Below are 72,089 nucleotides of genomic sequence, written 5' to 3'. Positions count from 1 at the left end.
AAAAATAAGTGAAAATTCAAAATTCAGTGCCTTTGATCGGTCGAAAGGAATTCTTGATTGATCAAGACTCGCAAAACTGAATTTTTTCAGAATTTTCAGGTAACTGTTTTTGGCATCCTCATTGTTCTTCCATCAAAAACACTTTTGATTTTATCAACGAAGATTTACTGATTAAACTTTAAGGTTTTCAAGATCATTATCAAGAACCCTAATAATGCTAGAAAACTTTGAAAACATAATCCTAATCTCAATAGGAATAAATTTCATAATCCTAGCATTAATATATATAAATATATATAACGTAATAAAAACCCTTATTACATATAAAAATCCATATTATATTATATATAATATAATATACAAATTAATATATGTAATATATAATTATTACATTATATATATATAATATACCTATATAACTTTACATATACCTTACAATTGGTCGATGTAAAGTACATATATATATATAATATATATATATATATATATATATATATATATATATATATATATATATATATTATAAAACTAACGGCCATCAAGCATTTGCACACTAAGCAATTCAACCGTGGGCCATAAAAAATATGCAAGACAAAAGAAACCTTGAAAAGCCAAGTCATGCATCATATACAAGTCATGCAAGCCATGCATTTGGATTCCAAACCAAAACGGTGCAACAAAAGTCCAAGCCAGGCAAAGAAAAGACCAAGTGATACATTATATACCAAGCCGCAATTAAGAATCCAGGAAGCATTCAATAACTTCCATTTAACCGTACAATAAGCAAAAGTCCAAGCAATGCAATGACCAAAATCACGCACTTGGTAGTTATTGAATTTCAGTAAATAAATCCTTGCCAATGATAACACACGACACAATATACAATCTCACTTGCAATATATATGCGGATTCAATATGGAAGTATATATCCAATGCACTACTACAAGGCACAACACTATAAACTTCCATTCAATCCCACTTGCAATATATATTGCAAACTAAGACTTCCATTAATGGTTATTGAATGAATGACCAATCCGTGCACTCTTGGTGTCGTGCAAAACAATATATCGCATACATTGATCAATGCACACAAGGTTTATGGAATAATATCTTTATGCAAAAATTTGAAAACACAAAGATAACAGTTTTCTAAAATTCTAAAATCCAATCACACACTATGCAATCATGACATGAAAACCTGGCTCTGATACCAATTGAAGGAAAAACTGGTTTTGTATCTCATACAAAACACATAGCGGAAGCAATAAACAATGATCTATTTCATTCATGATTGATAACATGCACTATGTAAATTTCAGAATTTAAGAACAAGATAGCGTACCTTGGTGTGGAGAAATTCAAAACAAAGATTAAAAGCACTTGGGAACACTTTTAATCTTTACTCCAATTCCACTTTATGCCCAAGATGTGTGATCTCTCAACCAGTTTTCAAAGGGAGAATGAAAGTGTGTCTCACTCTCACATACACACCGTTTCTTATAGCTTAAATAAAAATTATATATGTTTCTCCCTTTATAACTAACCGATTATCTAATTGGGCTGGCCTATTGGGCCTTTTCAATTGAGCTTTAGTGTGTGGCTTGGAGTGGGACCAAAAGGGACCAATAAGACACTAGAGTCAATGGGCCTTAGGCTTTTCCGTCAACTCTTGACAAGTCCAAAGTTACCATTAATTACATTTAATACCACTATATAAATATAATTTCACTCTAGGCCTTATTAATAAATTATATCCCAAAACTTTATTATACATGTAACCCCTTCATTAAAATATTTGTAGTAATACAAAGTCATATATATAGACTGCCACTTTGAAGATTACTACATCTTAATCCTTGAGTACCCAGCTTAATCCTTTATGTTATTCATCATATATTTATGAAATCCAATTTCATAAATATATACTTTAGTAACTCCTTACTAAAGTGGTTGAGCCCAACTCTCTGAATAACTAAACCCATTAAACTTATCTCAAGGGAATATTTTGTATCTCCGTTAAGAGACTATGAATTCTATCTTGAGAATATATGTTCCATCAACACTAAATGTGGCTGCCCAACATACTGAGGTTTTGACCGTAACTAATAGATCTCACTCCTGATATATTAAAGCAACCTACATCTCATGATCAGGTCCATTATTCTCTCAGAATTTAGAGTTGATGTAAATAGAAGTCGTGAGATTTATTATTCATTTGACAGTCGTTAGGAGAATAATAAATCTCACAGCGGTCCAGTTCAATATGTCTTAATTCTTAAAACATATCAACATACCAACTAAAAGTCTCCAATTTCAAGATCAAGACAAATCATCTTAGTTGATATGTTATAGTCTTCGCAGATGAAACACCCATTTTCATCACCGACTATGAACTACATTTTGAGTTTACAAGGAACTTATGATTTACATCTTCTGTGACTAAATCACATAAATCACATACAATGCATCTCATGGAAAATGATAATGTCCCATTAGTTCATTTGAAAGATAGTCTCATATAATTAAACAATTTAATTATTTATAACATGCCAATAAATTGAATTTTAGGGCATAAACCCCAACATAAACAACAACCAAAAAATGTGGCTAGGGTTTTTCTATTTATATGAGACATAAAACATAAAACCCTACACGTCATATGAGCTTGGGCTGAGTTGAAAAATTCTGCAGAAAAAAATTCTGCACGAGCTTCGATCGATTGAGTCTAATTATCGATCGATCAAGCCTTGCAGAAATTGAATAGTAATTTTCTGCAATTACTCGATTCCAACTTTACATAGACACACACTTTGAGCAACCTAAATCTAGACTAAACCTTTTGATCATGGTAATCCAACATATACACATTGAAGTTCTAATACATTAGTTCCTAATTTCTTAGAACCTAACACATATAACAAAGTACATGCATCTTTTTATTAGTGGTTGGAGGCTTGGAGCCCAAGTTTGGAGCAAAACCTTTTCCATTCTATTTTATTCCAATTGGAATGGACAAAGAATTCTATTTTGGTTAGCTAACCAATACAAATCATCCCCCTATTTTGAACCATTTTGAACCATTTTTGTCCAATCCACTAAATCACGGCCGATATGATGATTTCGCCTGAAATGTAAAAAAAAAACTTTATTTTTTTTGTAACTTTTTCTTTTTTGTTGCTTAACAACCTATGTTATGTTTCTTTTTTATTTACTTTTTTTTTTACCAAGAATTTGTTTTTTGAATTCACTTTACACATGTTTTCTTCCTTTCTTTATTACTAATATGTTATTTTTTTTCCATTTATTTTATCATATTTGGCATGTTATGTTATATAAATTATAATGATGATATTAAGAATGTGTAATATTTGATTTTAAATTGATAAATTATATGATAAAATACAATGTGATGAAGAATTAGTGGTAATCCGAAAACAATACTAAAATATTATGTTTCAATAAACAAACTGAAATGTAAAATGGAATTGATAACATTATTTTAGAGGTTGAAACTCACAAATAATGTAATATTTTTTAGTAGTGCTTATTTATTGGTCAGACCAATTAATTGACGTAAAATCATGTCTTTGTTTTATTAAGAATGAAAATCACATGTCATTTGCCATCAAAATGGAATTGATAACATTATTTTAGAGGTTGAAACTCACAAATAATGTAATATTTTTTAGTAGTGCTTATTTATTGGTCAGACCAATTAATTGACGTAAAATCATGTCTTTGTTTTATTAAGAATGAAAATCACATGTCATTTGCCATTAAAATGGAATTGATAACATTATTTTAAGAGGTTGAAACTCACAAATAATGTAACATTGTTTAATAGTGCTTATTTATTTGTCAGACCAATTAATTGAAGTAAAATCATGTAATTTTTTTTTTTTTGATGAACAAAAAAGGGGAGCGAGGCGACCATATGTGGCTTACCCTCCAGAGCGTGACCTAATAGGGGCACCCCTGCTAGGGAATGTTGGATTGAGCCATAGCTACTGTGACTGGGATGCCACAGACCTCACCCTAGCATCCTAAGAGAGCCAGCGGATGAGGCGCAATGCATGCTAGGAACCCACCCCTACATAGTACCCGCTACGACTCTAACGAGAAACCTCATGCATGCATGCGGGATCTCACACCACTGAGGCCACCCCTCCTGGGGCATCATATGTCATTTTTTTTATTAAGAAGGACAATCACATATAATTGGCCTATCTACGTAAAACACAAAATGAAAATTTTTTTTTCTTAAAGTAAGACACAAAATGATATAAAGTTTAAACTCAATCCAAAAGCTCTTTTTATGGTAATATTAGCGCACAAGTTATATATAAGAAATGAATTGAATAGCCAATTCCTTCTAAATGAATTTGACCGTTGAGAACGGAAAACATCTATCAAATGGAAGCAATTTAAAAATTAATTTTTCATTATAATTTCAACAATTCTACTTGATACCAATTAAGGCCCCATTTTAAAGGATCCAATATCAAGATCATAATTCTATCATATTATAGCCCAAATTGTCACCTTGATATATCCAATTCCAAGAAATGAACTGTAGTCAAGATTTTTTTTTTTTTTTCATTTATCTAAAAATCTGTATTGCTTGAAAAATAGTGTTATAAAATCGGATGACAAGAATAAAATCAATTTGCAATGGCCTTATATGTAGAAAAATACTTGACATCATTTTAAAAATTTGTTAATTCTATATTTGTATGGAGGAAGGTGACTAAACTGTATTTAAAATATACTATAAGGCTCCGTTTGGTTGAAATGATAGATGAAAAATGTTTAGAGGATTGAAAAGAATTGGAAAAAATGCAAAGTGCACCTTATAAGTTTAATCAAAATTCATTTCAATCCTCTAAATTTACTTTTGTTCAATTGAATCCTCTAAATTTCAAGTTTATTTAATTAAAGCATCTTCGTCAACTTCTATTTTTTTTTTAATCTAGAAAATAATTTTCAATAATTTATTTAAAATTTTTGAAGAACTTTTGTTTTGGACACTTAACTGCAACATTTAATAAAATTTGATGGAGAATTCTTAATTGAATGAACTTGAAACTTAGAGAACTCGATTGAATAAAAGTAAAGTTAGAAGACTGAAATGACTTTTGGTCAAACTTAAAGGGTTCAATTTGCAATTTCGCCAAAATTTTTATTTTTCACTATGTATGTTTGGTTGGGAGGGTATAAAATTCTTTCGTTAAGCTGAGAAGAAAAATAAGAGGATGAAAAATGTAATCTGTGGGGGTAAAATAAATAAAATATATATATTTGGGTCTTGGGCCTGATTTGGTGATGTAAGCCTGTCCAAGCAAATCCTTTGAGGCCCGCAGGCCAGTTCACGCTACAAGGGGTGAAGGAGTTTTCCGAGGACGAGTATCTCCTCAGACGGGTCAAGTAAAGGTCATGGGACATTCTAAGGGGTTTGGAGACAGAATTCCGGAAGATCAATTGGGTAAAGGCGTGATCCACGCAATTGTTGGAAGGAAGAACGTGTGAGAAATATTAGAGGAGAAAAAGTTGTTACCACCGCATTAAAGACCCTGCACCTACCTGCCTAGCCGCATCAATGGAGAAATGACTTCTGAACAGTGAGGTTCAGCCTTCCAGCTGGTATTTGAAGGTTTCAAGAAGGTGCTGGATGGGACAAGTATCTAGTTGGGAGATTTGTGATACACGTGGAAAAAAAAGGAAAAAGAAGATAGATACAAGAGAACAAGAGAGAGAAAAAAGGTAAAGGAAGGCAGAAGAAAAAAGGGTGATCGAATACTTAAACTGTAGTTGCAATATTATTCTAAAAGAAAGAAAGGCAATACAAGTGGTCCTCGTCTTACGTCCGAGGAGAGCATCTTTGCTATTCTCATCTATTGAACACGTGGATAATGGCAATCTAGCCTGATTTCTCTCTTTATCCAATATCCACAGTTTAAGTTTCAAGCCCATACTCTATAAATTTTATTGTATAAGGCTCTTTGGGCCTGAGTCCATCTGGTGACTGGATCGGGTACAAATTGTGCACTTACAATTGGCGCTGTCTGTGGGGAATCTAGTGCTGAAGGAATTGGAACATTATGACAGGCTTAGATTCGCATCATGCAGAGTCTCAGGAGTCCCAGCGTGAAGATCACTTTGAGCGTCTCGAGCGTCAGAGGGATTGAGAGGAAAGTGTGCATATGGTACACCCCGGTGCAAGCCATTCTCGTGGTGGAAGCAGACCCACCTATAAGGATGACGCCAAGGCCATGCAGAAGGAGATTGACCACCTTAAGAAAAAATTACGCTGTGTCAGACGAAGGCGAGCCTCACCTCTTTCCGATCCTTCCTCTGGGGGCTCCCAGGGAAGTAGTTACAGTCCAAGGTCTAGGACTCCTCCTAGTAAAACCTTCTCTTACAAGAAGGATGAGCTTCCGAGTCATAGGCATAAAAAGTTTCCCTCCAACGGCTTGGGAAATGACGCTATGAGCAGGGCGTTGCATCAGATCTCCAAGTCCCCTTTCTCACGTAGGATCGAGAAGGGAAAGCTTCCACGACGGTTCACCCAGCCCACTTTCACCATTTATAATGGCAGGACGGACCCAGTTGAGCATGTGAGTTATTTTAATCAGAGGATGGCGGTACACTCTCAGAACGAGGCCTTGATGTGCAAAGTCTTTCCCTTTAGCCTGGGACCTGTTGCTATGAGATGGTTTAACGGATTGAAGGCGGATTGATTCTTTCATGGAACTCACTAGGGCATTCGCTCGATTCATTACATGCAGCAGAGTTCCTCGGCTTTTAGACTCATTGTTATCTATGGCCACGAGGGAGGGTGAGACCTTGAAAACGTATTCTGACAGATATTGGGAGGTGTTTAATGAAATCGACAGCGATTTTGACGAAGTGGCGATTAACACTTTCAAGGTGGGCCTCCCAACTGATCACGATTTAAGGAAATCTCTGACCAAGAAGCCCGTGCGGAGTGTAAGTTGGCTCCTGGATCGCATTGACAAGTATAAAAAGGTTGAGAAAGACCAACAACAAGGTAAGGGTAAGGCGAAGGTTATCCCTCAAGAGAGGAGGGATTTCAGGTCGGATAAGTACAGTAACAACAGGCCGAGAAGGGATTTCTCTAGGCAATCTAGTTCAGCCACCCCTCAAGTAGTCAACACCGTATTTCGAGAACCAGTGCACCAATTGTTGGAGAAAGTCCGCAAGGAGCCCTACTTCAAGTGGCCTAGTAAGATGGTTGGGGACCCTGCGAAGCGGAATCAGAACCTTGTTTGCCAATACCATCAGGATGTAAGCCATACTACTAAGAACTGCCGGACACTTTGGAATCATTTGGAACAGCTGGTCAATGAAGGAAAGTTGAAGCAACATTTATATCAGCCCAATGGGCAAGGAAGCAATTCGGGTTCGATTAACCAGAGGAATAATTCATCTCGGCCCCCCTTGGGAACGATTAATGTCATCCTTGCAGCGCCAGGCAGGACCGGTTCTTGTCCTACTAGGGTGATGTCCGTATCACATATTCTCACCGAGGAGTCTGGCTACAGGCCGAAAAGAATTAAAGGTGCTTCTCCGCCTATCTAGGGCTTCTCAGACGAAGATAAAGTTGGGACCGTCCAACTGCATGATGACGCCCTAGTAGTTACTCTAAGGATAGGGAACTACGATCTAAAAAGGGTGATGGTTGATCAAGGTAGTGGTGCAGATATTATGTACCCTGATCTCTTTAGGGGGCTCAATTTAAAGCTCGAGGATCTTATGGCTTATAATTCACCACTGATAAGTTTTGAAGGGAAGACTGCCATACCAAAAGGACAAATTCGTTTGCCGGTGCAGTCAGGTCCGGAAACAGTTGATGTGGATTTCATTGTGGTTGACGCTTATTCCCCATATACGGCCATCGTTGCAAGACCTTGGCTGTATGCTCTGGGAGCTGTTTCCTCAACTCTATATGTCAAAGTAAAGTTCCCGTTGGGAGGACAAATTGAGGAGATTCTTGGGAGTCAATCGGTAGCAAGGCAATGTATATTGGCTGCAATACTGCGTCAAGCCGAAACAGAATCCTCGGCCTCGGCTATGGACGACTTATAGCAATTAACGACTCTAGATGCGCCTTGTGCGGTGACAGTAAAGGAGGCAACATGTGAAGAGTTGGAAAATTTTCTTATTAATGATGACCCTGAAAGGTTCTTTCAGGTTGGAGTACGACTACCACATTAAGAGAAGATGGAATTGGTGATGTTTTTGAAAAGTAATATTGATGTATTTGCATGGGATCCCTACGAGGCTCCGGGGGTTGACCCAAGCTTCATTTGCCATCATTTGAATGTCAATCCTGCCGTTATTCCCAGGAGGCAACCACCTCGGCGTTCTTCCAAAGAACATGCCAAGGCCGTCAAGGAGGAGGTGCTCAAGCTCAAAGGGCTGGGGCTATTAAAGAAGTTTTCTACCCAGAATGGTTGGCCATACTGTTGTAATAAAAAAGAAGAACGGGAAGTTGAGAGTATGTGTGGACTTCACAGACCTGAACAAAGTCTGTCCCAAAGACTCATTTCTAATGCCTCGCATCGATCAGCTAGTGGACGCTACAGTTGGGCATCCTCGGATGAGTTTTTTGGATGCCTTTCAAGGCTATCACCAAATACCTTTGGCGTTGGATGACCAGGAGAAAACTGCCTTCATTACTCCTACGGGAAATTATCACTATAAAGTGATGTCATTCGGTTTGAAAAATGCAAGGGCTACTTACCAAAGGATGATGACCAGGATGTTCGAGTTGTAGCTTAGAAAGACTATTAAGGTATATGTGGATGATATGGTGGTGAAGAGCAAGACGGTACCTATGCATGTGAAAGATTAGGATGACACCTTTCAAACGCTTAGGAAGTACAAGTTGTGCCTTAATGCCTCCAAGTACTCTTTTAGGGTGGGCTCTAGTAAGTTCCTAGGCTACATGGTGACTTATAAAGGAATAGAGGTAAATTCGGCATAGGTCAGGGCCATCCATGGCTTGCAACCACCTCGGAATCCAAAGGAAGTTCAAAAGTTGACTGGGATGACTGCTGCTCTCAGCAAGTTTATCTCTCGGTCCGCTGATAGGTGCAGACCCTTTTTCCAGTTACTGAATAAGTGGAAAAAATTCGAATGGACCGAGGAATGTGCTTTGACTTTTCATCAACTTAAAGAGTATCTTTCCCGGCCACCCATCATGTCTCAACCAGAGGTCGATGAAGTCTTGTTTGCATACATAGTTGTAGCTATCCATGTAGTTAGTTTGGTTTTAATACGGGACAACAATGGAGTACAGAGACCGGTTTACTACGTTAGCAAATCTTTGAATGAAGTTGAGGTGTGATATCTACCTTTGGAGAAGGCGATTCTGGCTGTAGTTCATGCTACGCGGAAGCTTCCTCATTACTTCCAATCCCACACTATTGTGGTTTTGACCCAACTTCTTGTCAAGCCAGTATTGCGAAGTGCTGACTACTCAGGAATGGTAGCCAAGTAGGGAACTATTCTAGGAGTTTTTGATATCAAATATATGCCTCGCACCTCTGTGAAGGGCCAGGTCCTTACCGATTTAGTGGCAGAATTCGCCGAACCCTCATCAGAAGAAACTGCAAAGGAGTTGCACATGGATGAAAAATCAGTTGGTATGATCACAGGCAAAGGTCTTCCGGTCTGGAAAGCATATGTTGACGGTGCGGCGAACCAGAGAGGGTCAGGTATCGAACTTGTTTTGGTATCCCCTGAAGGGATCACCTTTGAAAAATCGTTGAGATTAGCGTTCTCGGCCACTAATAATGAGGCTGAGTACGAAGCTGTCTTAGTTGGTATGGATATGGTCCAGAAAATGGGGGGGAAGTCCGTTCATATGTCCTCGGATTCTCAATTAGTCGTGGGCCAAGTGATGGGGACTATAGAGGCTAGGGATCCGAGAATGCAAGAATACCTGGCTAGGGTCAAATGTTTACAATCCAAGTTTGATTCTTTTATCCTGATGCATGTCTCTCGAAGTGGAAACACACATGCAGACTCATTGGCCACTCTGGCAACATCCTCGGCTCAGGGTTTGCCTAGGATTATCCTCGTCGAAGACTTGCTGAGGCCTACTTTAACAACCGTAAGTGCCATCCGTATTCATCAAGTAAGACTCGGACCTAGCTGGATGGACCCCATAGTTTCTTTTCTAAAAAGTGATGTGTTGCCCGAGGAAAAGTCTGAAGCAAATAAGAGTTGTCGAAAGGCACCTTGATTCCGGTTGTTCGAGGATCAGAAGCTGTATAAACGCTCTTTTTTCGGACCATACCTGCAACGTGTACACCCTGAAGTGACGGAGGCACTTTTGGAAGAATTGCACGAGGGGATTTGCGGAAGTCATACTAGAGGGAGATCCTTAGCCCATAGAGCTCTGACCTAGGGATATTGGTGACCCAATATGCAGAGAGAGGCTCAGGACTACGCGAGAAAATGTGACCAATGCCAGAGATTTGCGCCTAACATCCATCAGTCTAGTGGTGTCCTTAATCCTTTGTCTAGTCCCTGATCATTCGCTCAATGGGGACTGGATATAGTAGGGCCTTTCCCGAGAGCTATGGGAAATAAAAGGTGGCTACTCGTGAGAACTAATTACTTCACCAAGTGGGTTGAAGCTGAGCCTTTATCAAATATTAGGGATGTAGATGCTAAGAAATTTGTCTGGAAGAACATTATCACTAGATTTGGGATACCCCACACACTTATTTCAGATAATGGTGTGCAATTTGATAGTAAAGCTTTCAGAAAGTATTGTAGTGACTTAGGCATCACAAATAGATACTCCACTACAGCTTATCCTCAGGGAAATGGGCAGGTCGATGCTGTTAACAAAGTTATAGTCAGTGGACTCAAGAAGAGATTGGATGATGCAAAAGGTAGATGGGTAGAAGAGTTGCCACACGTTTTGTGGACATATCGAACTACACCGCGAAGATCCACAGGAGAAACACCATTTTCCATGACTTACGGGGCCGAGGCAGTGATACCTTTGGAATCTGGGTTTCCGACATTAAGGACAAGCTCTTTCAACCCAGAAGATAATGAGGGTTTGCTAAAAAAAAGCCTGGATCTGGTTGAGGAGTGGCAAGAGGCCGTCATGGTTCAATTGGCTTATTATCAGCAGATGCTCAAACGAGAATATGATGCTCATGTGAAACTAAGGCCACTTGCGCCTGGAGATTTGGTTTTGAGGAAAGTCATGGGTACTTCCAAAAATCTAGCGTGGGGAAAGTTAGCACCTACCTGGGAAGGATCATACCGAATCACTTCTGTAGCGGGCATAGGGTCATATCGCTTAGCTGATCTAGATGAAAAAATTGTACAACGCCCTTGGAATGTAAATAACCTGCGAAGGTATTACTATTAATGAAAGTTACTTTTGTCATGTCTGTTTAATTATCATTATGTGGTACTTCGATTCATTATCCTAAATATCAAAAAAAAACTTGGTCATGTTTGGTCCTCGGATCACGTACCTTGTGGAAATTGATATCTTATTCAATGTTAAACAAAACCTTAGTTAAGTCGGGTCCTCGGACCTTCTACTTTGGGACAAATAACATTTCGATTTATTTGTTATAAATATCAAACAGAAACTTGGTCATGTTTGGTCCTCAAACCACGTACCTTGTAGAAATTGATATCTTATTCAATGTTAAACAGAACCTTAGTTAAGTCAGGTCCTCGGATCTTCTACTTTTGGAAAATTAACATTTCGATTTATTTGTTATAAATATCAAACAGAAACTTGGTCATGTTTGGTCCTCGGACCACGTACCTTGTGGAAATTGATATCTTATTCAATGTTAAACAGGACCTTAGTTAAGTCGGGTCCTCGGACCTTCTATTTTGAGAAAATTAATATTTCGATCTATTTGTATAAATATCAAACAGAAACTTGGTCATGTTTGGTTCTCGGTCCACGTTCCTTGTGGAAATTGATATCTTATTCAATGTTAAATAGGACCTTAGTTAAGTCGGGTCCTCAGACCTTCTACTTTGGAGAAATTAACATTTCGATCTATTTGTTATAAATATCAAACAGAAACTTGGTCATGTTTGGTCCTCGGTCCACGTACCTTGTGGAAATTGATATTTTATTCAATGTTAAACAGAACCTTAGTTAAATCGGGTCCTCGGACTTCTACTTTGGGGAAATTAACATTTCGGTCCATTACGCTAAGCATCAAACAGAAACCATGTCCTGTGGTTACATGCCTCATGGAAATTTACGTATTGATAAACCATGGTAAGTTTGACGGTTTGCTTTATGTCCCAAACTAAATACCAAGTTAAGTCTTAGACTATGTGTTGTTGTACTTTACATATTACAGTCCATGCATGTAATTTACATTAGGGTAAAACGAATTAGTATTTTTCTATTGGAGATTGGAAATCAGTTAAAGAATAACCTTTCAAGTTTCTCATTAATTCTGTCAAGGGATACATTGGAAATAAAACTCTGAAATAAAAAGGTTAAAGTAAAAGCCCTAATACAAAAAATTCATTACCTAAGGAAAATGGGGGTCGTAACTGGCCTATGCTTTAAGTCTTGGTGGGGGGATCTTGCTAGGACTTGCTGGTAGCTTCTTTGATCTTGTCCTCATCCTCTATTTGTTTAAACTCTGCTTCGAATGAGGTTTAGACTTGTTTCCCTTTGTCCTTCGCCACTAGTGGAGGAATGTTTGGCTCGGCGTCCTTGCTTGGACGCTTCTCGGCTTTGCCACCTTGTTCCTTTTCTTTGTAGGAACCAGCAGGTTCTTTAGGAGTTAGAATGGGTTCTCTTGAATGATGGATGGCTGTGTTGAAGGCGCTGTCTCGGGGGTAGATGTGACAGGAGGAAGCTCTTCGAGCACTTAGATGTCCCGAGGATCTAAATGTTCTCAGGTTTCCTCAATTCAGAGGTCGTGGGAATTCCTGCCACGTTCAGAGCTTTTGCCCATACTTGTTGGCAATATTCCCTACATAGCTCTGTCAATTCCTCTGTCAGTAGATCTTCTGTCGCCTCCATTCCTTCATTGTAAGCAGCCTTCTTGGCAGCCTCCATAATTTCCTTGAGGGTACGAGCCTCTTCCTTCACTCAGGCAAGCTCCGTACTTAAGTTAGAGTTTTCTTGCTGAGCTTTAGATAGGTCCTCGTCCTTTTGAAGCAGAAGTTTGCGTTGCCCCTCCACCTGAGTTTTGATCGTTTTAAGGCTGGCCTCGGCACCGTTTCTCTCCCTCTTTTCATCTGCCAACTGCTTGGTCAGGTTCTCGTTCTCTGCTAGGGCTTGGCCTAAGGCCTTTTCGGTCTCCATTCTGACCTCGAGTTCAGCTGTAGCCTTTTTCCAAGAATCTTCCACCCATTTCTCTGCAGCGAAGACTTCTTGTATGGCTTGCATTGAAATATTGAACAAGTGCATTATTTTTTAAGCAAATTCAAAGTGCGTATGAACGACTTTATGCTAAAGCGTAATGACAGCAGTAATATGGAGGTAATTGGAGGACACTCACCAAGGCCAAGTCCCTTTCGAGGGAGAGAAAGAGATGTGGTTGAGTCATATTATCTAGAGCTTCCATGTCCTTCGGTAGGAGAAGAGGTTGCTCCAATGCATTAGCCAGGTGATGAGCATATCCTTGCTGGAACGCCTTAATACTAGACTGGCAGGAAATGGGGGCCCCATCTAACTTCAGTGCAAAAGACCAGTTGGCCTGCGTACGGCGTACCTCGGCCAGGTCACGGCTTTCCCTACTCTCTACTGAAGAGGACCGCGTCTTACCTTTGCCAACTTTATGTTGTTGTTGTTGTTGTTGTTACTTAAGTTTCTTTTGCCTCTCCATATCTGCCTCCTCGGCCTCGTTCTTCCTCTTCTTCTTAGGCTTTGGGATGGGAATCTTAGGATCAGTCGGAGGAGGGGGTGGTGGCAGAATGGGAGGGGGTTGCGACCCAACTGCGTCCTTTTTGGGAGCCTATATGCCCCTCCTGGACATCAGCTTTCTAAGGGTAGACATGTTGTCTTCCTCGGAACTAGAGTCGGGCTGTGCTATTACCAAACCCTTTATGCTAGAAGTTTCCGCAAGCACGCGTTCTTCGTCCGAGAGGATGACGAGGTGATCCTCTTGAGGTCTTTCAGCTTCTTCAAGGTGAAATTGATCAATTTCCTCTTCAAGCATTTGTTGCGAAGATGTTGGTTCTTCTCGGACGGTTGTCATGTGGGAATGCGCCGAGAGAGGAACTGCGGTGATAGGGTGAGAGTACAAGATGATGGAGGGGTCATTCGGAAGTTCATGGGTAGAAAGGAAGCCCGGTCTTGAAATATCTATCCTTTTACGTCTCTGGTCGCCTGCGGTGATCGCGTTGCCAATCTCTTAGAAATCGTCTGATAAAGGATCGTATCCCAATATCAGATGGGCTGCCCTCACTTGCAGGTCTTCGCTTACGAACACTTCGGATCGAAGAACGTGATTGAGATCCACGACGCTGCAAAGACTTAAACGAGACCGTACGTGTTGTTTGACTACAAAAACATCCGAAGAGACAAGCATGGTTAGGTCAGCAGCGAATGCCAACTAAAAAAAAAAAAGTAATAACAAACAGTGTAACTAGTAATGGTGACATTGATAGGACTAAGTCACAGGTTAGGGAATCTAACTCCTATAGAGTCACACCTGGGTCTACCCATTTGACTGGGCAATGAGAACCGTCAGACCAGTTTCCCGAAGGGATTAGATAGTCGTCTTTCATGCCTTTGTTGGATTTGGGAAGACAGGATATGAGCCTAACAATGTTAGATCTAGATTTAAGGTAATACCCTATGTCTTTAAGCTTATGGCACTCGTACATGTACACAACATCGTGCCATGTGAGGTTCAGACCCATTTGCTCGTTTAGAGCGTCGACACAACCTAGGATTCTAAACACGTTGGGTGTACATTGATCTGGGCATAACCTATGGTTACGTAGGTACTCGCTGGTTACGTTTTTCATGGGAAGGGTCATCCCACCCTCTAGGAATGCGATAATGGGAATAATAACTTCCCCCTCTTTTCTAGCGCCACCTATGGCTTCGGAAGGGCAGTATTTTAAGCCTGCGTCTTGGGGAATATGGTACTTGGCCCGAAAACCCTCCATACCGGCGTCGGTATCTACTAAACACTTAAATCTACCCATTTGGTGGGGGTAAGAACAGATGTTTAGAAAGGGAAAGGATATAATTGGTGGCCGAGGACAATGGCCGAGGAGAAACGAATAAAGAGGATTGAGAACTTACGGGAAAAAGCTAGACGATTCTTCACAAGCTTCTTGAGAGGAAAGAGAATGAGCAATTTTTAGATTTGATTGATTTATGAAAGGATAGATCAAAGTTCGGTTTCCTAAGCGTTTTGGCGTGTGGGAGGCGGTCTCAAATCAAAGTTATCCCGCCCAAATTTTGAGAAGGGACCCGGACCGTTAGATGCGCATCTCACCGTTGAACGTGGGAGACAAGATGTAACTCGCAGCCATTAATGCGAAAGTTACGGATTTCGAAGCGTCAAGGGCGGTTTAAAAGAAGCAAAATGACCCTTACACATGTGGTGATTCGCAGAGCGTGCGGAGGCTTTGCTGTTGGTTCAAAACTCCATTTCTCTCCTCGGATAGGGAGAAAAATAAAGTTTTTAGGGGCTATTGTGGGGATAAAATAAATAAAATATATATATTTGGGCCTTGGGCTTGATTTGGTGATATAAGCCTGTCCAAGCAGATTCTTTGAGGCCCGCAGGCCAGTTCACGCTACAAGGGGTGAAGGAGTTGTCCAAGGAGAAGTATCTCCTCGGACGGGTCAAGTAAAGGTCATGGGACATGACAAGGGTTTTGGAGACAGAATTCCGGAAGATCTGTTGGGTAAAGGCGTGATCCACGCAGTTGTTGGAAGGAAGAACGTGTGAGAAATATCAGAGGAGAAAAAGCTGCTACTACCGCATTAAAGACCCTGCACCTACCTCTCTGGTCGCATTAATGGAGAAATGACCTCTAAACAGTGAGGTTCAGCCTTCCAACTGGTATTTGAAGGTTTCAAGAAGGTGCTGGATGAGACAAGTATCTAGTTGGGAGATTTGTGATACACATGGAAGAAAAAAGGAAGAAGAAGATAGATACAAGAGAAAAAGAGAGAGAAAAAAGGTAGAGAAGGGCAGCAGAAAAAAGGGGAATTGAATACTTAAACTGTAGTTGCAATATTGTTCTAAAAGAAAGAAAGACAATACAAGTGGTCCTCGGTCGTAAGCCGAGGAGAGCTTCTTTGCTATTCTCATCTATTGAACACGCGGATAACGGCAATCTAGTCTGATTTCTCTCTTTATCCAATATCCATAGTCTAGGTTTCAAGCTCATACTCTATAAATTTTATTGTATAAGGCTCTTTGGGCCTGAGTCCATCTGGTGATTGGACCGAGTACAAATTGTGCACTTACATAATCAATATGAATTTACTCTCATGCCCCTATTATAAAACATTATAATGTTTTTATGCTATATTACCAGCTAACATATAAAATACTTTTATAAGCATGTCAATCTATTTTTTTAATTACACAAATTATTTCTAATAAAAAAAAACACACAAATTTATAAAAAAGAAGATAATATATATATATATATATATATATATATATACACACACACTACTGCACATATATATAATAAATAAATAAAAGGCTAAATTATAAATTTCACCCCTAAAGTTGGGGGTGTTTGGATTTTATACTCTAAAATTTCAGAATTTAATTTTACCCCTTAATGTTCTATTTTGTTTGTATCAGCAGCCACTTCGTCCATATTTTCTATTAAGTGCCACATAAACTTGCCAAGTATGTTTAGTTTGCCCAATAAAATGATGTTAATTCATTTTTGTAACCTAAAAAAAATTTAAATAATTAAAAATGACATGGCATAATAAAAATGACTTATCATCATTTTATTGGATGAGTTAAATATGTGTAACAAGTTTATGTGGCACTTAACAGAAAATATGGATGAATGGGCTACCGATGCATATGGAAAAGAACTTTAAGAGGTAAAATCAAAATTCTGAAACTTCAGAATATAAAATTCAAACATCTCCAAACTTTAGGAGTATAGTTTGTCATTTAGCCTAAATAAAACAACAAACAAGTTCGGTAGTGAGTTTCATTGTCTACCCATAGATCTAGCAATTGAGGCATGTAGAGATTATGGTTTGCATAGGGACGGAGCCTAGACTTATGACCTGTTTGGAAGTTTAGAGAGGGAGGAGAGTAGAGGAGAGGAGAGTAGTGGGGAGGAGAGTAGAATGAAATGATTACCCTCCACCTTGTTTGGATGTTTTTAAAATTAATAAGGGGGAAGGGAGTAATTAGCCCTTCCCCTTGTTTGGATGTTTTTAAAATTGGAATGGAGAGGAGAAGAAATGATTAAATAGACAAATTTACCCATATTTGAAAAAATTGCAACATTGGTCTATGATTAATTGGTTTGTAATTTTGTTAATTTAAAAAGGGTAAATTGGAGAATTCATTTGGTCAATAATTTATCTACTCTACTCTCCCTCCAAATCTCTCCAATTTGGGGGAATTAAAAATGAGGGGTTAGAGGTAGTTGAAACCCCCCCAAACCTCTCCAAATCCCTCTCCCTCCTTCCTTAAAAAACTTCCAAACAAGAGATTTAAATTACTCTCTCTCCCTCTACTCTACTCTCCCTCCTTTTTTAAACATCCAAACAAGCCATTAGAGTTAGGGGGCGGCTTTACTGTTGGCTACGTACGACAATTCTGGCCTTCAGCTCTACTGCTTGACTAATTGCTAAGGGATTTTCTATTTTTTATTTTTTATGCTTTTGATGTGTGCGATGTTGCTAGGTAAAAACAAATTTATTTTATTTAAAATTTTTTATAGGGTTGGGTTGCTTGTTTTGGGTAAAATTGGTTGATTGAACTTAATTGTTTTTAGCTTTACTATTGGTAATTTTTGTTGTTAGGCTAATTGTTTTTGGGCTTGTACCTATAAATTTTTTTATGACCTTTAGAAAGAGGAAAATGCCAGAGTTACAATTTGTTTTTACAAATTGTTGATGTGGTGAGTGATTATTGGTAAGTAAAAAAGTGATATAAGTGATAGGTCTAGATGTAAATCAATAAGAATTTACTATCTCAATAGTTTGTTAAAATGTTGTAGAAAAGTTTGTGACTATAACATTACTTTTAAAAGAATCAATAATATTATTAAAGGGGGCAAAGTGTAATTTTATAGAATGAAATTACTAACATTTGTAGCTATATACACACACACACTAATATTTTTTAATAAAAAAAATTAGGGGGGGCCATTGCCCCCAGTGCCCAAGTCTACCTCTGTCCATTGGGATAGACCCAGGGCTGGCCCAAGCGTTTCGGAGGCTTAAGGCGAAATTTTCAAATGTGGCATTTATGTTATCACTTAAATAATATTTAACTAGCATTTTATACAATAATTTTTTTTTAAATCCATTCTTTTTACTTTTTAATATGATTTTTTTTTTAGAAGATGCTAAAGTTATAACAAATTTTACTACAAACTGGTGTTGTAATAAATGTGATCAATGACATAAGGCTTATAAAAATACTAGAAATATTACAAAATTTACAACATGAGAATTACAAAGATATATCACCAATCACAAATATTCATTCAAAAATGCATTCAATAGTTTGTTGAAATCCACCTATCATATTCATTGTCACATCAAATTATAAAAGTTATGGAGTCCACCACGCACCCTTGGTGCAGTGATCACTCCACAAGTATAAGCTTTTGTGGGGTGTGGGGGCCAATGGCCGAGATTTAAGTCTCTAGAAGAAAGTTTCTCACATATATACACTTAGATTAGGCTAAAGTAGAATTTTTATCTTATATAAAAATAATTAAATAAATAAAAGTTATGTAGTAAAATTTATAGTATTTTTAACATTTTCCTATTTGAATTACTTGTAATTAGTAACACGGATATTTGTAAAACTTATTTATTTAAATTTGTCTTTATCTCTATCTCTAGCATTACTTAATTCTTTAAGCTTTCTTAATAGTAAAAAAAATGTAAACTAAAATGTCTTAATATCTCCCAAAAATATTTATATTTAAAAAAAAATAAAAATAAAAAAATTGCCCCCAAATTTGGAGCTTTCTCTAGTAAGGGGGCCCTAGGCAATGACCTAATTGGCCTAAGCCTAGAGCCTGCATTAGACCTCTTCCGCAACCTTTCCCAAACTTCAACATTTTCTCTCTCATCCTTCTCTTTCATAGAGACAAAATCAACAATTCACAAATTTTTACACACACACGCAATTCCAACACCAAGAAGTAGCAAATTAAGCTATACAATCACAAATTCCAGCTAACATCGGATGCATGAACCACATAACAATGAGTACTCATGGGCAAAGAAGCAAGAGCAATATGGAAAAATTAAAGAGATGTACAAGCAGGCGTTTGATTTTAAGTCCAACTCATGCAGTTGTAGCCCTTGCTTTCATCGAAGGTAGTTGTGATCATCACTGTGGTTCAGGCAATCAAAATTTTCGGTTGAATGGCATTTGTCAATGTGAATCACTGGATCTGGATCATGAGCTTGAAGTCTCAACCATGAGTGGTGAGAGTTTCCATGCACAAATTGGAGTCTTCATTGAGGGCAAAAAAATAACTCAAGACTTAGGGTACTTAAAATTTTTGATGGAAATGGTCACATCACAATCAGAGCTTCTCTCTTTGTGAGTGTCTGTGTGGAGAGAGAAAGAGAGAAAATGGATGGATGGGGTGGGAAAATGAATAAAAAGCAAAAACAAAACAAACAAAATGTTGAACTATAGTACCTCACCATGCTTGGCCTAGATTTCAAAATTTTGACATGGTGGTGCCATGCAAGGTTGCGGGGTGTGATTTTTTGGCTGGGTTTTAGTTAATTAAATTATTGACTAAAAATGCTATTTGCATGGCCCTAATACTCTAAGTTCATCTAAACAAAATTTATATGACACAAAAAAAAAAATTTATTTTGAAATGATCCTCTCCAATTACTTTAAAATGAAAATCATGATTATGGTTTGGAAGTTAATCAATCTAAAGGTGCCTTACACTTTAAAATCAATTGTAATGTTGATGGAATGAAATTAAGGTGTTATCATGTACATATAGATTCATACAAACTATATGTGAAACATGAAAATATGAAATAGACTGTTTTACAGGTAAATAAGAATGAAAATTTTCTTCTCATGTTATAATGTGGTGATACCATTAGTGTACCATAATTTATAAAGGGTTGTGTTAACGGACACCGTAAGGTGCCCGTTAACAACATATTTTGCTGCAGTTTTTCAACTTTTTTGGTAATTTTTGACAGTTTTTTATCTGTTTTGGTAATTTTTTTGACAATTTTATTTCTTTTTTTTTATGTGAGACCCAAAAAGGGAAATGTTAACTAACACTAAACGGTACTTGTTAACATTTCCCTTTTATAAAATACAAACCGTATACAGTGAGGACCACAGCCAACTTTGACTTGCACATTGCCTTAATTAAACATTTTTCTCATGTCATCAGGATTTAGGAGGAGTTAACTTGGCAGAGCTTCCCAAATCAATCAATGACCATACAAATAACGTTACTAAAAATCTCTTATCAAATAGGCCTAAATATTTTTCAATTGGAAATACCAGGAGTGCTTGAAAAGAATAATGAGATCTTGACCCGATAAAAGTTGAAACAATTGCTTTTTAACTCTGTAGTTTGAAAGATGGTAGATAAAGCGGATTAAAGAGAATTGTAGATAAAGCACGTGAAAGAAAATGTAGGGGAGAATCTCGTAGTCGTAGGGTGGCTGGCTCATCAAACACAAACACAAACACAAGATCCTGAGCAACAAATCATTGCTCCCACTTGCATGTTCATTCTAATCATTCTTTCTATTTTATTATCCCTTACTTCCCGCTTAACGGTCGTGTTCCTTGTGTTGCAGACAATGCTAGTTTCTAATCTACCAAAAGGGCCATCTGGTAAATTCACAGACCCGGCCAACTGGACAGTCTAAATTAAAAAATCAACATCATATGGGTAATATATATATACACACCAGGTTGGCCCAACACTATCCCTTCAATTCCCAGTATGCATACTTCGACACAACTTATATACTTGTAAATTTGTAATTGAATTATATCACTTATGTGGGTGTCAAGTTCTGCTAGATGGAGCAAATACTAGGGCCCACAACTTATTTTTTAGTAGGTTTTACTCTCAATCTCACTAATGGCGCTCCAACCCAAGCTTGGCTGCTTCCTACCAGGTCTCACACTCTCAAATATTCCACTCCTCCCTCTATATCCAGTTCCAATTGTTTCACCCTTTTTTCCCTCTACAATTTCTCAACCCCTTTTACGATGACCTTGCCCTCCTTTTATATGCATGAGTGAGTGGGGTTGCCATCATTTTATTCCCACTCACTCATGTGTTCCCACGTCTCTCAGAATTCCAAGGGATTCTTGCGTAAGCAGAGGATTCCCTTGGAACTTGTTCTAGACGCCGGTTTAGGCTCGGTAGTGGATTCTTTCTCAGTCCTTAGTTCTCGATTACTAACCGCACCCAGATTGAACGTCTAGGCCCTCCCAGTGCTCAGCTAATGGTCGGGCCTAATGCTAAGATCTCTCAGGTGGTCCTTTTATCGTTCCTCGGGCTCATCATACTTAATGGGCCTTGGGCCTTATGCTGACCCTTATTCATATGGTCGACCCAATCCTCCGAGCCCGGTCCACCTATAATATATATATATATATAGAGAGAGAGAGAGAGAGAGAGAGAGAGAGAGAGAGAGAGAGAGAGAGATTAGCTGATAGGTTTGACTGTTGAATAATTATCATTTATTTTGTATTTTAAAACGGAGCATTAGTTTAGGATAGGTGTTATTTTATCTCTTTGTTTTAGGATAGCTTAAGTTTATCTCTATCTCATTGTTATGATGAAATTTCTATCATGTAAAGCCGTAAAGGTCCTATATAAGACCTACAAATAATAATAGAACGTAAGCATAAAATTAATCCGCCGTAATGCTATTTGCACCAGGACATAAATGTAAGAAACTTTTTTTGATTAGAGGGAGTTGGCCTGATGAAGATGAAGAAGAATCACTTGAGGACAAGGGATGATTTAAGCAGGAGGAAATTTTTCATGTTGTGTATTGAGTGGGACAATCCGAAGTTGGCAGCAGTTGCGCAGGATTAAAATTGCTACAAGCGTGTTCTATTAGGAGTCCTAGTATGTAACCCATACAAATGCTTTTTTTATTTTTATTTTTTGAGGTAACGTACAAATGTTTGATACATTTAAAATTGAACAAAATTTTTATTATAAAAATATAATAAATAATTAGCCAAATTTTTCTTTTTTAAAAAGCATGTAAGGCATGCATTAATGCATACATATAGATACATTTAAAATTAAACATAATTTTTATCATAAACATATAAATAATTAGTCAAAAAATTTTTTTAAAGTAAACGTAATTAGTCACATATTAAAATTCTTACATAAATTTAACACTACTTATGATCATTTTTTTTTCTATTTTTTAATAAAATAAGATAGAACATGCAGTGATTTTTGTTGTATGGTGATTTTTATAGAAACCAAGTTGCTGCTCTTTCTTCTTCCAACTTTGTTTTTAATACTAGACACTGCAATGTTGTAGCAGATGCTCTAGCAAAGAAAGCCAAGAATTTTAGGGAGACTCGGGTGTAAATTGATTCCCTCCCTGAGGACATTGTCCCCCTTGTAGAATTTGACATTCATTGAAGTTTTGTTTTGCCTTTGAATAAAAGCTCAGGCTACTAATAGTCTGGTTTGTCAAAAAAAAAAAGGATAATTATAATATGGTCTCCACATAAATTTAGACATATTGCACAAAATTGGACTTTAATTGCAAATTCTAATTGAGACACACACACACACACACATATATATATATATATATATATATATATATATAGATTAGTTGATAGGTTTTATTATTGAATAATTATCCTCTGTTTTGTATTGTCAAACGGAGCATTAGTTTAGGATAGGTGTTATCTTATCTCTTTGTTTTAGGATAGCTTAAGTTTATCTCTATCTCATTGTTATGATGAAATTTCTATCATGTAAAGGTCCTATAGAAGACTCATGAATAATAATAGAACATAAGCAGCAAATTAATCAGCACTAATGCTATTTGGGATGTTTGGTTATTCCTCGAACTAAAACTATTTTAATTGCTTTTACTATTTTTCTCCAAAAAAAAACTTTTACTAAGATTGTTTGAGTTGTAACCCGTAATATCATCATTTGACATATAAGCAAGTTATGATAAAGTTTGTGCCCCTAAACTTTTTGTTCTTAGTCACATCTTATCTTGTACATCACTTATGTTGTAAGTGGAAATTTTCACCCTATTTGAGAGAGATGAAGTATATCCCTGGAGTACCTTTTAATCACCGCCTTATAAGTAGCCAATAATATCATGAATCTGTGATTGCCTCTAATATAAAGTATCCCACATTATGGCCAAATAAAATTTACTGCGATTGGTTCTGGTTAAGGAGGGGCATATGATATCTTTGGGAAACGCTATCCTACACTCCTAAAGAAATAAAAAGAAAGCAAAGCTTGCATCAGCTAAATCGTTAATATTGTAAAATAGGTAGACAACACGGCTCACGCAATTTATATGTTTCGAGAAAACAACTCACGCAATTAGTAAGGCGATGGACATCATCCTAAAGAGGAGTGCACTTGCCTTCTTCTGTTGTATATCAAAGCTTTACCTAACAAGTAACATCGCGATCAAGACGTGATCAGCTTAGCTATGTGTCCATTGTTGTAACTTGCAAGGCTTTTTTTTGGCACAAAAGTAGGGTTTTTAGGAACTATTTAAAGAATAATACTGTTGATGAATAAGAAGATAATTACAATAGATAGGGAGCACCAAAGGCTAATTTGACACCGGAATAAGTTGCCCCTTCAAATATTGGAAGTAAAGTTGATTACTACCAACAACCTATCAAGGCGACAATGTGTATTGGTGGGTCATATTTGTATTATCTTAAAGTAAGGTTTTTTTTTTTTTTTGAGAGAGAAATAAATAAGGATATTCTATTACGTGTCAGTTTGGGAATAGCTTATTTAGTTGAAATTAAAAACTTTTGCTAAGGTAAAGTTAGCTGAATAGTGTAGTGGGATCTATGAATAGTATAAAAAATTGCAATGGAACCTATGAATAGTAGCAAAAATAAGTTAAAAGTTGAGATAAGCCAAAAAATTCAACTCCTCCCAAACGCAAGCTACATAGGACAACTTGAATATGACTTAATTAATAATTGTGTCAAAATCCCCCAAGCTTAACAAAATATGTGCATTAAGTGGATTGATACAATACTACTCATTCAACTAATTTACTAATTTTGCCGTTTATTCTCAAAAAAAAAAACTAATTAAGTATGTTGTGTAGGATTGACACAAGATATAATTTATTTCAACCTATTTAAAAACACGCGCGCACACACACATATAGATATGTGACTAAAATTAATTAACATATTTCAAGCCTATAAATTATAATAATAGATAGATAAATGAATTACATACACACACATATATATGTGACTAAAATTAAGTAACATATTTTAAGCCCATAAATTATAATAATAGATAGATAAATGAATTACATATAGATTATGTTTCATAATAATATCATTAAAGTTTTAATAGCATACAATCTAATTTTTTTTATAGTAAAATTTATGATTTCAACATTATGAAATTCCATTCAAATTTAAAATATGCAATATAAGAAAAATAATACCAAAATAAGAGTTCTTTTTTCTTTGGATAAAAGGGTCAGTGCCTTAGATTTTCAATGAAAATTTTAATGACATAATCATTAAAAGCCTTTTAATTAATCAACTTTATATTTTAAATTCAATTTTATGATGGATTCAAATGAATTTTATTATTTAGGTTAAATGGGTTTGTGTCAAAAGACTCAAAATGAGTTGAAACTTGAAATGTCTTGACATGAAGAATGAACCTGAACCCGGTCATTTTGGGTTTTTCATATGAACCTTGATTTACCCCAATTAGATTCTAGTCAACTCTCATACAAACTTGGTCAAAGTATTCTAGCCTCCAGGGCAAATATTTAGTTATGAACTTATGAAATTCGACATTCTACTGCTTATTTATGCTCAGTCACCTCGTCAAACTTGGTAAACAATAACAAAAGTATGTCAAGGCGTGGTGAAAAAGATCTAAATTAGGATATGGTCTTTAATATATGAAGTTTATCTTATGCCATCCAATTAGGATGAATTGGTTTGGTTGGCATAATTATTGAGATCTTTCGGTGTAAATTTTAAGAAAACTTGATTTAGAGTTCAGGCTAAATAATGATTTTCATAAATAAAATAAAAAAGGACAAAATATAGTGTATGTATATATATTGCATCAAATGGATGTCATTTTTTCCCTTGCGTAATGTGACACACTATAAGTATATTAAAATTATTAATTAACATAGTTTCCTTTAAGTGAAAATTCAATTACTAAAAGTTTCTAAAAATTTGAAAAAAATTATATTGTTTATTATATATTAGTTTAATACAATACAATTTTTTTTGGGTCATGTAAAGCTTTATAAGTACTTATTACAAGCGAAAATCTATTCGTGAAGTTTTGAGTAATTTAAAAAAAGAAAAAAAAAAGAAGAAGCTATGTGTAATAAAACTCACCTACCAAAAATTTAAAATAAATTGAAAGAGTTTTAACCATTTAATTTAATTTAAATTATTTTATTACTTTATTATAAATGTAGGTTTCGATAAGGACTTACATAATGTACTTTTACCAATTACCACATAACTTTTTAAAGTCTTCTCAAAAAAAAAAAAACATAACTTTTTAAAAATGATTCTTTAAGTTTTACAATACATTCTAAAGTTCAATAATTTTAATCAGTTATTATATTATTTTCTTTAGCTTACATGTAGCTTTATATTATTATTTTTTAAAATTATCAAATTACCAGCAATGCTATTATGCTAAATTGCTAATACTAAAGCGATATAAGGTGGGGGAGGAGGGTTTTGCTGTTGGAAATTTAAATAACTTGTACTTACTAATTAAAACCAGCATTGGCATGTTTAAAAAATTAAAAGGGGGGGGGGGGGGGGGTAAATGCAAAACAAAAAAGACACAATTTGAAAGCAGTGACTGTGTGAGCTTCATCTTCATCTACTAAAAACTAGGTGGAAACTAAATTATTGGAAAAACATATCCAAATCAAATTAATTTATGTTGATAAAAAACGGATAAATCAAAACTTACTTGTGAATATCTTTTTGTGACATTAATGTGAAACAAAGAACAAGTTTTTCAAAAGGTGGGGTTGTCTAGGTCACAACAAATTTTGACCAATTTCCCACATTTTCTGAATGTGTAACAAATTTGAGATTTATGAATCAATTGATTATAAATGATTCAAAGTTCAAGGAATGGTTTGAGTATATTAATCACAAAGTATATATATATAAACATTTGAAGATTTTGGAAATAAAGAGATTTCAATAAAAAAAAAATTTAGATAAATTTAGTTTTTGTTAATTTATGTGAAAAAACTAGAATATAGTTTTTAAAAAAATCAAAGTATAAATATGTTTTTAAAAAAAATTGAATTTGGTAAGAATTGGGTGTAAAACTCATCTAATAAAATATTGTCACAACAAATTTTTACTTAAAACTCAATACATCTTACAATAACACCATATCAGTCTTTTACTCAAAACCTAAAATATAATGTTTATTTAGATGTTATCATATGTGATCAGATGTATTTATATTTTAGTAATGTAATGATGTAGCATGTCCTTATTGGATGGTGTAAACCTTTTGATTTACACCAAGTCCTTATAAAATTTAGTCTCTTTAAAAAAAATGTTGTTAAGTATGTATACTTAAAAAAAATCTTAAAGATATATCCTTACATATTTGAACATTTACCGTAATTAGGATTATGAAACCCTAAACCACACTTTTATATATATTGATTTTTACAGTGTATTGTTTTTTATATGAAAGTCTAAGGTTAGTTATATTCATTTAAAGAGAATAACAACCTTATTAGTGATAAGTTGTATACATCAATTATTTAAATTAATTGGACATTTGTAAAATCATAATGCACAATTCTAATAATTGTTTTAAACATAAAGAGAAAACAAAGGGTTTTAATCCATACACTTTATAACTTGTAATTTAAATGAAGATGTTTAGTTTTTGTATCATTGTTTATTTTTGTACTTATATAGTACTTAAATTATTTTTTTAATTAAAAATAGATTTAAAAAATCGAGTATTTTCCCAATAGTGGAATTTTTTTTTTCAAATTTAATAATAAATATACTGTTTTGTAATACACATATTGGGTTATAATTAAAGTACTTGATTTATATTTTAAAATTATTTTATTGGACTATTTTATATTACTATACAAAGTATAAAAATATAATATATATGAAGAAAAAATATTTAATATTTAACCTTCATATTTATATCTAGCCTTCTATATTTTTTTACAACCTTTAAAAAAGGAAATTCATTAAAAAGACCGTTTTTAATAGATTTTATTTATTAATATAGTGTGCATGTTTATCATTTATGTAGAAAGTAGAGTTTTAGTAGTAGAGCTTTAATTGATAATCATTCTAATGTTTGAAAAATTAAAATGACTAATATTATAAAAATTTTGGATTTAATTGCTCCCAACAAGTGAGAATAAGCATGTTCAAAGCCCAAACCATTGGGTCACGCATATTTTGTTCGTAAGTAATGAGAAATTAATATATATATATATATACACACACATATACACACAATTTTAAGTATCAAACTTATTAAAAAATTAAATGACATGTTACAGTTTGATCTTGGTTGAACCTCGGTCCAATTTCAAAAACCTTAAACCTCACAATTTTCAAGTTATTTGAAGTAGGGGTGTTAATTTGGGTTAGTGTATCGGGTACGTGTCATGTCGAAGTAGGAGTTCGACTAAATGGTTCAACCCGAATCCAACCCATTTAATAATCATGTCATGATCTTTCAACCTTAACTCGATTTGTTAATAAGGTGGGTTGACCTGACCCAACTTACTTGACACGCTTAGTAAATGGGTTGTGTTGGGTTGACGCGAATATAACACAACCCATTTCAACTTATTTAATATTAAATATAATATCCATTTAGAAATAAGTTTTTTTTTTTTTTTACATCCCAAAAGTAGTGCATACACTTCAAGTCTCCAACCTATTTCAATTTTCAATTATATCCCTTGTAAGTTTTTGTAATTACTCACTTTTCTTTTTAAGTTTACAAAGGTTAGGTCATTTTGTAGTTTTACTCTGGTTATGTAAAGTATTATAAACCCGGTTTAAAACACTAATATTATTATTTTCGTGTGTGTTCTAATAAATATTACTATTTACTCAAAAAAAAAGTAGAGATTTTTATCCCACATTGGTTGTGTGTGTTTAGTGTTCGCTGTTTATAACCTCAGTTTACAACTACAAAGGTTAGGTCATTCTATAGTTGTACTTTGATTATGTAATGTATTATAAACCTGGTTTAAAACACTAATATTATTATTTTCGTATGTGTTCTAATAAGTATTATTGTTTACTAAAAAAAAGTAAGGATGTTTATCCCACATTAGTTGTGTGTGTTTAGTGTCCGTTGTTTATAACTGTAAAGGTTAGACAATTTTGTAGTTGTACTCTGGTTATGTAATGTATTATAAACCCGGTTTAAAACACTAATATTACAATTTTCGTGTGTGTTCTAATAAGTATTATTATTTACTAAAAAAAAAGTATGGATGTTTATCCTACATTTGTTATGTGTTTAATATTACTATTTTCATGTGTGTTCTAATAAGTATTATTGTTTATTCAAAAAAAAAAGTAAGGATGTTTATCCCACATTAGTTGTGTGTATTCGCTGTTTATAACCCCGGTTTACAACTACAAAGGTTAGGTCCTTTTGTAATTATACTCTAGTTATATAATGTATTATAAACTCGGTTTAAAATACTAATATTACTATTTTCGTATGTATTCTAATAAGTATTTTTGTTTACTAAAAAAAAAAAAGTTTAGATATAAAAGTTATTTAACAAATCTAAAATAAAATGAATATTATTTGTTATATGAGTTAAACGAGTTATGTTAACTGTGTCATTTCGAGTTGACACGAATAAATTGGTGTGTCAAACGTATCTATTGCGGGTTATTCGGGTTGACACATTTCTTATCATGTCGCATTCGGGTCGACTATGACCCAAACCTTAATCCGCAAAAACCATGCTGTGTTCGCGGATTGGGTCAACATTGACACTCCTAATTTGAACGGTGTAAGTTTTAAAATCATGCTTAAAACTCTTTTTTATATATTCTTTTTATAAAAAAATTCCAATCATGGAAAGTAATAAGACCTTAACGTAAGATAAACATTCCGAAACATTTACATCTCAGATCACGAGTTGAAGGTGTAAATCAAGGTCTTGACAAGGTGGCAATTTATTTAAAAGCCCTAACGACATTTTACCTCATGAATCCATCTAAACCAAAATCCGTATGACATTATGAACGCATGAATTCGTGTCTTGTGGCACCATGATTCCTTCCCAAGATCATGCTAAATTTATTTTAGAGAATGATTCTCAAGATGCCAATGTTTCTATGGCCACCTTAACAAACTCACATTTTTGGACATTTGAAAGGATAAAATACCTCTCAAAATTTCTCATTAAAAAAAAAAAATATATATATATATATATATATATATATATATATATATCCCCCAAGTTAGGAGAATTTGGAGGGGTAGGTATTCCATTTATATTATTAAAAAAAAATTAATTATCAATTTTTATACATATTAATTTCTTTGAATTGTCAAATTGGCCTTCCTTTTCTCCTCCCCACTTGTGCCTAGCATTCTTTGAAATCCATTATTTTAATAGGTTTTACAGTAACACAACCATACGTTACCAAACTCTATACAAGAAATAGCAAGATGAAATCCAAAACTTGTTCATCATCGAGAAGGTATGGTTCCCAATTTTTTCGAATATCCCCAAAAGGGACAAATGAGAAGGTGAAACGTAAAGGCTAAAGGGTTTGGTTTGGGTCTAGGTGGGTTGGCTTGTACATGTTAGCTAGGTTGTTTGGTAAAAACTTTTAGTTGCAATTTTTTCTTTTTGATAAAGTTTAGCTATAAAATTGGTTGTAGTCTAAGGCTACAACTTTACTCAATAAAATAATTATTACTATATATTTTGGAAATATAACTGTTGAATTGCATGTTATTTACACTTTTAATACAAGTCAAATTTTACGTCAATTAGATATTATATACTATATGATCTATAAGCTTATATTTTATGCATAATTTTAAACTACGAAAACTAATAATTTATACAATTTATTGATAACATAATTATTTATCTTTAATTTTCTATAAATTTTGTAAACATGTAGAATATAAGAAGAAGATGTAATTAAATGATGAAATTCTCAAAACTCATTTCCAATAAAAAGTTATTGAGTAAGATTGTAACTTTAGGTTACAATCAATTTTGTAACTAAACTTTGTCTTTTTTTTTTTAATCATCATATATTTTTTTAGGCAAAGTTTATGCTTTAATAAACTCTATTTTAAAAAGCTGGATCGAAGTTGCATAAATTCAATATTTGGACATGTCCTATGCCGAATTCACACATCGAATCTGGATCGGCATCAATCTGGGGTTCTCTTCTGGATGCTTGAAGAACATAATGAGGGCATTTATGTCATTTTATTTTTGGTCGAGGCATTTAAATAAGTGCCGAAATGAAATGATCATCCAAATATTTTTAAAAATAATGTCTTGGTTGTAGTAATTAGGACCACGCGTCAATGAGAACCGAGAGTTTCACGTATTCTAAGGTTATCCTTTTTCTATTTATCTAAAATGGCCACTCATCCACTATGATTGTTTCCCCCTGATCAGGTAAGGCAATTGCCCATTGCAAATCCGTACAGATAATAGCCAGTACCACGCAGTTTTTGACGCGTGTCCAATAAAAATCTGAATTTCTTTTTTTACAACCACCAACTCTAAAATGTCATTGCTCGTACCACAAGATTATTTCCCATCAATAAAAAATATTTTCCTTTTAGAAAGCTGAGCTCGAAATTGGTTATAAGTTATTCATCTGACTAATAATTAAAAAGGTTATGCTAATGATTGCTTTTAGGGTATTAGTTAATAATTTATTTTATAAAAATTTTGACACTATTTTTATGGGAAATAAAAAAAATTGTCAAAATATTAATTGATTTTTTTTCTTTTCCCATAAAAACTTTCTTTAAATGGATTATTAACTAATGCACTAAGGGCATTTATTAGTATTTCCCATAATTAAATAAGAGATCTAGGATTCAATACTATCATTATGAGCTAACGCCATAAATTATAAATCTTTCTAAAAAAAAAAAAATCTTATCAAACCATTTATTTATATTGAGCGACTTGCTTCTATTCTCATTAGGATTAGGTATAGATAGGAAATCTATAAATCAACAAAAGCAAACCAAATTCTTATAGTTCGGAGCCCAACTCCAACTACTTCTTCGTAAGTGAGGTGACGTACTTATTTTGGTTTGAACATGAGATCGACCTTTTTTGGTTGACGTAGCCACGACTTTGGTCGTAGTCAGTTTAAATACATAAACCCCTAGTAATAACCAGTAATAAAAGGTAGGATAATAGGTTCTCGTACTGTGACCTACACCCCTAGCCTCCTACCTTATAGCCCACTCTCAAGAAATTTTCAAAATTTCCACGATCTTTTCTACTTGGATAGAACTCAATTCACCAGATAGATTATAAAACTTAAAAAAAAAAAAAAAATCTTATCAAGCCATTTATTTATAATATATAAAAAAATTCATACAACTCTTAAAATATATTATGTGACTAAACTCATACGTACATGGATGTAGAATTAGCTTAACATATTTTAGGACCCTTTTTTATTTTTTGAGAATAATATATTTTGGGACGTAATGCAACAACTTTAAGCGAAAATTTTTATTTATATTTAAATATTATTTGAATAACACTTATATATATATATATATATATATATATATATATATATATATATATATATATATATATATATATATATATATATATATTGCATTTTGAGATGCAAAATTACTACTAATTTAGGATTTTGTGTTCAAGTTTGCTAACAATTCTTTTTCAACTAGTATAGTCACTTGACTTTTTTTTTTTTTTGGTTATCTTAGATAATATTTTATCAATTTTTACAGACACTGTACAATTGTGTCATGTATATTAATAATATTTTGTAAGCAATAAATGAAATATGAATTAGAAAAATAATCTAGTTTTTTTTATATATATAATTTAGTACGCTAATCTGAGTATTTTGTAAAAATTTTAGAATAAAAGTAAATATAAACCATTAATACAAGAATAAATATCATGTTTGGGATGGTCACTGTCTCTCTTGACAATGTTGGATTTTCAGGTATTGAACATTAGATTTTAATAAGAATTTTATGAAAAACTAATAGGGAAAATTACCACCTTAAATTATACCATAAATTACACTTTGCACCATAAACTTTCATAATGCATTATTAGCACCATAAACTATAATCCATGTTACACTTTACACTTCATTGTCAATTATACTGTTATCTTGGATGACATCACTTGAAAAGACTCAATTGCCCCTATTCTCAATCCCTTAAAAACAAATGAGAAATTACACTTTATCACATTAAACTTTGGTTTTCCATCCAATATAATGGCAGGGTGCAAAGTATAATATGAATTATCGTATAAAAATGCTAACCGTGCATTCTGAAACTTTATATTGCAAAGTGTAATTTAGAATATAGTTTAGGATGATAAAGTATAATTACCTCCAAAAGTATTAATTCTAATTCTAATTTTGATAGAGAGAAAAATGAAGAGTTTATTTAACTCCCACGTGTTTGGGAGATTACAAATTTTTTATACTCTTAAATTGCCATAAATAGTGTAATGCTTCTTACTAATATATATATATATATATTTTTAAATATAATTTCAATTTATAATGTCCACTCCATGATATTTTTTTAAAACGTATTTTTTATTTATTATGTAAAACAGATAGACGGAGAATTGTATTGGCCAATATAGAAGTTTAAGGACTTTATTTATTTATTTTTGGATAGGTTAGGGGCTTACTTTTTATTATTATTATTATTATTATTATATTTTTTGCTAATATAAGTAGGTCTAATATAGTCTATTGTATAAAGGATCGAGTTATTCTTATATGGATGGTCTTTTTAATTGTCACGTGACGTATTAAAGGAAGAGAGCTCCAAACCTTTTGGAGTTCAACTTTTTCCGCTAAAAATTTAACAAAATATTGTCACTTTGGGTCAATAAGCTAGTGGGTTCAATGAAGTTGAAGGGTGTTTCAATAATAAAAAAAAATAAATGCTAAAGGTTAAACTGTATAAATAAAGCTTACAAACTGATTTGATAATGGATGTGATTGGTGGGTTTCAACCATTTCATAAAATGAATATTTGAATTGCTTTTTCTGCTCCTACTGGTTCAGTTGGTCCAGGTTTAATAACTATGGTTTTTATTTATTTATTTATATTTTATGATTAACAGTTTGTTACTGACTTTCATTGATGAGCAAAAAAATAATTTTATTAACCAGTAACAACTAACCATCTATGATTTGTAGTGAAAGTATTGTAAAAATGTTACGTACATAATACTTTTCATAAGTTTAATGTAGTGAACTTGTAGTACCTATAACATTTCTAAGAAACCTATCAACCCTCCAGTTACATCTACAAATACAATATTATTGGTTTGTAGGATTTTTAGACTTATTTTTATATATAATAAACAAGCGTTTGGTTAACAAATAACCTTTGGGTATTTATTAATGGATCATTTTAAGAAAATTTTAGTATTATTTTTATGCAAAATATAAAAAGCTATAAAAAAATATAGTTATTTTTTTATTTTCCTATAAAACGTTTATAAAAATATTTCATATATGTCTACAAAATGAGAAGTTGTTATTTATTTTAATTTAAACCTACCATAGAAATTACTTTTTTTTCCTACTAATAAAGTTTTGTAAAAATATTGTAGACAATTAACAAGATTGTTTCAACTTTCCAAACAGTAGTACCATTGTACCAAACTCTAAGCTATTTTTTTACAAAGACGTATGCGGCTATTTGTTTTTATTTTTTATATAAATTTTTTTTTGAGAATTTAATTCAGAAGTTGATTAAGAAATTTTTATGATATTATCTTCCAATTTTGCCTCTAAACTTAGTGCATAAGTTTAAAATAAGAGAAATACTATGTCCACAATATTTTCACAACACTTTTATAACAAATCATAGGTGGCAAATTGTTATTAGTTCTAATTTAAATTTACTATTAAATTACTTTTTTACCATTAATAACTACCCGTAACAACTTACCACTTGTAATTCGGTATGAAAATATTATAAAAATATTATCTGACAATTAACAAGAATGTTTCGACTTTCGAAACAATAGTACCAAACTCCTATGCTATTTTTTTTTGTTATTGGTTCTAATTTAAATATAACATTAAAATTATTTTTTTATCGTTAATAATAATTTGTAACAACCTACAAATTTTAATTTATTATGAAAATGTTGTAAAAATAACTGTGTCCAATTAGCAAGAATGTTTCGTCAATCGAAACAGTGGTATCAAACTCCTGAACTATTTTTACGTCCAAGTTAGAAATACGTCATTACCTAAACCACCTTTACCAGTTACCTAAACCGTTTCAATAACTCAATCATGATATCAAAAAGGGGCAATTCCGTCATTTCAAAAACAACTAAACCAACCAACCAAACCGGCTCGACGGTGCCAGCGTGGCAGGAGACAGAGAGATTTTATATCATAAAAAAAGAAAGAAAAAGAAAAAAGAAAAGACTTTCCCGTTGCCTTTACGGCTTTACCGAGACCACAAAACGGACTCACATAACGCCGTTAAATCACAGACTTGACGGTGACCACCACACCCCACTCGTGTTTGTAGGAGCTGAGTCCAAACATTTTCAATTTTTTTTTTTCTTTTTCTTTAATCTCCGTTTACTCACAGCCCAAACAGGTCCAAACTCTCTCTCTCTCATCTTTTGTTTTTTTCTTCTTTACCTCTCTGGCGAGCTCTCGGAATCTCGCCGGAGAACCGCTCTGCGTCGCCGGAAACTGGCGGAGCTGTGAAATGTGAAGGAGAGAGAAAATTCAGAGAAACATGATGGTATGATATAACAATTGAAAGAAAAAAAAATTCAGAAGGACGGAAGAGAGAGAGGTTAACGTGCAATGCAGGGAAAAAAGGCATCAAAGAGTTTGGAAGATCTTGCACGGCACAGATTCCAAGACTAGATAGAAGAGTAGATGATGATCCTTTCTTTCCTATTTCAAATCTCCTTGCCTTAAGCCGTAATTTATTCCATCTCTCTCTCTCTCTCTCTCTTCCTTCATATACACCAATTTTGCTCTCCAAAATCCAAAAACCTCTTCAATGTGTCAATTTTTGATGCGTCCTCGTTTCTGATCCTTTTGTTTAATCGGAAAGTTCAACTTGTAGAGGTAAGAAACTGTGCCATCGGTTTGCTCAATTTTCAGTTTTTTGTTTAAATTTTTTTTTTGGTTTTGGTTTGGTAATTTCGCGCGTGTTATCTTTTAACTGAGTTTTAATTCTTTGCTGATCTTCCTGAAAATTGCTCGTGGATTTGCAATTATTAACATGTGCAAGATTTTAAAAAATATAATTTAATGCTTTTTATTAGTTTCTCTTTCTATTTTTGTCATAATTTTGATGCGTTTATATCCAAGATCTTAAGCTGATCCAAGTAGTAGATTTTGGTTTTTAATAATTCTTCTTCTATACGTGTGCTACTGCCTGCTGCTATAACTATTGGATTGTTTTACTGTATCTTAATTTGCTGAACCAGTACAATTACCATGCAGAATTTCTATTTTCTTTTGTTGGAGGGAAAACTTTTGAGTTATATATAGAGGTATGCATTTGGTTCTCGCTACCGGAAATGGAAGTTTGAAGGGAATTTTTTTGATTTTACTTTTTAGCAGTCCTAGGGTTTCGACATGCCATTTGAGATAATGGACTTACCAGGTTTGTCCTCATCGTCCTACTTCTCTGAAAGTCTTCCCAACGAGGTATTGAGCTTTCCATTGCTTGTTTATGTTACAATTCAGTGTATCTTCTGTTATTAGAGTTCTTGGCTTAATACATTTTTAAATACTATCGTTATAATGCGTTGAGTTCGTTTTCCCAATTGTCCTTATTTCTTTTTGTTATTATGTTTTGGCAGAGACAAGTCGGTTTTTGGAATTCAAATAACGTGTCTGATGGCCTCGGTGAGTACCATTAATGTAGAAAGTGTTACCGTTTTTTGTCCATAAACAGAATGCATATGCATTTTCAGCAGTTTTGTGTGTCGTCTTGTCGTTGATGGTACAGCTTTTCCATTTGGATTGTTGTTGGATTTAGCAGGTACTGTTATTATTAATGTAACCGTCAGAATGTTTGTGAACTTTAGAGACTTCAAATTGCAATTAGGATATATCCTGATAGATGTTACATAGTTACTCAAAATTGTGTCTCATCCTTTATATTTAACAAATCAAGGGCCCTTGACTGTTTCTGTATAGTCTCTTGTGGCATTGATGTTGTAACAGGAGCATAAGATCGAGACAAGTCATAAGTAACACGTAAAACTGGGAAATTGGAATTATCTCAAATCTGTAGAAAACATGTTAATGACCTGTTTAATGGTTACTATATTAACAAAGGTGCCATACTGTAGATATTAATTAATAGATTTATATGTGAAATTTATAGCCTGATAGTAATTTTTCAATAATTTCAGAAGCAAGATTTTGAAAGTTCACAAATATGACTTTTCAACTTTTGGAGGCATATACTTCACAATTTAATGCATGAATTGGTGGGGTGGGTTAAGGGAAGTGAAGGAAGCACGACTAGTTTGTATTTTGAAGTGCGTTTCCCTAAAATTTGTAGCTAGTGTTGCTTTTCTTGTTCAAGTATAAGAATTATTAGCATGCTTTTGATATCTTGGGTTGGGACTAAATGTAAATTGGCGTGGAATTTGTAGTTTTGAATGGGCCTTTTTCTGCTTTTCTGGACTTACTTGAGAATTTGGTTGTTTGGAAAACCTTATTTGGCCAAGGCATGGGATGTATTCCCTTGCAGGATTTTATCTGTAAAATCTTAGCCAATTTAGTACACCTTTCGTGTATTTTCTTTTCCTTGTTAATTATTTTTTTTTTTTATAAATCATTAAAAAAATGCTTTTCACAATTTATTCCAGTTAGAAGATGGTTTTAGGCGTATGTCAATATGAATAGATGTGGAGTCCAAATTCAATATCACTGAAAATTTTGAAAGATTGAATAATAGAGATAATTGAAAATTTAAATTATGAGTAGACTTGATAAAAGTACACGTGCTACCCAAGAGTAGCATATTCCAACTTTAATAGAAGTGGAAGTGGTGATTATCTCAGGGCATTCATTTCTTGAAAAATAATAATCATTTTTGTTGATGCATGACTCAATGTGTTGGAGCCAGATGGGAGATATTATTTACTTCATCTTGCAGGAAGTCTACGTAAACATAGAGAGTAAAGGTGTGTTCTAATTTGGGGTTTTGGTTCTTTTCTCTGCGGCATCAATTGATAACCTAGCTTCACAGTTTTAACCTCACTTTTCACTTCTTTTATGGAAGTTCAGCGACACTTTAAAATAGAGAATTAGTTGCAATTCAGTTCTTACATTTGAGGAGAATCTCTTACATTTGAGGAGAATAACGAATTGTCAACACAAAAAAATGTGGTTCTATATGACTTCAAGGGTCAGAACAATGCCAATATCCTCTCTTCATAACCCAAACTGTTCAGTAGACCAACTCATGTGCAAGCTCAACTAGAACTGAATTCATGGTTCTATCTCTCTTCTAGTTATGAAGTTTTTTCCATAGCAGAAAATTGTGTTTCTGTACAATTATTGATTAAGGGAATTATCTGAATTTTATGTCAGTTCAACACTTTCAATATTTGATTTTTGTAAAGATCCTTTAGGTTAACAACTAAATCCAAATCCAATGAATGAATTTCTATTCTTAGGTCAAACTAGAAGTTAGGTAGGTTCTTTCTCTTTTAGGATTCTAATTTGATCAAGCTCAATATATATAATTGACTGAAGATTGAACAATTATGACGTTATATTATTTCCCCACAGATAAAACTAAGTATTAATATCCTTTTTATAGATCGCTTATTCAGGATTTCAAACTTAAAATAACAATTTGAATTTATGTAATTATTATTTTTACATTCTGTCACATCCTGATTACTCAGCTTATGTTTTAGTGTAACTGGATTGGAACTTGGGTCTTGCTAGTTCTGCAATGAACTCACTCTGTCTATGGCCTTATGCAATTCCAATTATTGAGGCCGTTCACTCTTCAGATTCTAATTGCTAGGTGATAATGGGGATTGTGCTAGAGTTCCTGACTGCGTAGTGCGTACTTGTCTACATTTAGAATGCTTGAACTCATTTTTGCCTTGATGCGTTGCTGTTCTGAAGAGAAAAATGTATTTATTTCCATTGGAGCAGCATTTATTAATTTCAAATATAGAAAAATAATTTAAAAATTAATGTGTGGCTTTCCTATTTGAATTACATTATTTCAGGGTAGCAAATGAAATACCTTCTCCTTGACATCCATGCAATTATTCCCTTTTATTTCATAAGATGACCTTTGCATTTAGTTATGAATAAAACTTGATCTAATGTGATGAACAGTGAGTGGTAATTCAGTTGCTTCATCACCAATGGAGAAGCTTATACCAGTGGAAAGTCAGACAATGAAGTCCCAACATCCCGAGTCTTTCCTAATACAAGATCAGCGGATAAATTTTAAATTAAATAGGCATGCTGTGGGATCAGGCAGAGCATCCAGTCATTCCTTGACTTTGAACACACAGCCAGCATCTTATTCTGAAGAAGGCAACAAAATTGATATGATGGGTGCTCAGTACGAGAGTAGTCTCTTCTCAAGTTCACTGTCAGATTTATTTAGTAGGAAGTGTAAGTCTTCTTTGCTTCACTGCTTCTAGGTTTGCACATGGCTATTTGCTGGTACCAGCTTATATGCCTGAACTTTAAACACACAACTAACGTCAATGAATTCTAGATTTGGTTTCTAGTCTGTACTTTTACTGAGTCTATACACTTTAGTTTGATATGAATTTTCTTAATGCAGTGAGATTATCATCAAATAATACCCTATATGGTCATTCTATTGGTACTGTTGCCTCCCACTATGAGGAGGAGGAACCTTTTGAGTCCCTTGAAGAAATTGAGGCCCAAACCATTGGAAACCTCCTCCCTGATGATGATGACTTGCTTTCTGGAGTGACTGATGGGCTTGACTGTATTGTTCAACCCAGTGGAGGGGATGATGTGGAGGACTTAGACTTTTTTAGTAGTGTTGGGGGAATGGATTTGGGAGATGATGGTTCATCTGCTGGACAAAATAATTCGGAATTTCCTGGAGTAGTTTCTAATGGTCAGCCAGGGGAATCAAATGGTTCAATAGCTAATGAACACCCATCTGGTGAACACCCTTCCAGGACATTGTTTGTCAGAAATATAAATAGCAACGTCGAAGACTCTGAGTTGAGGGCCCTTTTTGAGGTGTCTTTTCCTCTCTTTTTTTGTTGGTGTTTTAGTTTGTGCCTCATGTGTATTTGCACTTGGGCATTGTTCTTAATAGAATGTTGAATTTTGATGTGCAGCACTATGGAAATATCCGTACTCTCTATACAGCTTGCAAGCATCGTGGTTTTGTTATGATCTCCTATTATGATATTAGATCAGCCCGAAATGCAATGAAAGCTCTCCAGAACAAACCACTAAGGCGTAGGAAGCTTGACATACATTACTCAATTCCGAAGGTGAGCTTCTGCATTTTCATCCTTTATGCATGGTGCTACTTTCAGTAATTTATCATCTTCTTAGCATTATGTATGAGAATCTGCTGCAGGATCATTGTTATATTGCAACTGCACTGACCTCTGTAATGGTAATTTGGTAGTTCAGTCCATGTTCTATATATTTGGGCATATTCATTTTCGCTTGACTTCTTGCCTTTTGGGGTTATCTTCTGTCAGGACAACCCTTCAGAAAAAGATATTAATCAGGGTACACTTGTGGTGTTTAACCTTGATTCCTCTGTTTCAAATGATGAACTCCGTCAGATTTTTGGTGTCTATGGAGAGATCAAGGAGGTAAGCTTGTTGTCAGCTATTATAGTTGACTTAACAAAAGAATGATGGAGTTGTAATGCATGGTTGGTTCTTGTTCATGTATTGCAGATTCGTGAAACTCCACACAGAAGTCATCACAAATTTATTGAATTTTATGATGTTAGAGCTGCAGAGGCTGCTCTTCGTGCATTAAACAGAAGTGATATTGCTGGGAAGCAGATCAAGCTTGAGCCAAGCTGTCCAGGGGGATCAAGACGGTAATATTGTCCAAGCACAATAAAATCTGCTGTTACTGTTTGCATATTCTTTCTATCCCCTCTCCCTCCTCTTTATCTCTTGTTGGAATGAAGGTCAAGTAGGTGAAGGCAAAAATATGATACTTGTTCTCATTTGGTGGACAAAAAATTTGAGTAACCACTTACTGTAATCATAAGGTTACAGGATGTAAGCATTGGTGTTTGTGTTTATAATTAATTCATGCTTCTTACTTAACCATGTTGTTAAAATTTGAGAGACTTACCTATTATTTGTACTGAAATGGCATTTGCGTGGTTCATTGCTTTGGATCCATTACTAACTTTCCTCCTTTTTGTTTGTGGCTGCAGTTTGATGCAACAAATCCCACCAGAGTTGGAGCATGATGATGGTGGTCCTTATCTGCAACAAAATAGCCCTCCTATTGACTTGGCCATTGGCTTCTCTGGTATAGTAATTTGCAATTTTGTTCTTTAACTATTAGTTCAGAGAAAAACAAAATTTTGTTCTCACAAAGACGTGTTAACAGGCTCAATTCTGCATGGGGCAATTACGTCTGGTAGCATGGATCATGGAACTGTTTTGGGGGCACGCTCTGCAATACAAGCTCCATCCATGGAAACTGCATTGCACCATGCGATCTCTTCTAGCGTTCCTAACAGCTTACCCTCTCTGGTGAAACTTGAATCATTTAGCAATCAGATTGGCCTTGCTGAGTCTGGACGTTCACCGGGACAACTGAAATTTGATATTCGAGGAACTCCAACTTTCCATCCTCATTCACTTCCAGAGTATCATGATGGCTTAACTAATAGTGTTCAGTTGAATTCTCCGGGCACTGTGAATCCAAACATCAATCCCAGTCCACCTGAAAGATTTGATAACAGGCAGTTGCGAAGAGTAAGCTCAAATGGGCACCCAGTTGAACTCAACGAACCTGGTAAAAGCAATGGATCACTAGGTTCATCTCTTTAATGGTTTTCATTATATATTTGTAAAGTTTCCTAATAGCTCAATGCTAACCTAACCCTATCTGAACTTTTCCTATTAAGTTGAAAAGAAAAAAGAGTCATTAAAAGAAATAACTAAAACCAGAAATAGCAGAGGTCGACTTGACTTTGACAACTGGGTTTGTCAAAATGGCTTACCTTTTCTTTATTTTTTTAGTTCAGATATATCTGAATGGTCTAGAATAGAATTGATTGGCTGGGTAAGTCTTAGTTGTACCCTTTGTTCTACATTCAAGCAGGTGCCGCATATGATATCCAATGAGGTTCCAGCGCTAGGGAATGCCAAGTAACTTGTCACAATGAATGTAGTAGAGTTGGGAGTGGTGATCTGAGACACTAACACTTGCTTCAGATTCTAATGAACCTTACACTATATATATATTGGTTATTAAGACTTACACTGTGGTTGAACTGTTTTTTAGTTAGAAGGAATATGATGCCTAATTAGTTTGGTTTATTTCTTGGTTATCAATATGTTGGTTTAACCGGTTTTCCTCTCTCAGTTTTTGGATCTGCTGGTAATGGGAGCTGTCCTCTTTCTGGACATCAATATACGTGGAATAGCTCCTATCACCATCGGCCTCCTGGCATGATGTGGCCAAACTCACCATCATTTGTCAATGGAATTTGTGGAACCCATCCTGCACCAAGATTGCATGGACCTCCTAGACCATCTAATATGTTGAATTCAGTTTTACCCATAAATAACCACCATGTGGGATCAGCACCGGCAGTTAATCCTTCTCTCTGGGATAGGCGACATGCCTATGCAGGAGAATCCCCCAAGGCTAATGGATTTCATCCTGGTTCCCTTGAGAACATGAGAATGTCTAATAATTCACTGCATGGGATGGAATTTGTTTCTCATGGCATCTTTCCTCATGTTGGTGGAAACTGTATGGACCTGCATATTCCCCCAAAAAATATAGGACTCCAATCCCATCATCAGAGGTGCATGATCTTTTCTGGTGGAGGTCAAATGATTCCAATGATGAATTCCTTTGATTCTCCAATTGAACGATCTCGCAGCCGTAGAAATGAAGGCGGTTCTAGTCAGGCTGAGAACAAGAAACAGTATGAACTTGATATTGACCGCATAATGCGTGGAGAAGACAACCGAACAACACTTATGATAAAGAACATCCCTAACAAGTAAGAGGCTTCTCAAGTCAATCTTAAGATCATATTTGTAATAGCTGGATCTTTCTTCTTTCCAGTAATAATTACTTTTTTAACATCATTTGATTTGGTATTTAACTGGTATGCGTTAGGTGCATAAAGGTCTCGTTTACCATTTGACAAATAGCTCACTTCATGACCTCTAATTGATGTAGTATTTAAGGCCATAAAATTAAATCAAGCTAGGTAGAGGAAATCTTGTGCTATGCACTCAAGCATTACAAGTGATAGGAATTGGACTCCAGATTTTTTAACTGTAGCCGTTTTAGAAATTTCCTGTAACTCATATTTTCCAATCTTGCTGCAAATAGAAGGAATAGTCTCATTTGTTTACATGTTTCCCTGCATTCCTTTTTGGTTCATTTTAGTTCTGGGATTGATTTGTTTATAATTGTAGGTATACATCAAAGATGCTTTTGGCTGCAATAGATGAACGCCATCGAGGAACTTACGATTTCATCTATCTACCAATTGATTTTAAGGTAAATACAAGCTTCTTTACAAATGCCCTCTAATTTTTTCGATAAAGATTTGTATGGGAAGAACAAGACTTGCTGAGTAATTCTATGTGGAATTATTATGGGTATATTTATCCCCTGGACATTTCTTGCAGAACAAATGCAATGTGGGGTATGCATTCATCAATATGACTGATCCTAGCTTGATCGTTCCATTCTATCAGGTTTGTTATATATAAGCCTTAAGTTGAAGGTAAAATACAAAGACTAAAGCTAAAAGAAAGTTCTGATTTCTGCAGGCATTCAATGGGAAGAAATGGGAGAAGTTTAATAGTGAAAAGGTGGCATCACTGGCATATGCTCGTATACAAGGCAAGTCTGCTCTCATTGCACATTTCCAAAACTCAAGCTTGATGAATGAGGATAAGCGATGCCGACCAATTCTCTTCAATACTGACGGCCCCAATGCTGGTGATCAGGTATGAAAATTGCAACATGCTCTTCAGAGTACTTAGCGACTTAAAGATGATCAAAACCTAGACAACCAGCCAAATTCTTGGTGGACTTTTTAATTTCTATATATTATTTTATTTATTATCATTCTTGTGGAGAGAGAGAGAGAAAGAGTACAGTGCACACAGAAAGAGATCTCATGCTGACCTTTTCTAATTTGCAGGTGCCTTTCCCAATGGGGGTTAATGTTCGTACCAGACCTGGAAAAGCTCGGACCAACACCCATGAGGACAGCCATCAAGGAAGTCCACCAAAATTGGGAAATGGGGAGGATTATACTGGAGATGCATCTTCAGGTTCTTCAAAGGAGTTAGACTAAGAAAGCCACGCATTTTTTGTGGGCACTAACCTTACATTACTGAGTAATCTAAATCATATCCAACCAAAATCCTGGTTACATATACTAGGGGTGTCTGATGAGGGAAAAAAAAAGCATCTTTCGCTTTTGATAAGCCCTAAAAAGAATTTAGAGGAGGAATGCTTGACCAAAGCAAAATATCTTTTCAGTTTTCTTTTGCTGTTCTTACCAATTTTTGATATTGTTAGAAAAAGGAGCATCTGGTGGAGCTTCAAAATTTTGGATGGCCTTGAGAATATTATGATAAAATGACATATATATATATATATATATATATATATATATATATATATATATATATATATGTATGTATGTATAGTTTCTGAGCAATGAAAAGGGGAGATCCTTCATTGCGTTTTGAGGAGGCTTCTCTGCTACACCTTTTCCTTTCATTTATTTTCTTATTTTTTTCCCCATCCCCCCGATTTTGTTGTTTTTTGATTGACGAACTTGAAGCCCATCTGTAATTGTTGAGGTACAAAAGTCAACTTTTGTTGTGAAATTTTTTGAAGTGGGATGAACCAATTATGTATCGTTTTTGCTTTTAGAGATATATTGGTCCCTTTAAATCATTGTTGTACCTTGTCACCTGCAGATACTCTTAAATGACTCAAAATGGGATACCTAGTTCATTCGTTTTATGATTTATGGTATCCTATAATGATTTGTTTGTATACAGTTAGAGGTGGCTGCAACTGCAATTTGCCGGATTACTCTCTTTTCTCAGTGGGGAGAGATCAACGGTTGAAGGAGTATTTTGTTATCCCACTTTTCTAGTATGTTGTCACAGCATTGCAAATTTGAAATTCCTTGGTCCCCTCACCTAAATAGATATAGATGTGAAGTCGACCTTGGTACCATCATATTATGCTGTCACTATCAGGAACTGCAAATGTGTTGTGTGCAAGGCAGTTCCAAATAAAGTTAACATTGGTGTTAGGATAAGGAATTAGGCCGAAGAGTATTCCTTTTAAAAAGGCAGAGAAATGGACCGTGGCCATTCATGCGCCACTGCTACCTTTGCGTTCTGGACGGTCGAAAACAGATCAACTCGTGCACAATCCCGGAAGATCTTGCTATTAGGTTGTTCTCTAAAATCTTACGGGTAGGATTGGGGGTCTGTCAACATTGCCGAGTGCAAGGGGAATAATTTTACGTTGGGGGGAAAAAATCTTTTAGTGCCCATACCTCATTCACTAGACCATAGGTAGTTCCAAAATTTAGATATTCAAGCCTTTTGATGGGGATACATACATACATATATATATATATATATATATATATATATATATATATATATATATATATATATATATTCTATATTCTTGTGTGCCTCTATGAAGCTATGATTGCAAAGTTGATCCTAGTGATTTTTTTAACCTAAAACAAGATCCCCTCCCATTGAACCTAGCTAAAAATCACAAACCTTATCTTATAAAGTTCGATGAATACCATTATTTACTTTACGTTAGTTTAAAAAAAAAAAAAACCTTGGAAACTTTTGTTCTGCATTTACGAATCTATGATCACGAACCAAATGAGCATTCTAAAATTTTCTAAATTTAATGTTCTTGTGATATTTAGAACTAGTCACTCAAGCATCAATATTTCCTGATTGATTATGTTAAGTTCACTTTATTATAGTGAACATTTAAGTGAGATGTCAATTTCGTTCTTAAAAAAAAATATATATATAGTGAGACGTCAATTTGTCATTTGATTGAGAGAATTTACTCACACTTTATCATTATTACTTGATGCATTGTTAAGTTGTGATTAATATGGAAGTCTTAAAGTTGTGATTAATTTGGAAGTCTTATTAGTGGCTGGAAAGTAATGTTAGATCAATCGATTGAAAAGGGAAATCTCTGTCAAGAGTCTTGTACCTTAATTGGTTGACACATCTTAGTGTCGTATTTCCAAAGGAGATATAAAGTTCAAATCTCCACTCTCTCAACTTTTGAATTATTATTATAAAGGATAAATTACAATTTATCTATATGTGGTTTGGCCAAAATTTAAGTTGCCTACTTGTGATTTAGAATTTGGCACTTTGCCTACCTGAGGTCTACGCTGTTAGAGGTCTGTTACCCACTTATGGATCTTCTCCGTTACAAACTTAAAAAATATAACAAATTTTTTAAAAATAAGATCAAAAGGTGGCTTTTTAAGAATTTAGAAGCTTGCTCAAGAACTTTAGAACACAAAAATTATCCAACTGGGCTCTTGCTAACACTCTCCATAAACAATTATACATATCTAAAACCCACTAATCTTGCATACAAATTAGAACAACAACACGACAGAATTAGCCAAACACAAAGAATAATCACAAATGTGAGATAATAAATGGAAAATTGGACGAAATTAGTGAAGAAAAATGAAACCTAAAACATGAAACCCCAACCCCACCTCTCTGTTCCTTCCTCCAATCTTTTCTATCAACAAAACAACAAACCCACTACAAAAATCCCAGTACTGTCCATTTTTTCTGTCAACAAACCTACTTGAAAAATCCAAGCTTTTTACATCATCTAGTCAAACGAAAAGAAAAATAAGAAGTGAAAGTGAGTTCTAAATTTACTTAGCAGACAGTAGTAGCATTGTGAATTGAACAGCATTTATGGATGACTAGGCTTTTGGCTGGTTAATGGGTTTTTCACAGCTAGTAAGTGTGAAGAATATTGAACTATATATTTCTGGTTTGGTGGTGGGTGAGAGGTCTTGTTAGTTGTAAATGTGATGGGTATCTGTTAAGGCTTAACAGAGTAGACCTTAGGCGGGTAAAGTGCCAAATTTTAAACCACAGGTAGATAACTTAAATTTTGGTCAAACTAAAAATAAAAAAAAATTGTAATTCCCCTTATTATAAAAGAAAAAGAAAAAGGCAAATCTTTCAATGGTTATGTTATTGAAAAGTTAAATGTCAGGTTTTTATTTATTTTTATTTTTAAAGGAACTCTTCAAATAGATGATCAAGCACAAAGCCTGATGGATTAATATTGCTTTCACCTAAATTTTCTCTCTTATTACCAAACGAGATTCATGCTCTATGTTAGAGGGGTTAAAAAGGGGATTGTGGGGTGCAGCCAGATATGATAATTTTTTCCGGTCCTGCTTAACTTGCTCCTTCCTGCTTCGCCCCGCGCGGATTTTTCCCTCTTTGCAAAGGTGGCGGGGCGGGAATGGGGCAAGATTTTAGCCTCGCACTACGGGACGGAGCGGGGCAGGGATGGGTTTAGACTTTTTAGACTCACCCTGCGCGTTGTTAAAGATTATAATTGTAAGTTTTTCATACCCTAAAAACCCTACTATTTAAACAAACATATTAATATTAACTTATTTTATTCTACCCAATGTGTTTCTTTACCTTTATTTTGTCATGTGTTATATACTATGAGATTTTTTGTTTTTGTTTTTGTTTTTATGATTGTCTTGATAAACACTTGGATATATTATTCAATTTTTTCTAAAAATTGATTTGATTTGATGGGATAAATTTAGTTATAATTTTAAGTATATTTTTATTAATAAAATAGATTTCATTAAAAAAATTATACTAGTTGCAGAACAAATTAACAAAAAGTAGAATTTTATAAGGTGGAACGAAGCTTCACAAGACTCTAAGAAACGGAGATGGAGCAAAACAAAATCTTGCAAGACAGAAGCAAAGACCCCATCCTTCAGACCCCAGGCGCAGCATCATCTATTAACTTCCAAATCTGGCAAATTTTAACTACATCATACTCGAGCCAATTACTTTAAATAATCCCACGTGGCACTAAAAATTGAACATTAAATCATTTCAAGAGCACGACAGGACCATCAATCACGATCGCCATTAAGGCTGTGTTATTCATCTCCGAGCCTTTAAAGCAGTTTCACAGGGAAATTTTAAACCAGCACCAGTCCCTATAAAATGCCCCAGCCATAACCATATTCATATAGATCTATTTGTTTCTAAAAGCTTGTTAACTCAATTGGTTGATACCTCCAGTTGTTTCAATATCATTCTCGGTTCAAATCCACCTCCCTCAATTTTAGTTATTGAATAATAAAAAATAATAAAAAAGGAGCCTTTCACCTGCCACGATCACAGGAACAAAATCTGTGGACGTAGCAACTATTTCTCATAACATGAAAATTGATCTTAGATTCCGTGTCAGAATTAAGGATATATAGTTCACATGGACAGCGAAGTCGGAATCTAACTCAAACAGATTTTTTTTTTCTATGAATGCAACTCCATACAATGATACAGACAATTAAAGACCAGGCGAGTAGCTCAAATGTGTAATTCATGCAATTCAGAATTGAAAGCTACAACTGTCCCAAGTTTTAGGGAAACTCATGTTTAGGTCCCATTGTCCCCAGTAATAGATCAGAAGTTTTTGAACAATTGAGAACAAGTTACAGCATTAATTAATAGAGCCTTGGCCTCCAGCTTTTAGTACAGGATATCCCTTCAACAGAAGTTAGAGTGAGAGCTCAGTGACGAGGGAATCAAAGACAACCTGTATTACACATAGGGACATGAACTCAAATAAACATCATCTCCTTAGGAAATTCAAAGTGCCAGTCACAAAAAGAAAAACAATTTGTTAACAACACAATTATTCCAAAACCATTGCCACTGCTAGCTTGACTATACAGGTATACACAATGGGCAACATCAATGCATGAGGATGCTGCCATCATCCTCTGTTGAAAGGCATTTCAATAATTCACTGGTTCCACTTACATGGTGACATGATGGCAGAAATGAGGAAACTCATAAATAGATCAAATGATCAAAGGCATGTCCACAAGCCAACGAATTGTATAGAATTGTTGGCATCCAAGAGGAGTGGGTTTTTAAAAGGCCTAGTTTATAGGTTATCCTACTGGGGGCAGTAAAGTCTATCAGAGTTGTGGTGCAGAAGAGAGATGTAAGAAGAACTTACCACAAATACGAACGACAACCATCACTTTGAGTAGAGAATATCATAGTGACCAGGGCGATATAACAAGGTAATGAAGGGACTAACAGTCTCAGTGCTACCACTAGCATTTGGAAGGCCGCCAACAGCAGGAATAAAATCATGATGATTTACACTGACACCAGCACTATCACACGAGCTGCGATCAAGGTACACAACACGGATTGGCACACCCAATGCATCCGACAGGGCAGTAATGTGCACATGGTCGCTCTCTTCACCCATTGGCTCCACTGATGACTTGCAAAACTATGGAAACAGACAAAACTATGTGAGAGAGAGAGAACTTCATCTAATCTTGTAACCATGAAAAGTTTTAACCATACTTGCCAGAGAACAAACTTTCTGAAATGACTGACATGTAACCAATGCCGGGGCATATTAGTTACTTAACAAAGAACAGTATTAGCATATTAGCATTTCAAGTCCAACAACATCATAATTATTAGCATAACAACCCCACCTGACTAAATCTTTTTGATAGGTAATAGATATCCTCATTAAAGAAAGTACGTCATGTTCATGATGATGAACAAAATGTACTAGAAACAGATACAAACAAATCAAATAGAGATAGAATGCATGAAATAAAAAATGGAAATACATTGTGTAAGACCCCAAGTACAAGACCTCCCAAACAATATCCCAACTAGCAAAGACTTCAAAGAATCCGCAGATTTCTCAATGTCCTCAAAAGTGCGGGTATTTCGTTCCCTCCAAATTAGCCGCATCAAACAGGCTGGAACCATATTCCAGATCGAAAAAAAGTGTAACCCTAGATAATTCTCCCATGCAAAAAAAAGAGAAACAACCGTCCTTGGCATCACCCGCTAAACCAAACATCAAAAACACTTCACTTCATAAGGCGTGTGCGAACTTGCAATGAAGTAAAAGATGATCCACTGTTTCTTCATCGCAACGGCACAAGCAACACCAATTAACCAAAGACAAGTTCCTTTTTACAAGGTTGTCAATAGTAAGAATAATATCTCGAGTTGCAGTCCACAAAAAGAAAGACACTCTTGTAGGTACCTTACTACTCCAAATACATTTCCACGGGAAAGGAAAGGTAGGAGGAGCAGATAATAAATTATAGAAAGAGCGCACATCAAAACACCATTCGGGGTTAACTTCCAAAACAACTATCAGTCCCCTCACCCCTAGGCATTTTGGAAAAAATAAGCTCGTAAAAAGCAAACACTCTCTCCTCCTCCCAATCATTAGGAGCCCTGTGGAATTGAATATTCCAACTCCTACTACCACCATCTGGTGATATGCTAATCAACTTAGAAATCCAAGCTTCTTTACCTATAGCATGAGTGAAAAGATCAGGGTAAAGATCTTGTAAGGGAATGTGCCCACACCAAAGATCATACCAGAATCGAATAAGAAGACCCTCTTCCGCCACATACAACACATGATCAAAGAAACTCTCAGCACCTTTCCTAATATTCTTCCACATTCCACATCCCTAAGCACCTCTACTAACTGTAGTGCACCAACCTCCACTAGACTTTCCATACTTGGTAGCTATAACCTAACGCCATAAGTGATTGGTTTCACTTCCAAAACACCGCAACCATTTTCCAAGCAGGGCTTGATTAAACAACCCAAACCTCCTTATCCCCAAACCTCCTATTTCAATTGGCCAACACACCTTATTCCAAGCAACAAGAGGATATTTGAAAGCTTCCTCAGAATTCCCCCACAAGAAATTTCTCTGGATCCTTTCTAATCTATCTGCCATAGCTATAGGGATAGTAAACAAGGATAAGAAATAGGTGGGAAGGCTTGAAAGGGTACTTTTCAATAAAGTTAATCTACTCCCTTTCGACAAATATAAACGTTTCCAACCAGAAAGCTTCTTCTCCATATTTTCTATAATAGGATTCCAAATTGACGAATCCTTAAAATGAGCTCTAAGAAGCATACCCAAGTAAATCATGGGCAGCCTACCAACATTGCAACCTAAGACACCAGCCAGAGTATCCAACCTCCCTACCACCCCCACTGAAACAATCTCACTTTTACCAATATTAACTTTCAATCCTGTGATAGCCTCAAAGAAAATCATCACCATTCGAATATATAAAAGTTGTTCCCTAGTTGCATCACAAAAAAGGATAGTGTCATCAGCAAAAAGAAGATGAGAAATAAGCAAAACTCCTTGTGAACGGGAATTTGCTTGAAAACGCCTAATAAAACCTCCCTCTTTTGTTCTTTTCAACAGCCTACTCAAAACTTCCGTCAGGGAAAAATATGGAGACAAGGAGTCCCCTTGGCGAAGGCCTCGAGTGCTACCAAAAAAAACCCACTGGAGAGCCATTAACAAGAACTAAAAATCGGACTGTAGAAACACAAAACTTCATCCACCTCCCCCACTTCTCTCCAAAACCCATCCTCCCCATGAGATAAAATAAAGCATCCCAATTCACATGATCATAAGCCTTCTCAATATCCAACTTGACAATCACACTTGGAATACCACTCTTCATTCTACTATCCAAACATTCATTAGCAATGAGAATGATCTCAAGAATCTGTCTCCCCCCAACAAAAGAATTCTGAGAATTAGATATAAGTTCGTCCAAAACACAACGAAGCTTATGTGCCAACACTTTTGATAGTAGCTTATACAAACTACCCACAAGACTAATAGGACGAAAGTCCTTAATGTTAATAGCATTGGTCTTCTTAGGAATCAGACATAAGAAAGGCTAAAAGGACTAAATCTCTTTTTTTGATAATTAAGTACCATATTATAAACAAAATAGAAAAATTTCAAGAACACAGCAGCCAAGGCTGCTACCTCCAAAGAAAACACAAGCTAAAGAACAGCAGGAAACAAAAGACCAAGCCTAAACTCAAAACAGACTGGTTAACTCTGACCCCTACTTGTAATTATCTATACATCAGGAACTAATTGAGAAGTTTGAGTAGGAACTTAAATTCAAGACATTTCAAGAACTGACAAGGGGATTCCCAATTTACAGCATATAATTCTGTTCCTGGGTGTAAGCTTCCCCTTTGCTATCACTCAAGTGCTTATCTCCCAGATCATGTTTTTTCATTAAACTCTCCTCACTTTGGAAAGTTTCATAGGTACCATACTTTATATACAACTGATCCCCAAACCAACGTTATAAATAATGGCATTCGGTCCTTTGCCTTTTAAGTTCTCCACGCCCCATTCAACAGCTTTCTCCCATTCCAGCCCAGGTTTTTTTTTTTTTTTAATAAGAAAAATTATATTTATTAAGGAAAAGGCAGAGACACAGGATGTGTATGGTCCAATTTTCACTGAACACAAATCATAATGAGAGAAACTGACAAATCAAAAAAAGACATTGAAGGAATGCTGCCCTGGGCCCTCATCCAATTGTAGGAGGACTGCAAATATGCTCTCTAGTTACGAAGGTCGGATGTTCAACTCCATCAAAGACCCCCTTGTTTCTGTCATACCACAAATTCTACTATTTTACATGACAATAACTATTCTATGGTGATGAAAATGCCCATGATCACAGAATTGGGTATCACCCAGACCATCCCAAACAATGCAAAAGTAAATGACCATACATCAATTGCCAAGGGACAGTGGAGTAGCAGGTGATCAAAAGATTACCCACTTCTTTTACACATGCAACACCAATCAACTATCAACAGATGCCTCTTTCGAAAGTTATCAATGGTCAATATTATCCATTACGCTACAGTCCACACAAAGTACTACACCTTCTGTGTGACCTTGGTCATCCATATACCCTTCCAAGGAAAGGGAATATCTGTAGAACCTAGAACCCCTAAGGGTATTATAGAATGATTGAACTTCAAACATACCTTTTTTTTGGCATCTATTAAGGCTCGGTCTTCACCCATTGAAGAAGGCAAATTATCATAGAGCAACTCAAAAGCAGCAATGCCAGTTCCCAATCTTGATAAGGTTGGATGACATGAGGATTCCAGTGGTAAATTGCACCCTAAGAAGTGCTGGCTATTTAAGATGCCACTGAGACCTCGTCCACTACTAAGGCATATTTGACTAGGAACAAATCTTTAAGAGAGTGGTCACCACACCAGTTAGTTGTCCAAAATCTTACTCTAGAGCCATCTCGTAACTCAAATTGTAAGAATTTGACAAATGACTGCTCTTCCACAATCTAACTCCATGGGAATGTTGAGTGTATTTTGTTATCCACCCTCCCCACCCTCCCCAGTCTTCAACATATCTAGCATGAATTACTCTCCCCCAAAGATGGTCCCTTGTCACTCCAAACCTCCAAAGTCACTTCCCTAAGAGTCTGGTTAAAAGAGTTAAGTTCTCTGATGCCCAGAGACCCCTCTTTTAAGGGTGAGCACGCCATTCTCCAATCCACCAGGAGGAACTTTTAGGAATCACGAATGCCACCTCATAGAAAGAGCCTTTTTTCCAATTTATTAGCCACACGAGTAGGCATCATGAACAAAGACAACTTATCAAGCATTTTCTCATAAGTTCTTTTACAAAAACTATATTTATAAATCACTCATCTCCATAACAATGACTTTGATTTTGTACAAATAATTCTCATACGTAATTACATATCCCTCTTGCAACAAAAAGCAAACAAGGCATTACAAGACAGAAAATGTAATGCAAATAATTATGTCAAAAAATTTTTAACATATCAAACAAACCTGCTCTACGGTTGCATTTGTTAATCCCATTATAAAAGGTTCAAAAAACTCTGAGCGCTTTCGTATTTCTCCAGAGGTAACAAATCTGAAAAACATTACAACTATCCAACAAAATTGGTCAGGAAATTTAGTAAAGGGCAAAATGGATGAAGGCTTTTGTGGGTCTAAAGTCACTCACCATAATCAGATATTGACTGATCTCGACTCCTAAGTAAAAGCTCCTCTTGGCTGTAGCAAAAAATAAACCATTTTATTTTACACACTGAGAGAGCAATTTGCAGACAACATACCATTTTGGCATCAGATTATAGTTTTAGTTCATAAGTACAAGAATAAGTTTATCAACACCTTATGGATGTTCCATTGCCTTGAAGGACACTTTCCAGCTGCTCAAGGAATAACTGAAATTTTTTTCACATGGAATAGAGAAAACGCATAGGTGTTATATAAAAGAGTATTAAAACTTCCATTAAAAAACTACTGACCACTGGTTAAAATTTTATGACTTAAAACATCATAAAGGGTAAAATACAATATTAAAAACTAAATAAAGCTGGGCATTCTATCATCCATATGTCCATGAAAAACTCAAGATTAAAAAGGTTTATGCCAATGTTAAATGTATCAAGCAGCCAATCTATTCCAAAATCTTAAGCAGGCTATGTTCTAGGAGTACATAAAAAACCTTTGACAAAACCAATGTCTCATGCATTTCCACAGCCAATTCATACACGAGAAATACCAAAGTAAAAAGGTCTATGCCATATTCCTTATAGTGAATATAATTCAACATTTTCTTATTAAAACTTCCACTAAAAAAACTTTAATAATTAGGAAATATTAGGTTCAGCATCCTGTCCATATTTTTAAGGCATTCAAATATTGAGTTCAGTAATAATCCAATAATACAGACACTCATATGTGCACCAGTTAGGACAGTCATCAATCTAAATAATTGAATTATTACTCAAATGAAAAGCAGATTGTAAACCATGGACCTACAAGTTCTTTATGAATCATAAGGGAAGATAATTACTTATATATCACAACTCCCACTAAAAAACATGTCTGCATATTTTGAAAATCTAACCAGATTGCATGTTCTTTATGTTATTAACATTTATGTCAAATTTCGCGCCAATTGTATGTTCTTTACTATTCGATCCATAAACTTATTTTTAATGCATAACTCTAAACTAAGACAACTTGAACTTTAAAAATTTGATTGATGTCATAACCACTAATATTTAATCTTCTGGAAATTTAGCAAGCGTGGAGGTTTATAGGAAGAAAATGTAATTTAATGGTGAATTTGTCAAAATTCACATCCAATAAAAAGATTTCAAGTGAGTTGTAGCCAAACTTTGTCCTTGTAGTAAGCCAATCTTTTTTTCTTTTTTTTCATTCATGTCAAAGTGATAGACAAGAAAGGATATCCTACACGTATCTGCAAAGTTTGTCACTTTTTTCATAAATGATAGAAAGAAAAATGACTTTGTTTACTATAAACAAAATCTCAAATAATGAACTCTATAGTCATGCATGCCAATGAATAAAAAAGGTACAACATGAGAAAAAAAAAATACATAGAGTAAAAACTTTAGATACTCAAAGAAAGAATTAGATTAAGTAATTATGAGAGTAAAAAAGAATATTTACCTAAAATACATGACTCTTAATTCAATAGGCCCTACCGTGAACAAATCAAAAAATTGTTTTTATTCTCAATCATATAATCTATATAATATCCTAATTATCAACCAAAAAAAAAAAAAAACACTATATAATCTCCTATGTTAGTATAATAAGGTCATGGTGAAAATTATAATTTACCATGGTATTAAGGCACTTCTCATTTATGTTCAGAATTCCAGATATTTAGGCCACTCACTGAGGTGGGCATACATGGGAGAGTTAGACGGTAATTTTAAGCTTTTGGGTAGTGTGAATCTTAATCCTCATATATACATATTCTATGGCCCTAGACTAGCCATTACAGTTCCAAGCATTAACAGAATCAGGCTGGAAAATACTGTAATTTCTGAAAATAGTATAATTCATAGTTGCCAAGAGCCATTTAACTCAGTGGCATAGCTTGTTCTCTTTTATTAGGAGAACTATAGTTTGTTTCCTTCCTCCCTTATTGTTGTAATTATCCAAAAAAAAAAATTCATAGTTCAATGCAACAGATATTACATGACAACACAATTTGTTCAAAAGAAATAATAACTCCATAAACTATAAGTAGTATATTAAACCAGAGCCCAGGCCAAACTCACAGAGTCATGGTTACTATTGCCAGTCCTAACTGTTGTGATACCTACTTTGGCAAAAGGTTGAATGCTGTGCAAAACATCCAGAAGGAGAACTTCAGTCAACTTGACAAAGCCAAATTATTCATGTCATCAGCCAAGCTAGGGTCAAGGTATGAGCATAGAAAGAAGCAAATGACTTCAACTATGGCATATCGCCACTTTTTTTTTTTTTTTGGATACACTGTAAGTTGGGAAGAGTGGACTTGAATCTTGAATTTCTCCGTTGGAAATACTAAGAAACGCCATTTGACCTAATGGTCATTGGCATCACCAGTGACTTTCAATTATAAGTTGTTTTTATCATTTTCTTTGTAAGTAATAATTTCACTAGAGAAAGTGCAAAAGCAGTGCAACACTAGTACACAGGAAGTCTATGGAGGAAGAGACAAAAAGGAAGTTATTTATTTCATTTGAAAAATATTGAACAATATTCACTCTAAGGAAATGCCCATCAAACACACAAAGTAAGTATGACTAACTCATAAGAATCCAATATATATTAGATAATAGATTTACCGCAAAAAAATCCTCAAAAGTGAAGTCTGCATAACCCAAGCTCTGAAGTGTTTTTCTACATTGCTCAACATTGGATTTGGCACGATCAACTTCTGCTCGGTCTTGCGATTCCAAAATATGCTCCTATTATGAAGCATATAAATTATTTAGCAGCCAAAATTCCTGGAGCACTAGTTTCCCTCCAAAATATGAAGCTTAGGGGTATACACCCAAAATACAGGAATGATGAGAGTTTGTATAATGCACATTAGGACATACAAGGTATGAAAACATAAAGCTCCGAAAGAAGCAGTTTCCATCTCCTCTTGTTCGCCGAATGGCAGCGTACTTTTCACCAAGCACCTGCATAAAGAGAAATAGAAATCAATTTACAAGGAAATAATAATCATAATAGCAAGAAGATACACAGAACACAGAACACACAGAACCTTTATTTTCTCCAACAAGATGGGGCTCCCTGATTGATATTCAGCTGCCAGAGAAGACAGTGGTTCCTGTCATTCCATCACCAAAAAATTTATTAATATCACACGCATATTCAGAAATCAGAACAAGAAAAGACATTACCATCCAATAATGGCAATGGTGCCAGCCAGAATCTTATAAAAGCAACAGAAAATTTGCATTGAAAATAAAAAGTAGGGAGAAGAATGTAAACTAATTGCGATGCAGAAACAATATTTGAATACCCAACATACATAAAATAAACATATTGATGAGATTTTTTTTTTGGATAGGTAAGAGAAACATTTTATTAATAAACAACAAAAACAAGAGTATCTATTCAATTATAAGTATTATAGCAGACTAATCTAAATCTAAATCTAATCATAAGAATAATTATTTAAAAAAAAAAAAAGCATATTTGGTGAGATAGAATTTCAAAGAGTTGCAGTTGCTCTTGCCTTGTCGCCTACAAATGGGGTTTTCTCGGCTTCCTCAGCTCGGATTGCAGTTTGCTGCTGCATAATATCATCATCCCCAAACTTTGCCCAATCATCAAAGTCAGGTGTTGGATTGGATGTTGCAGCCTCCAAGTCCCCGTCTGCTCGGGGCCCATCCTTATTCTGCATTGTCTCTTGCTGCAAATGAGAAAAATTTCCGTCGTTCAAAGTCCTCTAAATTGGAATAAGAACTTCCTGTCACGGATTATACAGCCTCCTGTTAGTAAGAAGAGTTCTTGATTTGCAAAACTAGTTCAATAAAACATGTACATTTTCTTTAGCATTTTTTCAAAATATAACAACGTTACAGAGGGCTAAAGACTAATTCCGCAAACCAAGATGCCCAGCCAACATAGATATCATCATATAATCTGATTCACACACACATACATAAAGACTTCACCAAAATAAAAAAAAATAAAAACATTTTACATTGCTAAAAACTAAATCAAGAAAACCAACAAGGTGAGAGATTTTGGTAAATAAATAAAGTTTTAATTGCTGAATAGTTAATTCCTTTTGCAATCATATGTATAGAGTTATACACATGGATCTCCAACTAAACCTTTTTAACATTATTCTTGAGGCATATAGAAAAGAAATGCTAACACTCAATAGTTTTGGCTTTGGTTTTGGTTTGACATGAATTATATGTAAAGACTGAAAGAATTACAAGTTTCATTTCGCATCAAATCTAAGAATTAGTTTGTAAAATCCCCAAACCTGTATGTGTGAAGATGATTAAAGAATCAAAGCAAAGAGAGAAGCTTTAAGGGCTTTTTCTTCTAATTAAAGGGTGGAATGAATGAATGAATGAATGAATGAGTGTGTAGAGTAAAAAAAAGCATACCTAATTGAAAATCGAAGCAAAGGTGATCTCCGAGAGAGAGAGAGAGAGAGAGAGACACTCGTGTTTGGGTAATAGTAAGTAGGAATTAGGATTAGGATCTAATTCGAAACGAAACGAAACAAAGGTGGCCCCCACAGGCTGAGGCTGGTCTCCACTCTCCAAGAACAAGAACTGAAACTAACAACTCAACTCATCCGCGATCTTTCGTTGGATTTTAATTACTTACTGCACACACAAGAAAATAATTATAAAAAAAAAAAGTTTTTTTTTTCCCTAAAATTTCCATTGAGAGGTGTGCCTGCGTCCTCCCATTTTTATTATTAATTTTTTTTTAATACCTAGTTATAAGATTACGTGATGTAAATTTTTTATTAATTTAAAAGTCAAACTAAATTAGATAGATTTCACTTTTTTTAATAATTAACTAAATTTTTTGTAATAATTAATTTAAAAAAAAATTGAAGAACAAAAAATTTGAATCTTGAATGTCTATATTAAAAATATTAAGTAAATCAAATAATAAAGAATTTTTCTATTTTCACGTTATGAAACCCAAGTGAAAGTAGGGGTGGTATTTCCTATTCACGTCTTGAGTTTGTGTCATGTCGACCCATGAATATCCGACTATATGTGTCAACACTAACCCGACATGTTTATTAAACGGGTCAAGATTTTTTAACCTAACACTATCCATTTATTAAACTAGTCAATTATGTTGACCTGTTTATTAAATTTTATCAAAATGAAAAAAAAATAGTATTAACCAAATTGAGTTATGAAAAACCAAAAAAATAAATATTTTTACTATAAAATTCAGAACTAACGAGTAACTACATCACAAATAATCACTCAAAAATAAAACATATCTCAATATCACAAACACTCAATCAATCATAGTATATTAAAGAAAATAAACCACGACAATTAATAAGTTTATATACCTAGGATTTGAATGGTATATTGGTAAATTTTCATTTAATTAAATGGGCCAGACATGTCAAAAGGGTTCCAGGTATTGGACACTAACTCAATCCGTTTATTAAACGGGTCAGTCATTTAAACTCAAATATGACACTAACCCACTAAATTTCAACCCATAACCTACTAATTTCGTGTTGTGTTCAATTTTGCCACCCCTAAGTGAAAGAGCTAACAATTAGTGAAGTAGTTACAATAATGCAAGAAAAACTCTAGGTTGGTCTAAGAAGTGAAGCTTGGTTAGTTTAGACTCGCCCAAAGATTAAGAAGTTGAGCCGAATTAGTTTGTTGTTAGTTGGTTAAGTTCTTATGTAATGATTTGTATAAATACTTGTAAGAGCATTCCTAGTGAGGTTGCTAAATTGACAAAAATATCAATTTAGCAACCAATTCTCCAAAATTGTGGCTACAGCTAAGTAGCTAAACTTAAAAAAATTTAACTTTTGAGCTACAATGGGTTGCTATCTATAGCAGCCCACTGTAGACAGCAACCCACTGTAGTTCAAAACTCAAAACCAAAAAAAAATAATAATAATAATGTAGAGTATTAAAAACAAGTATTTTAATGTATTGATGGTTGTTTTTGTTGGTTATTGTGTTAGATATATTATTTTATTATGTTGTTTATATTATTTTAATGTGTTGAATATTAACATAAAACTTTTGTTGTAAGGTGTATTATAAAGTGGATTGTTAAAATAGATAAAGTGGAGTTTTGAGTTGCAAAAAACTAAATATTTTGAATGCTTTATTGTGAATGCTTTATTGTGAATGCTCTAACATGTGACATTTCATTCATTGAAGAATAGATGCTTTTTTTTTCCCTCCCTTTATCCTCATATTGTAGGTGATTACCTTAAAATAGTCACATCCTTTCTTATTCTTTTCCTCATTCGTTCCCATTAATTAATCTTAGAATCTAGTAGGTTCATATATATATATATATATATATATATATATATATAGGTAAAACTTAGAGAAAGTTCCATTAGAATTTGAAATTAGAATCTAATTTTGCATCATGTGTCTAAATTTATGTGGGGATCATACCATAATTATTCACTCAAGTTTTTAAATTTTTATGCCAAGTGAATTAATGAGTGCAAAATACTAAGAATCTAATATTAATAAACTATAAAATTAAGGGAAAAAAAAATCAATCACATATACTTAATAAAAATCACCACAAAACAAAGATTACTACACATTCTATCTTATTAAAAATTAGAAAAAAAAAATGATTATAGGTAGTATTAAATTTAGGTAAGAATTTTACTATGTGACTAATTACGTTTACTTTAAAAAAAATTATTAATTAATTATATTTTTATAATAAAAATTGTGTTTAATTTTAAATGAATCTATACATATACATGTGTTACATACAATTTTTATTAAATAATTTGACTAATTATTTATATTTTTATAAGTCAACGCAATGTTATGCACCATCTTCTTAAAAATCTCAGTTGGTAATGGCTTAGTGAACATATCAGCCAAATTATCACATGATCGTATTTGTTTGACATCAATATCGTCGTTCTTTTGGACCTAATGTGTACAAAAGAATTTTGGTGCAATGTGTTCGATTATATCACCTTTGATATAACCTCCTCTAATTTGAGTGATACAAGTAGCATTATCTTTGAATAATATCGTTGAAATATTTTTGATTGATGATAATCCAAAATTTTCAAGAATATGTTGAATTACTGATCTCAACCAAACACATTCACAACTCAGTTCATAAATCGCAATAATCTTTACATGATTTAAGGAAGTACAGAAATTGTTTGCTTAACAGATTTCCATGAAATAGCAGTATTTTCATAAGTAAATAAATATCCTGTTTGTGATTAGCCTTTGCGTGGATTAGAAAGATAACCCCCATCATCATATCCAACTAACTATGGATTTGATCCATTTGGATAAAATAATCTCAAATCTGTCATCCCACGAAGATAACGTAATATATGGTTAATTCCATTCCAATGCCTTGGAGTTGGTGTAAAACTATACCTTGTTAGTAAGTTAACTGCAAATGTCATATCAAGTTGTGTCCAAGATATATCAAAGCACTAATTGCACTAAGATTACTTTAGGACTAAGAGTTTCATCATCATCTTCTTGTGGTCGAAAATGATCTTTCCTAACATCAAGTAGCTGATCTAACATTGGAGTGCTCAAAGGATGAACTTTATCCATGTAAAAGTGTTTCAAGACTTTTTTATGTATACGTTGATTGATGAACAAAAATTCCATTTGGAAGATGTTCAATTTGTAGGCCAAGACAAAATTTTGTCTTACCAAGATCTTTCATCCCAAATTCATTCTTTAAACTATTTTCTATTTTTGTTGACTCTTTTGGAGTTTCCACAAGATTTAAATCATCAACATATATTGCAACAATAGCAAATTCTGATTTTGATTTTTTGCTAAAAACGCATGGTTAAGCTTATACTTAATTCATGTGGGACACTAGGATCATAACATATCACCATGCTCTACAGCCGACGTCCACAGTGGCTCACTTTAGCGACACTGATTCGATGGTAACCCTTTCTCTTTTTTGGCAGCTCCACTCACCTATTAGTTATTTTAATCTAACCTCTACATCACCCCCTCTAGAATCCAACTACAAAACTGTAACTCATTTGATCCTATATTCAATGAGCTACACCCGATTACTCGGGGTGGTGGTTGGCTTTGATACCAAATGTTAGGAACCCATGGATAGAACTCACCCTTGAAAACCGGCTTGTAAAGGGAGGGTGCCCAAGAACTTATAAACACATGGTCAAGCCTATACTTAATCCATGTGGGACACTAGGATCATAACAATTCTTAAATCCTTCTTTCAAAAGATATTTACTGAGACGATTATACCACATGCGACCGAATTGTTTTAACCCATATAACGATTTTTCTAACTTGATAAAATATATACTTTGGGATGTAAAATTATATGTTTCAAGCATTTTATATCATTCAAGAATTTTCATGTAGATATCATTATCTAGTGATCCATACAGATTTGTTGTAACAACATCCATTAATTGCATATCCAAACTTTCTTTTACTACCAAGCTAATAAAAAATCTGAATGTAATTGTGTCCATTGCAGGAGCATATGTTTCTCTATAATCAATAAGGTCTCTGTGAGAAACCTTGTTTTGCAAGTCACGCTTTGTACTTTATAATTTCATTTTTCTCATTTCGTTTATGTATAAATACCCACTTATATCCAATAGGCATTACACCTTCAAGTGTTCGGATTACAGGTCCAAATACTTTATGTTTAATTAGTGAATTTAATTACGCTTGAATCGCCTCTTTTGATATTGACCAGTCGTTTCTACGTCGACATTCATTGATGGTTTATAGTTCATATTCATTATCATTATTTCTAGTAATATCAAGGGTAATTTTATAAGAAAATCCGTTGTTGACAAAAATTGTATTTCTATCCCATATTTTTCATGTATATATATAATGTATTAAGATCTTATTATTTTCAGGTAACTTATCCTCTTCAAGGGATAATTCTACAAGAGATTCCTCTTCAAGAGATTCACTTTTAGGAGATTTTGTTCATAAGTTTTGGATAGATTAATTATTTCTATGACCTGTTTCATTGGTATAGCCTCTTTAGGGGCCGCAACTTGTTTTTCTTATACTTTTTTCTTTTAGAGAATTTTATCTTTAGCACCGCTAGGTCTTCCACACTTCAGGTGTGGCTTTGATTCATTTGCTACTGTATTAATTAATTGTCGTACAAAGATTTCAATCCATGCTAGAGTATTAGTAGTTGGAATGTGAGATATAATTATTTTCTTATTGTTGGTGAATACATTTGGTAATTAATTTGCAATTCCTTGCAAATGAATAATCCATTAATCTTCCAGTTCACATTGATTTGTATTAGGATCAATATGAGATAACGTCTAAACATTCCAGGTAATCTTACATCGTGCTTTAGGCAATGACTTTTCTTCCCTTAATGTTGAGAAGATTGTTTCATTAAAATAAAAATCCTCAAAATATACCTTAAAACACATCACTAGTCAGAGGTTCAAGATATTTAATAATAGATGGTGAATCAAAATCCATATGAATTCCAAGTCTGCATTGAGGACCCATCTTAGTGTGTTGTGGGGGCTGTAATAGGTACATATACAGCATAACCAAATGTGCACAAGTGAAACATATTTAGTTGTTAGCCAAGTACAAGTTGCAATGGTGAGAATCTATAATAAGCGGTTGACCTAATGCGAACTAATGATGCAACATGTAATATAGCATAACTCCAAGCAGAAATGGGTAATTTTGATTTCATAAGCAAATGTCAAGCAATAATTTGAAATCTTTTGATAAGTGATTTAGCTAAACCATTTTGCATATATGTATGGGTAACAGGATGTTCAACATCAATTCCAATTGACATGCAATAACCATCAAAAGTTTGAGATTTAAATTTATCATCATTATCTAAACGAATTTTCCTAATTGGATAATCAGAAAATTGTGCTTACAACCTAATTGTTTGAGCAAGAAGCCTAGCAAATGGAACATTCCTAGTAGAAAGTAGAAAAACATGTGACTATCTAGTTGATGCGTAAAATACTTGAATGGACCACAATGTGGGTGTATAGGTCCACATATATCACATTAAACTCTTTTTAAGAAAGATGGATATTCAACAACAATCTTTGAAAATGATAGTTTGGTAATTAATTTACCTTAAGAACATGCACTACATGGATAATCACTAGGTAAAAGAATCCTCTGGTTCTTTAAGAGATGTCTGTGAGAGTTTTCAATAATTTGACGCATCATTATTGATCCTAGATGTATAAAACGATCATGCCAAAGCATAAAAATCTTTAGGTACAAACACTTCTGGTATATTGCAACATATGTTTCAATTGTTCTCATTGTAGTATAATATAACTTAGAAAAGAAAATATGTAGTTTTTCTAATATGAGCTTATGACCTGATTCTATTGAAGTAATATAAAGAAATTCTTTATTGCCTTTATTATTAGTTTCAATACAAAGTTTTCTGCCCTTTAACAACATGATAATCGCTCTTCCAAAGCCTTCAATTAAGTTTGATAAACCTGATATGGTATTGATATCAATGTTGTTAAATCCGTTCCTGTTTCGGCAGGAATGGTCGAAATATTTCATTCTAAAATGCAATCCGGAATGGTAATACCACCCATTCCACCTCGGGTCCAATTCCGGCCAGTTTCAGGTCATTCCGGCCATTCCGACCAATTCCTGTCACTTTCGACCGAAATGTAAATTTCGGCCGGTAGCAGTTTTTAACCACAAAAAAAAAAAAAAACTTAAACTAACAAACCCATCAGCACTTCCACCTAACACTGTTGCCTGAAGAAGTTCAAATTAGGTCTGCTAAGAAGCTACCAAATGATTTGAAAAAAAAAAAAACAAAGTAAAATAAAGAGAACAAAAATTTAGAGTAGTTGTGGAGGAAGCTCAAATTTTAGTTGCGTTTGAAACTTTCTTCTTCAGTCCTGCACTTAAACTTCTGGTCTGGGTCTCTGAAACTATCCAAGAAGTATTTTTGTAAATGAAAGTAACTGGTGGGAATATGAAATGAAGAAGAAAGAGTGGAGGAGAGAGTGTAAGTCATTGCATGTAGGGTGATGGAGTGGGGTTAGGTGAAAAGGTAAAAAGGAGGCTTCCTAGAAGCTTCTTAGTTTATAAATATTAACATGTTTATTTACAAAAATACCCAAATTTGAATTTTAAAATAATCAATCTAATCACTTTATTATTATATTAATATTTCTTTTAAAACAATATATTACATTCATTAAATGTTGATATTACATTTATAAAATTTGGCTTAAGAATAGCAATGAGTAATAACATTTTTTTTATTAATTACTAATACACACACACACACACACACAAAGTGGTAATTGTTAGGACATATGTCACTTGTTTAGAACATATGTCATTCTTTTATGTAATTGGCTAATCCTTTGACAAAACCCACTTTACTTGTAATTGGGTAGATTTAGGATGAGTTTTATGCTTTAAGAAATTGTGTTTCAAGATCAAGTGTTGAAGTCATCAAGTCTGTCCAAGAAACAAGCTGAGAAGTGCAAGTTCATTAAAGCTTGACAGCTAGCATGTGTCGAGGTTTAAAGAGTTGTTCCAGCCCCGTGGCTCGACAGCATCTCGACACCTCTATCTGTCGAGGTTTGAGAAAAACTGATTTTGAGTTATGTTTTGATTCCAATCCGTGGATGTGTCTTTGGGCTTTCTTTTCTCCTAACCCTAGACATATAAAAAGATTATTTTAAGGGTCGTCAAAGTGTACATAAGTTGCACAAGCATTGAGAAATCCTTGTTTAAGCAAATTGTGACTAGAGACAAAGTTCTTGCCCTAGTTCATCTCTCTTGTGAAGAAGTTGCTGTGTAATGTACACCGTAGGGTTTTGTAACTAAACATCTTCTTGATCTTCATCGTGTGGATTAATTGAAGAACTTTTCGGCCAACAATCTTCTCTAGGGATCCGCGCAATTGGTTAGTCACGTACTTGGGAGCCGTGCATTGAAATGAGAAATTGTCACTACAAAACAAGTCCAATTAGGTATTGGGGTAAGAGTTCAACTGTGGGTTGGTAAGGTACTTGAGATTCCTTTACTTGTAACCGCTTGTTGTGATAATAGTGAAATTTCGGGAGTGGTGACCTTAAAATCACTCGGTGGAGTTTTTGCCGTGTATGTTTTCCCCATTCGTAAACAAATCACTGTGTCATTTAATTTCTGCTGCATACTTAGTTTAGTTGGTGATTTGTTTGTGCTACCACGCAATTTGTATGTTAATCTGATTAATTAATAACTTGGCTAATTAATCAATTAATCCATCACAAGGGGTTAATACGTTTGTGGCCTATCAAGTGGTATTAGAGCAGGCACACTCTGATTAGGGTTAATCCTTGTGTGTGATCCATTGACCCCTGTTTGTCATGGATAGAGGTCAGTATCTTATTATACCTCCATTGTTTGATGGTACTAACTATGCATACTGGAAAGTATGCATGAGAGCTTTCTTGCAGTCTCTAGATAAGAAGGTGTGGCAAGCTGTGGAGATAGGTTGGACCAAGCCTAAAGAAGCGCCAGCCGATTGGGATAATTCTAAGATCAAGGCGGCAAACTTCAACAGCAGAGCATTGAATGCACTATTTAGTGCGGTCACTAATAAGGAGTTCAAAAAGATATCCTCCATTGAAACTGCTAAGGAAGCATGGACCATCCTTTAGACAACCTATAAGGGAACAAAGGTTGTCAAAGATTCGAAACTACAGAGGCTCACTACAAGCTTCGAAGAAATTAAGATGGAGGAGGATGAGTCGTTCGATGAGTTCTATGCCAAGCTCAAGGACATAGTGAACTTAGCCTTCAATCTTGGGGAAACCATTCCTGAACCCAAGATTGTGAGGAAAGTGCTCAGATCTCTGCCCGAGAGATTCCATGCCAAGATCACGACAATAAAGGATTCAAGGGATATTGACAAGATTCTTCTGACAGAACTGGTTGGTAATCTGCAAACCGACGAGCTAGGATTGACAAGAATTAGCAAGTCAGGTAAAGGCAAGAGCATGGCACTGAAGGCCAAGAGCAGTGAGATAGATGAGTCTTCAGACGATGAAGATTCTAAGATCAAGTCCTACATCACCAGGCAATTCAAGAAATTCATGAAAAATGCCAATGGAAAAGGCTTCGACAAGGACCGTAGGCAATCCAGTTCTTCTCAGTTCAAGAGCCAAGATAAAGAGAAGAAGGATGCTAGGGATGATGGTCAGTACACTGTTCCCGTAGGACCTAAATGCTTTGGGTGTCAAGGCTTCGGTCACATGAAACAAGAGTGTCCCACATATCTCAAGAGCATTGAGAAAAGCAAGGCACTTCCTGCTACTTTGAGCGACACTGAGCCTAAAGATGATTCCGACAATGAGGATGACAGAATTTTAAATGCCTTCACTGCCACTGTCAATCCTACTGAAGGGATTGTTGAAGATGTGGATGAAGAAGAGAAATTGGTGGAATCCAAGTTTGAAAAGATAAATGATCAAGATGATATCCATACAGCCTATGAGAAACTGTACAAGCTTTCTGAGAAGCATGAGAAACTCTATAGGTTGGCCACCAAGAAGCTCAGTGATGTGAAACTTGACCTTAAGGAGCTTTCTACTAAATTTGATGAAACTAATCAGACTATTGGGGCACTGAGATTCGATAACAATTTCTTGGCTGAGAAGACCAAGAAGCTTGAAGCGGAGTTGTTTCAAGTTAGAGCTCAATTGGAGAGGACATCAAGTGCGAAGCCGGATGAGATCCTCAGCATTCAGAAATCTACTTCTGATCGAACTGGTTTGGGGTATGAATTCTCTTCTTCTAATATTGCTTCTGCTAGTACTACTATTTTTGTTCCACCTGCTAATAACATTAAAATTGAGAACAATGATGTTAAAACTGAATCAGCAAGTGAGAACCTAGATAAGGGTAAATCCATCTTAGGAGCACCCCCTAAGCTTGAGAAGAAGGAAAATAAAAACCCTAGGACTAAGAAGGCTAATTCTCAAAAGACTAGACAGAAGAAGAAGCATCTCTGTCATCATTGTGGTATTGTTGGTCATACTCGACCTAATTACTATAAGTGGTTAGCCACTCAACAAAGTAATGGCATGATAGCTTCTGGAAACCAGAATCAGCTTCAAACCTCTCTTGCTCCTCTTATAGATCTTCTCAAAACCCTCATGTTCCTTTCGAACTTGAATGGTTTCAATTCTTCCCCTTCATCACCGATTCAAGGGTTTGCAAAAAGGAAAGGTTCTTCCAAAGTGTGAAAGGAAAAGGGTTCCAAGTGATTTATTCACTTTTTCTCTCTCCCCCTTTCTTGTTTTGTTTTTGCATTACTTGTGTGTTTTGCTTTACCGTTTTTGAGCCAGTCTAGTTTTATGCATTGTTTTGCTTTGTTTAACATGTTTTTGTGTGCTTACTTTTAGTTTTTATTTTATTTTGTTTTTCAGATAAAAATAAAAAAAATGAAAAATTGAAAAATATAAAAATAGTGTGTTTGTGTACATTGGTTCTTGTGAACCTTAAAATGGCCATTGAAACAGAGTTTTCTAAACTTTGTATCTCTTGTAACTTAGATGAGCATTCTTATGCACAAACTAAGCAAGTGAGTTTTGTGGCTCTTTGTTTGTGATGAGTAAGATTAAGTGATCTCTTGTACTTAACACTTGTATCACTCTTTTTGACGGGTAGGACTAGAAAATCCTAAGAGAAAGACATAAATAACCATCTCACCACTGTTACCCGCCAATCATGAATTGACATCTGTATACTTTGGCATAGCAAAAGTGCAATGTCAATGACATCTGTATGCTTCAACATAGCAAAAGTGCAATGTCAAAAGTTTAACATAATTGAGTATTTCTTCTCTCTCCTTTATATACCCATGCATGGTTTGCTTAATAAAAAGAAAATATGCAAAGAAAATAAAAGCAAAAAGAACAAAATACTTTAAATATAATTGTAAGCGTATTTTCTAGGAGATGTGGGAGTTATAAGATGTACCTCGAAGGTGATAGTCCCCATCAAACAGTTATGATTGTGTGTGAGTTAAAGTGATTGTCTCATATCTCAAATCGTCATAACACTGAGACACTTGTGCAATCTTGCGATGTTTTTCACACACAACACGCAATATTTCTTGCTACTTTTGATACATGTGCAGGTACAATGTGATTTGACTATCACAAGGTTTACATGTGTTGATGTATACTCACTAAACTGTCTTAACTTATTTTTGAAATATAAAATCGGTTAGACTTTTTTAGTGTGTGTGTGTATGTGTGTTTTGGGATCCATGTGCTTAAATTTGTTGTTGAGAGATGATTTTGAGAGTCTAATATGTTGATTGGATCATTGGTTGAGTTGCATGCGTGATTGCATTCATGTCTGTGTTTTTCCCTTCTCGAAAAACTGCTTTTATAAGCTGGCTCGACACCTCCTCGATACATGGCTGTTTGTAGAGCTTCTTAACTTTTTCTTATTGCAATCTTGACATCTTCTCAACACCTGGTGGATCGATCAAGAAAACTTCTGTCCTCTCGATAGCTTCTCGACACCTGGTGGATCGATCGAGCATCTGTGCTTGTGTCTTCGCTTTAGACATCTTCTCGATAGCTCTATCTATTGAAGTTGTTTTTTCTGGACACCTTCCTCGACAAATGTCTCGACACTTGTATCTGTCGAAATTTATTGAACATCTATTTAAAGGTTTTGTTCGATCCGGTTTCTCATTTCTCTCGATCTCTCTCTCGATAGCTCTGTCTATTCAACTTCCAAACCTCTCTCTCTCTCACTCCAAACCTCTACCCAAGGTTTCTTCATTTTTTTTCAAGCTTTCCTTCACTTGGTAAGTTTTTAATCTTCTTCATTTACATGCATTTCATGTTTTCAAACCTAGTTTTTGGGGTTCTTGAAAATTTTTGGGGTTTTTCAAAATTGATGAGTTATTGTTGCAATTTTTGGGATGGGTTTTGTAGATTTGATCTTAAAAACTCCATGCATTGCATCGCATTCGCATTTTAACAGTATTCTTATGCATTTAGATGTGTGCAAACTATTTGTGTGCTGGTAGGTTTGGATTGGGCTGAGCCCATGATGCTTTTCATATTGCATGTCCTATGTTCATGTATTTCCCATGCATACGTTCTCTCTTTTCAATATACTTGTTATATTTGAATTGTTTTGGGACTTCTTTGAGTGTTTCTTTCTTTCTCTTTCTCTTTCTGTCTACGTTAGTAGTGTCTATGGCACCAAAACGTAAGTCTGTTCCATCCCAGAACCCTCTCCGTTCTAGGGCCTCTTCGTCTTTTGATCCTACTCCCTCCTTTGTTCGGTTCCGTGATAAGGATGCCCAAAAGGACTTCTCGGAGAACTTTTCTAAACGAGGTGTTCATTCGGAACGCCAAGTTATTCTTGCGGACTTCGCCGACACTGACCTTCCCGATATCATTCACAAACGGGAATGGGAGTCACTATGTGACGTCCCGGTCACATGTCCTTCTATGCTAATCCAGGAGTTCTACTCCAACATGCATGGAATTGATACTTCAGTACCTCTCTTTCACACTCGCGTTTGAGGTACGCGCATAGTAGTCACACCAGAGTTAGTATCTGATATGCTTCATATTCCAAGGGTTGCGCATCCTAACTACCCCGGTTGCGAGCGTCTACGGACTATGTCCAAAGACGATATGATCTCTTCCTTCTGTGAGTGCCCAACTGTTTGGGGTGAGCATCAGTTACATCATGTCGACCTTTTGCTAAAGGTCCTCGTTTCTTGAACATGATGATGACTTTTGTGTTGTATCCTCTTTCTCACTACAACTCTATCACAGAGCCTCGTGCTTGTTTTTTGTTGTCTCTTCTTGAGGATCTTTCCATAGATTTTCCCTCACATTTTATCATTTCTATCATAGATATGTATAGGGATACGACTACCCGTGATAAGCTCATCTTTCCTTCCGCTATCACGAGGATTTTTTGCCATTTTTCCATCCCTTTTCCCGTGTCCGACCCTTTTCATGTGATGTGTGCCATAGACGCTGCTACCATAAAATGTAGTGAGGCGCAGTTTAGGTTGCGACAAACGGTTTCAGCAGCTCCTTCCTCCCGTTCGGCTCCATCTAGATCTGCTCGAGCCTCATCTGCTCCCTCCTCTTCTACAAGCGATGTGTCACTAGGAGACATCATGGCGCAGCTTCAGCGCATGGATGCTCGCCTAGATACACTCTCTACAGAGTTGTATCAGGTGAATGTTCGTGTTGGTCGCATTGCTCGGCGACAGGCGACCATGAGTGGTTTTGCTCCTGAGGTCTCTCCTCCACCACCTCCTGTGGCTTCTGAGTCTGAGGATGATGATGGTGATGACGATGATGCTTTGGATGATGATGATGGAGATGCTAGCTCTACCGATGAGATGTCTACTTGACACTCTATGCTTTGTCACTCGTGACAAAAAGGAGGAGTAGTTTTGGATTATGAGAGTAGTCATACTTAGGGAAAGAGCTTATATAGGGCCGTTTTGATAGAAGGAGTGTTGTTGTTTTGAGCGATGTAGTGAGGATTACTTGTATCTTTTTCTTTTCTCTACTTTAGATATATTTTCTTCTTGTACCTAGGTCTTATGACTATTTTTACATACATTGTGCTTATCTTTGATATATATATGATGATGTATGTTTTCTTCATCTATCTCTACATGTGTTGTTTCTTTTCTCTCTTTATACACATGTTTCTTTACTTGTATGCAATCTATTATTTCTGTTTCACACTAAGATACCTTGATGAGTTTTGTTTAAAGTGTTTCAGAAATACAGGTTGTCAAAGTCTACTTGCCATAAACTCTCTTCTTGCAAAGTTTTTCAAGAGTTTG

General features: G+C 34.8%; 2 protein-coding genes across 7 annotated transcripts; one reads left to right on the top strand and one right to left on the bottom strand.

The window, feature by feature from the left end:
* Positions 1-35,306: 35,306 nt before the first annotated feature.
* Positions 35,307-44,887, top strand: LOC142628004 (protein MEI2-like 4). Of its 4 annotated transcripts, none has more exons than XM_075801924.1 (15): positions 35,307-35,840; positions 36,222-36,428; positions 36,584-36,629; positions 39,099-39,383; positions 39,559-39,992; positions 40,094-40,252; positions 40,469-40,585; positions 40,673-40,821; positions 41,170-41,267; positions 41,349-41,759; positions 42,333-42,981; positions 43,406-43,490; positions 43,622-43,690; positions 43,766-43,945; positions 44,143-44,887. In XM_075801924.1, the coding sequence occupies exons 2-15, from the start codon at positions 36,357-36,359 to the stop codon at positions 44,296-44,298; spliced, it is 2,910 nt and encodes a 969-aa protein (XP_075658039.1). In that variant the 5' UTR covers positions 35,307-35,840; positions 36,222-36,356; the 3' UTR covers positions 44,299-44,887. The 4 variants fall into 4 exon arrangements, with proteins under 4 accessions (XP_075658039.1, XP_075658041.1, XP_075658040.1 ...); XM_075801926.1 differs by having other exon boundaries at positions 35,366-35,840; positions 36,339-36,428; XM_075801925.1 differs by having other exon boundaries at positions 35,704-35,840; positions 36,342-36,428.
* Positions 44,888-48,539: 3,652 nt separating this feature from the next.
* Positions 48,540-58,814, bottom strand: LOC142628064 (OVARIAN TUMOR DOMAIN-containing deubiquitinating enzyme 1). Of its 3 annotated transcripts, none has more exons than XM_075802020.1 (10): positions 58,619-58,814; positions 57,730-57,963; positions 57,253-57,318; positions 57,083-57,166; positions 56,825-56,947; positions 54,342-54,394; positions 54,172-54,221; positions 53,994-54,094; positions 49,281-49,565; positions 48,540-48,851 (listed from the first exon to the last, which is right to left on the bottom strand). In XM_075802020.1, the coding sequence occupies exons 2-9, from the start codon at positions 57,895-57,897 to the stop codon at positions 49,302-49,304; spliced, it is 909 nt and encodes a 302-aa protein (XP_075658135.1). In that variant the 5' UTR covers positions 57,898-57,963; positions 58,619-58,814; the 3' UTR covers positions 48,540-48,851; positions 49,281-49,301. The 3 variants fall into 3 exon arrangements, with proteins under 3 accessions (XP_075658135.1, XP_075658137.1, XP_075658136.1); XM_075802022.1 differs by having other exon boundaries at positions 57,730-57,906; positions 58,619-58,805; XM_075802021.1 differs by having other exon boundaries at positions 57,730-57,985; positions 58,619-58,733.
* Positions 58,815-72,089: the final 13,275 nt, after the last annotated feature.

Source organism: Castanea sativa, chromosome 3, assembly GCF_040712315.1.
Source record: "Castanea sativa cultivar Marrone di Chiusa Pesio chromosome 3, ASM4071231v1".
NCBI classification, from domain to species: domain Eukaryota; kingdom Viridiplantae; phylum Streptophyta; class Magnoliopsida; order Fagales; family Fagaceae; genus Castanea; species Castanea sativa.
The sequence above is the reverse complement of the archived record's forward strand: the minus strand, read 5'-3'. Positions and strand labels throughout refer to the sequence as shown.

Bases quoted from the DNA above. Each gene is read 5' to 3' on its own strand.
- LOC142628064 (XM_075802020.1), bottom strand. From the start codon at position 57,897: ATGCAGAATAAGGATGGGCCCCGAGCAGACGGGGACTTGGAGGCTGCA. The intron at 56,948-57,082 runs GTATGTCCTAAT...GCTTCATAATAG, and splicing joins GCTTTATGTTTTCATACCTT to GAGCATATTTTGGAATCGCA. The intron at 54,395-56,824 runs GTAAATCTATTA...AAAAAATTTCAG, and splicing joins CTTTTGAGGATTTTTTTGCG to TTATTCCTTGAGCAGCTGGA.
- LOC142628004 (XM_075801924.1), top strand. From the start codon at position 36,357: ATGCCATTTGAGATAATGGACTTACCAGGTTTGTCCTCATCGTCCTAC. The intron at 39,993-40,093 runs GTGTCTTTTCCT...TTTGATGTGCAG, and splicing joins AGTTGAGGGCCCTTTTTGAG to CACTATGGAAATATCCGTAC. The intron at 41,760-42,332 runs GTAAAAGCAATG...TTCCTCTCTCAG, and splicing joins AGTTGAACTCAACGAACCTG to TTTTTGGATCTGCTGGTAAT.